The sequence below is a fragment of the Beta vulgaris genome, unplaced genomic scaffold (genome assembly GCF_026745355.1).
Source record: "Beta vulgaris subsp. vulgaris cultivar EL10 unplaced genomic scaffold, EL10.2 EL10_2_Chr_UnSca4, whole genome shotgun sequence".
Lineage (NCBI taxonomy): Eukaryota > Viridiplantae > Streptophyta > Magnoliopsida > Caryophyllales > Amaranthaceae > Beta > Beta vulgaris.
Genome location: NW_026611046.1, coordinates 182996 through 255084, shown reverse-complemented (window position 1 = coordinate 255084; position 72089 = coordinate 182996). Strand labels below are relative to the sequence as shown.

At 37.8% G+C, this 72089-nt stretch overlaps 2 protein-coding genes across 2 annotated transcripts; both read left to right on the top strand.

Moving 5' to 3' along the window:
- Positions 1-16777: 16777 nt before the first annotated feature.
- On the top strand, positions 16778-17841 carry LOC104884340 (uncharacterized). Its single transcript, XM_010668976.1, has 2 exons — positions 16778-17005; positions 17257-17841. The coding sequence occupies exons 1-2, from the start codon at positions 16778-16780 to the stop codon at positions 17839-17841; spliced, it is 813 nt and encodes a 270-aa protein (XP_010667278.1).
- A 4713-nt stretch (positions 17842-22554) lies between these two features.
- Positions 22555-57785, top strand: LOC104884333 (probable sodium/metabolite cotransporter BASS4, chloroplastic). The gene is made up of 14 exons (XM_010668969.4): positions 22555-22912; positions 23035-23125; positions 25609-25716; positions 25796-25863; positions 26439-26517; positions 36198-36256; positions 36349-36417; positions 40470-40583; positions 50844-50865; positions 51108-51175; positions 55388-55473; positions 56911-57040; positions 57221-57322; positions 57405-57785. The coding sequence occupies exons 1-14, from the start codon at positions 22700-22702 to the stop codon at positions 57477-57479; spliced, it is 1284 nt and encodes a 427-aa protein (XP_010667271.1). The 5' UTR covers positions 22555-22699; the 3' UTR covers positions 57480-57785.
- Positions 57786-72089: the final 14304 nt, after the last annotated feature.

The following is a 72089-nucleotide window of genomic DNA, read 5'->3' as shown; positions in this document are numbered from 1 at the left end:
TTGACGAATTACTTTTATACTTGGACATTAATGAAGGTCTTAATGCAATCGGCCAAAAGAGCTGATTGGATCGTCAGAAGGATATTACGACGAGTTGCTTTTGTACTTGGTACAAATATGGGATTATAATGTAAAACGTCTTAAACAGTAAAGCATAGCACAATAGAGATTGAAAAAGATAGCTTTTCATATATGAAAGAGATGATTACAATCTAATCTAAAAACAAAGTACAACAAAAAGAAAAGGTACAAGTGGCTCACGACCAAGATACGACAAAAAATTAAGCGGCAGGAGGATCATTGTCATCTTCGTCCTGAGCCTCCATATCTTCTTCTCCTTCTTCATCCTTAGAGGATTCTTCGAAGACGGGAAGTTCTGCCCCTGATATGGTGGCTTTGTGCAAGCTTTCTTGGAACTCCAGCCGACGAGCATATCTTGGAATTTCCTCTTCTTCAGCCATCATGCCAAAGGCCTGCACAGCCCATTCTTTTGAGGTATCTATGACGTTGTTCATAGCCTCCTTGGCCGCTTCAACCGTGGCCGCGACCTCAGCTCGGAGAGTTTGATTTTTAACCTTCAGGACGAGGTTTTCTTTGTAAAACTCGGCAGCCATGGTCATGACTGAGTTTCTCTCGTCCAGAAGGTAGCGTTCCAGAGACGCTCTCTCGTCCAACATTTCAGTCAGCCGAAGTAGATAACTCTTGTTTTGGGACTCAATATCGGCTCACCGCATCTCCCAGGCCAGCTTAGACTGCTGATGCAACACTTCCTGCTCGGCCATTTTAAACTGAGCTAGGTCCGCAGCCGCGGTCACATCTTGGACGAGCCTTTTATTTTCTTTTCTGAGCTCCTTCGCCCAATCTTCAGTTATTATGCTGCGAGCAAAGAGCTGAAAATAGGAGGACAAAAGAGTCAGGACGAATGCAACTTGGAGAAAATATATATCTAAGTAAAGAAAATAAACGTCTAAAGAAATAAAGGTGTACCTCGACAGCAAGTTGAGACATGTATCCTACATGCTCAGATGATGCTCCCCTCAACCCCTTAATGTAGGGTTCAGGAAAGCACTTGAAAAGCTCCAGCTTCAGCTTCTCGCGGTCGAACGATGACATCTTTCCAAAAGCCGGAGAAGATTCATCGTCAGAAAGAATAAGAGAGCCGTCAACAGCTGGACCCTTCCCTTTATCTGAAAGATTAGACTCGTCAGTACACCATGGGAATAACCACGGCCGTTTGTTGGACGGACTCATCGGACGCCCGCCAACCCGTAGTGTTTTAACTACGTTTGAATAATAAGACTCACCAGAAGAACGGGACGCCGTCCTATAAGCAGTAGGCATCTGGCCTACCAGCTTGGCCACTGGTCCAGAAAAGAGACCCGTCTGCAGCCGCGTCCGGCTGAGAAGATTGTCCTGCATCGTCCAGAACAACAACCTCGTCAGGTTGTGAAGTGGCAGGCTGCTCGGCAGGGCCGGCATAGGTCACCAGGGCCAGAGAGCCAATCTCGGCCGGTTCTCCTTGGCCTCTTCTTTGGCCGGTAATATCACGACCTTAGGAACCGGCCGTGTCGTTTCTTCTTCTTGGCAGTGAACCCTTTGCCTTCTTAGAAGGAGGAGCTTCACTGGTTCCAGCCGGCCGCTTTTTCGTTGCCGCCTTCTCAGCCAAGGCTTTGGAGATTGGGGCATTTTTCTGAAAGATTGAATATATGTAATAAATTAGAGGCCCTTCAAAGAAAGAAATCGTCTGATGCATCCGGACGTCCTGCTCATCATGGAGGCAGCCGTCCAGCCATCATCTGGACGAGTGGCCTTTAAGAGGCAGCCCTCCAGCCATCATCTGGACGAGTTGCTCTTCAAAGAGGCAGCTCGTCCAGCCATTGTCTGGACGTGTTGCTCCTCGAAGAGGCAGCCCGTCAAGAAATCAACCTGGACGAGTTGCTCCTCGAATAGGCAGCTCGTCCAGCCTTCATCTGGACGTAATGCTCCTCGAAGAGGCTGCCCGTCAGGCAATCAAACTGGACGAGTTGCTCCTCAGAGAGACAGCTCGTCCAGTCTTCATCTGGACGGACTGCCCTTCAAAAGAAGCAGCTCGTCCAGCTATTGCTTAGACGCTTTGCTAAAAAAAAAAAAAAGAAGTAATCTTACCAGGGTGTCGGCCCTCTTTTCGGCACCAGATTTTTACTGTATTCCTTCCAGAGAGTATCTGCAAATCTGGACGAGCTCATGTCTCCTATCCAAGATTTTCTCAGTTTACTTCTAGCTGAATCTACAAAAAGAAAATAAAAAAGCAGATGTTAGACGAATGATAAGCAGGCCGGGAATTTTAGTTAGAGAATTTTTAGTAGTTATACCTCTGTCCTCGTCCTGCCGCAAACCGGCAGCGACTAAGAAGTTATCATGATAGAATATCTCTTTAAAGGGGATCCAATTGGACGGACCCTTGAAGGAGACGTCTTCCATGGAATACTCCGAAATCCGGAAGTACTCCACCATATCCTCGGCAGAGTTACTCTCTAGCTCCAGATACGAAGCCATCCGTCCAGTGTTAGTGTTGGATCGGCTAAAATACCGAAGCCGATTAGCAACCGCTTTACTGGGCGCTTGGACGAAGAGGAACTCACCCTTCCAAGAGTGCATTTTGGATGTCTTATCCCAAGACGTCAAGAATCCTTGACGGTTGCATACACTCAGCCAGCTTCCTTCAACGGTTCTAGGAACCTTGGCAACGTAATGAATGTGGGTGAAGGTGGCCAGAGAAGGGTCCTTTCCTTTTAAATTACAAACGGCCAGAAAAGTAAGGATGTTTTGCCAGGAGTTTGGGGCAAGTTGATTATGTCCTATGCCATAGTAATGAAGAAGCTGGCTGATGAAAGGGTGAAGAGGAAAGCGCAGGCCGGCATCTAATGCCAGGCGATAAACGGCGAAATGGCCTGAGGGGGCACTAAATATGGTATCCTCTCGGCCAGGGAGAGCGAATTGGTAACCCGACATGGGCATAGCCATTGAAAAAGGTCTTAGGTCCGAGCCTAATCATCCCAGCCAAGTGTTATCGGCCAGGATAAATCTAGGGTCAGAAAGAGGACTTAGTCGCCGTCTTATTTCAGACGAAGTTGTCGACGACTCCTCTGAATCGCTAGCAGGGTTGGAAGAGCTGGCCGTCTTTGGCTCATCCGAGACCGTCCTACGTAGGGACGGGCTGGGATCTGGGGAGCCTCTGATTTCTTGTTCCTCCTGGACGTATTCAGGGGAAGGACTTGGAGTTGCTGGACGAGCACTTTGGACTTCGCGCTCTCCGTCAGCGGGAATCCGTCCAGTAGATGCCTCCATTTCCGAGCTGGAGGCCGGCAGGTTAACTCCTCGTCTGATACGAGCTGTTTGCTTGACGCGCGCCAGATTACCCTGCACAGGTAAGACTGGGTCGTCTGACTTTGCCGGCCATGAGAAAGAAAAGAATGCATGTCCGGCCAAGATGGGTCAACTCTAGAAGATGCCGAAGATGATAGGCCTCTGTTCTAGGGCTAGTACCAACCCTTGAGCGGCCGGGTTTGTTCGATGAAGAAGACGAGCTCATTTTCTTAAAATATGTGTGAAAGCAAGAAAGAGAGTTGAGAATATACCTGTAGAGGAAAGCTCGGACGAATGTCAAAGACGACTTGAGGCCTCGGACGAGCAAAGTGGCAATTGCAAGAGCTTGGACGGGAGTAGTTTCTCTCTCTAAAAGCTCAGTAAAAATTGCAGAGTCTCTCTCTGTAGAAAATTTCTCAGCAATGTTAAAATGATTCCAGGAGCGACTAAGTCACATATTTATAAAGGGGTGAAAATGACCCTCCTATCCGGTAAAAAGTAACCGTTGTTCATAGGGGTTGACCTGTGGAGACCGGCAAAGTGGCGCCTCTTTTTTGAAAAAGAGAAGGGCAGTTCCAGGTCGGTTAAAAGAGGAAGATTAACCGTCTTGGCACCTAGAAGATAATAACTCCCTCTTTTAAGGGGTAAATGTTGTAGCCTAAAAATCAACGGCTATCAAGCTGACACGTGGCCTCATCAGAGCCCTACATGTGGCATGCGCTCATGAAGGCAAAGTACAAAGGACCAACAGTTTGCAGGGCTAAAAGTAGGTTTCCCTGAAGGAAGAGTACTAAAAGTCCCTCTAATGGCCCAAAAGTTGTACTTAGGCCCAGCAAAAGTAGTCTGCACCTTTGTATGAAAGTGAGGTGTACTGACCAATCAATTACTGCCACGTGTCACCATTTTATTGATTAGCCAATCAGATGCTCTCAAATTAGGGTGACATCAAGGTACAGCAGTCATTTCAAACAGTATAAATAGTCCTTGATTTCAGGGAGAAAGGTACGTTTTTCAGAGCATAGTACTGTTATTCTGCCATAAATTCTTCTCTCTCTCTCTACTTTCTCTCTCTAAATGTTCCTTCACATCCCTGATATCTGACTTAAGCATCGGAGGGGGAAATACCACCCAAACCTCCAGGGTGGGTCCCTTTTTTGCAGGTTGCTGGTCAGGAGTTAGCATTGGGATTCGAGCCAATCATTGTTGCACAAGTCTCCAGTTTTAGAACCTATCTTTGGGAGTTGTGATATTTAATTACTAGTTTTACACTACGTAACAGGTGATACTTTCAAGAATACTTTATCACCTACAGCAAACTCATCTTCGCGACGTTTTAAATCTGCATAACTCTTCTACCTATCTTGCGCAGCTTGAATTCGAGCCTGAATTAGTCGGACATTCTTAACGGTCTTCTCAATAAATTCAGTCCCCAAAACTATATTTTCGCTAAAGTCATTCCAGCAAATGGGACTTCTACACTTCCACCCATATAATGCCTCAAAAGGTGCCATCTTTATACTCGCATGGTAATTATTGTTGTAAGAAAAGTCAATCAAATCTAATTGGTCTTCCCAACTTCCTTGAAAATCAATTGCACAAGCTCTCAACATATCGTCCATAGTCTGATTAGTTCTCTCAGTCTGACCATCGGTCGCAGGGTGAAAGGTGGTACTCATTTTCAATGTTGTCCCAAGGTTTAATTGGACCTTTTTCCAGAACTTAGATAGAAATCTAGAGTCACGATCCGAGATAATGTCCTTTGGAACTCCATGCAATCTCACTACATGTTTGATGTAGGTCTTAGCGAGTTGCTTCTTTTTCCATGTCTCCTTAATAGGTATGAACACGGCGGACTTGGTCAGTCTATCCACAATAACCCAAATGGTATGATTTCCACTCTTCGTCTTGAGTAAGGCAGTCACAAAGTCCATAGAAATAGAATCCCACTTCCATCCAGGAACCTCTAACGATTGAACTTTCCCCATGGGTCTCTTATGGTCTATCTTCACTTTCTGACAGGTTAGACACTTAGACACATATTCAGCTACTTCTCGCTTCATGTTTGGCCACCAATAGATCATCTTAAGGTCCTTGTACAACTTGTCACCCCCAGGGTGCACAGAATATGGAGTATTGTGCCCCTCGTCCATAAGACGTCTCTTAAGGTCATTGCACTTCTGTGGTACACACCACCTCCCTTTAAACCTTAGACTCCCATCATCATGAATCTTGAAGTCTACTTCCTTACCTTGCTTCATTTTCTCCTTAATCTTGTCTAGATGCTCATCCCCGACTTGACCCTCAATAATCTCGTCGAAAACTGACACTCCAAAGAAAGATTACTAATCTAGCCTCACTTTCCCCAGGATTTAAATTTCTAGGCTCAACCTTTGCATATCTCTACACAACTCCTCAGGGACTATCAAAGCACTCAAGCTATGACTCGATTTTCGACTCAAGGCGTCAGCAACCACATTTGCTTTCCCCTCATGATATTGGATGTCTAAATCGTAGTCTTTAATCAACTCCAACCATCTTCTCTGCCTCATATTCAAGTCTTTTTGAGTAAATATGTACTTCAAACTCTTATGGTCTGTAAATATCTTACAAGTTGCTCCATAAAGATAATGTCTTCAAATCTTCAATGCAAACACTATGGCAGCTAACTCTAGATCACGGGTAGGGTAATTAGCCTCATAAGGTTTCAATTGACGCGAATCATAAGCTATTACCTTACCATTCTGTTGCAACACACAACCTAAACCATTTTTCGAAGCATCACTATAGACCTCAAATCCTTCATTCCCATCAGGTAGGGTTAAAACAGGTGCAGTGGTTAAACGATCCTTAAAATCTGAAAAGCTTCCTCACACTTCTCATTCCACTCAAACTTGGACTCCTTTTTCATCAAATTAGTCATAGGTCTTGCTATCTTCGAGAAATCTCTCACAAATCTCCTATAATAGCCAGCTAAACCCAAGAAACTCCTAATGTCTGACACACTCTTTGGAGTTGGCCACTACTCACAGCTTGAATCTTAGCAGGATCTAACTGAGACTCCTTCCTTAGACACAAAATGACCCAAAAATGCTACTTTCTCCAAACGAAACTCACACTTAGAGAACTTGGCATATAGTTGGTTCTTTCTCAAGTCTCCAAAATAATCCTAAATGTTCATCATGCTCGGTTTCATTCCTCGAATATATCAAAATGTCATCAATGAAAACCACTACGAACTTATCCAAAAACTCATGAAAGTTCTATTCATCAAGTCCATAAATATAGCAGGAGCATTGGTTAACCCAAATGGCATTACAGTGAACTCGTAGTGACCATAACGCGTTCTAAAGGCAGTCTTAGGTACATCCTTATCTGCTACCCTCAATTGATGATATCCTGAACGTAAGTCAATCTTCGAGAACACACTCGCTCCATTCAGTTGATCGAATAGGTCATCTATTCTAGGCAAAGGGTACTTGTTCTTATGGTGACTTGTTCAACTCCCTATAGTCGATACATAACCTATACTCCCATCCTTTTTCTTCACGAACAAACAGGAGCTCCCCAAGGGATGCACTAGGCTGATATAACCTTATCAAAAGTTCTTGCAATTGCGTCTTTAACTCACTCATCTCAGGAGGTGCCATTCTATAAGGTGCCTTAGATATAGGTGCAGTTCCAGGAACTAAGTCTATGGTAAACTCAACGCTCTTGCAGGGGCATACCTGAAATTTCACTCGGAAATACGTCCATAAACTCATTACTATGGAACATCCTCAAGTTTTAACTCAGCTTCCTTACTCACATCTTGCACGCTACAGAAAAATAGCTCACACCCCTTTCTCATCAACTTCTGCACTTGCATAGCAGAGATCACTCCAAATTCTTGGTTTCCCAAATCGTCTATATGAGGTCAATTTTCCCGAAGGGTTTCTCAACACTACTTTTGAACTTCACAATCAATCCTGGCCTTGAATGACTCAACCAGTTCATCCCAAGAATCACATCTAAGTCTCCTAAGTTAAACTCGATTAAATGGGATGGAAAGAACTCCCTCCTACTTCAAAGGCAGCTTCTTGAACAACTTAGTACACTTTACGACTTCCCCAGTAGGAATACTGATAGGCAAATAAAACACTTCGAAATCTACTAAACCCAATTGAATTTCCTCAATCAAAGCTTGCTCAAATCATTGAGCCTTTAACTCCTCAGTGGCTATTACCTCAATGCAAACCTAGCTATGAACTTTTTATAATACTCAGAGATGGTCATGCTCTCATCCTAAGATTGATAAACTCTTAGGCTTTAGTTTCCTCATAAAGCAGGGTAAAATTTTCTCTTAAAGCACAATAAAGGATTTCCAAATAAACTCTTTCATAATACTGAGTCTAGTCTCATTCTCTTTCTACTATAAGTCAGTCTCATCTTTCAGATTCAGTATAACTTGACCTACTTTCACACTCTCAGGACAGTTCACAGCCCCAAAAATCTTTTAAAACGCCCTAATCTGACTCTCTAAGTGGATAGGGTCAGCTTACCCCTTAAGGTACGGTGGTTTAATCTTTGCTAGTCTCTCAAACATGTCCTCATTAAAAACAAGACTCTCAGGTCTTTCTTGAGTCAAATTCTCTGCCTATAGGCGAATAGCATAAGCTAGGGCATCATTGTTGTTTGACACTCTACTTCGCGACTGAAACTTAACGTAACTCTACTTAAGGTTCCAGCACAACTTACATGTCCATCTAATAAGGCCACATTTGATTTGATCATTAAAGATTGCATCAACAAACAACTTCACTAAGTTCCAACATGAAATGTTCTTTAATAATCACATAATCGTTCATGTAAATATATTCACATCAACGTGCAAGTAGAAAGAAGCAAGCAAGAATATAATCACATGATGAAAAGAATAATTAAAAAAATATTCCCATCACGTGCCTAGATTAAATTCTTACTTACTCACATAAATAAATAATAGATTTTATTCCTCAATCGATAATAAGAATATTTTCCCAATCCAAAATAACCAACTTATTCCTCAATAATATAAAGATGCTAGAGGAGGAAATTGAAACCATTGTAGCTCAGCTACTTAATCAACTACTAATCTTAAAGCATAAATAAATACTCTATGGAATTACACCATCATTCTCATCCTTATTTCCTTTATATGGAGTAAACATTTCATCTCCAAAGTCTCCAAAGTCTTCACAATAATAATAGTAGTAACATAATAACTTGAGTTCCTAGATCTAGTAGATCTTCAAATACTTTTGGATTGATGTCCATTTCATCCATCTCTAAAACACTCACATCGCTCAGATAAAGTCTCCAAATAACATTGTAGATGTCCTTTCAGGTTTGCACTCTAGTACAATCAAATTCTTAAATTACTTCATATATCGCTAACAGGAATACCTACTTTTAACCCATAATGCATAATGATCTCCAGGCTAATGGAACCATAACTTCCAGGCTCACAACATCGAACATTATCATCATCACTCAATATAATTGGGTTGTAGTAACTTCCTACTCTAGTATCTTCTCTACCTGACGTGGCTTTGTAACACCCCCGATAATTCTCTCTTTCTAGAAAATACTTTTACAATAACCTTAGAGAATTACCCAGGCATTATCACCCGTGTGATAACGTTTCGGCTTACTCAGAATTTTGCAGCGGAAAACAACTTATTAAAAACAACTTTATTAAAACTTATGAAACCAATAACAATGTCAGAACTAAACACACCAACTTAAAACTATTGTCTGAAAACATAAACTCCTAGGAAAACAACTTAAATAAAACTAATAATACAAGAGTCTCTCCATTCCAGATTCCCCAATGATATGCATCTTCGAACCTGTAATGTCAATGCCGTCTCAACTCTGCTCCCCCGAAGGATCACCACAGGATCAACAGGCAAAACCATGATCACAAACACAGACAAGCACGTAATCAGCAAAGCTGAGTACTACATATCAGACATACATAACCCTAAACATAAAACTACAAAAATATAACTTGCAGGAATAAATAATAATAAAACATATAATAATCTGCAGACAACTCTTACTGAACTAGACTCTAAACTTTATTTCTTTCTTTACATGGAATAGTTATTGGACGAGTTGTCTATACTAAAAATAGGAAATACAGTCATGACTCGTAATCCAAATGACCTGCGATATCGAGGAACCTTTAACTAATGAGGAAAGGTGATCAATCCAATCCTAGGAAAGCCATGGGCTACCACCATGTACTCCAACCCTTAGTGTCCAACTCTAGACGTACACCAGTCTAAAGTCTATAACCTATTCTCGTTTCACTTTACGTTGCATACATTTTTATACTTGTGTTGACACCAACCAAGCAAATAACACATAACTAATAATCACATCATCACAGAAATCCTTTTTATCTTAGAATTAACAAGTGTTCACAACTTATCAATCAAGACTCCTTTAACTTCTTTTTATACTTTACTAACTTGCTTGTTGAACCTAGCCAACAGTAAACTTTACCTTTATATAGGTATAACTTGTACTTACCAAATAAGATCCACGGTTCTTATAAGATAAATAAATAATACTCAAGAATCCATGTAACATGATTCAATCTTACTTACATTAATTCACTCACGAATTAATACATAAACTGGACTTATCTGCTTGCATCAAACTTCCATACAAACATTAATACTCATAAATACTTCTAGTTTACATGTAGCACACAGGCAAATAACATGTAAAACAATTCCAGTAAATCATATATATGAACAAACGAGTCCTATACATGATACTAATAATAAAACATCCTTAAAGCATGTTTCTAAATCATATAGCACGTAGACAATGTACGTACCTTGTTATAAACGAATTGTAGGCCACTTTTACGCTCTAAAAGTCTCCTACTACGAAATCTCGGCCTAGAAAATAAAATAATGAAATAAATACCTTGAACTAAAAATTTACAGCAATTTTAAAAACGACCCAAACCCCTTAAACGTGTTTTAAAATTTTTTTTACGTATCAAACTTTCGTTATTTTTAATCCCTAGTATAGTACAACTATTCTAGTGATTAAAAATCACTTAAAACCCTTAAAATACATATTTTCTGAAATTACAGCACTTATAAAATTTAATAAATCTTCTGAAAATATATTTAATACATATAAAATTATATGCTAACGAAATCTCATGATTTATATTTTATAAATATAGTTTCTAGTGATTAAAAACCCTAAAAACTATAACTTTCATAATAAAAAACTGAAAATAATTAAATATAATAAATCTGAAATTTATTATATTTATATATATGATAGCCGAAATATTATAGCATATAAAACAATAATTTAAATCATAAACATGCTAATTAATAATAAAATAATATAAAAACTAATACTTTAATGGAATCTTAGAGAAGAAGAAAAGAAAAACAACCACAACAAGGAGGAAGAGGAAGCCGGCGGCAATAGCAGCAGCATAGGACCGGTCGGCGGAGGTTTCTTGGCTCAATCAAAGTTTTGTGACGTTTCTTGTTCAACAAGAAACGTTACTTGAAGAAGAAGAAACAATTTTTTTGAGAGAAAATCAAAGATGGCGCACAAAGGAGAAGAGAGAGGAAGAAGGCCCCGGATGAGAGGGAGAAAAAAGAAAAGTCACGTGGAAAGAGGAGAGAGAAATAAAGTGTGTAGGGTAAAATTTGGGTTTTTAGGATATTTAAATAGAGGCTTTTCCTTTTGGGCTTAGGAAAAGAGATTTCAATAAATAAAACTTTGATGACTAATAAGATGGGATCATTAGGACTTTAGTCATCAAATAATCCTTTCCCTTTTTATCACTTTTGGGCTTTCGATTCCATTAAGCTTTCTTTTCAAATATGCTTTTAATACTTAAAACTCGTATTAAAACATGCTTAATTAAAACATTACAAATTTTATTAAGCTATGAAAAATATTTTTAGTTGACTTTTAAATATTAGTCAACCCTTTTTAAAGTCAAATCATTTTCCAAACTCATTTGGATTTCAATATAACTACATAAATACTTTAATATATTTATGAAAATCCTTTAAAATTGTGGGGGATTACAATGCCTCTTCAGCTCTACAGAGGAAAAGGAACTAAGCTCTTATGACAGTCTCTATGGTAGCCATATTTCCACCTTATTTTGTTATTAAATAATGTCAATTCATGTTGGAACATTCGAGGTTGCGCTAGAAAGAATGCTTTGGTAGACACTAGGGACTTTTGTTTGCATAACAATGTTAAAATCCTTATGCTTTGTGAAGTTAAATCACAACCCTCCCCCCCCCTCCCAAGCAATGATCACCCAATGTGGGTTTCAGAACTTCGATGTTATACCAATTGTAGGGTATTCTGGTGGTTTATGGATAATGTGGAAGAAGTGTTTTGTTAATCCCTTTGATCTTTCGATTCTCTTTAAAGCTGAAAGATTTATTTCCTATCTTATCTGTCTCACTGCACTACAAATAGAATATGTGATTATCTTTGTCTATGCTCCGGCCACACAGGAATTTAAACAAGAGTTTTGGTTTGATCTTATCCAATATACACTTTCATTATCTCTCCCCTTTGTAATTATGGGAGATTTTAATGAGATTGCATGTCTAGAAGATAAATTTGGGGGCGCTCCCACCTCTTCCACTAGATTTAATATTATGAACCAAATCTTTACTCAGCTTCCATGTACTGAAATCCCCTTCTCAAGGCAAAGATTTACTTAGCGTAAAAAAAGAGCAGGTGATAACAATATCTATGAAAGGCTAGATAGAGGGCTAGCTTCTCCTTTGTGGCTCTCTTCATTTCCTTCTGCTAATATTTATCATGTCATTTTTACATCTTCGGATCATTGTCAGATTGTTCTTAATTATCTTCCCCCTTCAAATGTTAAAGCCCCTCCCTTTCGTTTTGAAAAAATGTGGTGTGCAAGAAAAGACTACGATACACTTGTTAAGAAAACTTGGTGTGTTCAATTTGATGGTTCCCATATGTTTAGATTAGTCAAAACATGTAAACTCTTAAAAGAAAAATCTAAAGTGTGGAACAAGTTTCAATTTGGAAATGTTTTCCGTCAATTAAGAAAAGTGGATGCTATGTTGAAATCTCTCCAAGTTGATATCCTTGCTAATCCCCTAAATGTTGATTTGCTCAAAAAATAAGACTTATTTCTCAATAAACGTACTTCTCTATTATCATTTAGTAGTGATTATTGGAAGCAAAAAAGCAAAACTATGTATTTAACTTTAGGTGATTCCAACTCATCGTATTACCACACTCATGCCTCAATTCGAAAAAATAGGAATCAAATTCGTAATTTCGTGCTGCCAAATGGTGACCAAATCACTAATCCAAATACAATTACCCAGACGCTAACTAATGCTTTTGTTAATCGTTTTTCGTCATATCATAGAGTGACTTTCGACATTGATCACGATTTTGCTCTTCTGGACCCGATAATTTCTGATGCAGATAACAATTTTTTAACATCAACAGTCTTGGGGGATGAAATTAAAAATGTTGTTTTTGATTTAGCCCCGGATAAGTCCCCTGGTCCAGATGGCTTCCCTCCTTTTTTCTTCCAAAAATACTGGACTCTGGTAGGTAATAGTGTTATCAGAGCGGTTCAAGCTTTCTTTTATTCTGGAAATCTTCTAAAAGAAATAAATCATACTTTTTTGGCTTTAATTCCAAAAATCGATAATCCTTCTACTGCAAATCACTTCCGCCCTATTAGTCTATGTTCGACTATCTATAAAATTATTTCCAAAGTTATTACCTCTCGTTTAAAAACAGTTTTGGGACAAATCATTCATCCTCTCCAGGGAGCTTTTGTGTCGGACCGTCTTATTCAAGACAATATCTTGATTGCGCATGAAGTATTTCAGGCTTTTCGGTCAAAGTCTGGTCCTAATGGGTGGATAACTATTAAGTTGGAAATGGAGAAAGCGTATGATAGATTAGAGTGGAGTTATATTTTTACGACCCTAGATAAGCTAGGCTTTTCGCCTATTTGGATAGGATGGATTAAGGAATGTATTTCTTCTTCTTCCTTTTCAGTGTTAGTCAATGGGGTGCCTGGTGAAAAATTCTCACCATCCCGTGGTCTCCGTCGAGGGGACCCTATCTCCCCTTACCTATTTATTTTATGTGCGGAGCTTCTCGCAAGATTGCTCTCTTCTGCGGCCAATAGCCCAACGAAACCGGTAGGAGTGCCAGTTGGTAAAACTGGTATTCGTGTCCCATTTCTGACATTTGCGGATGATAGAATGATTTTTGCCAAAGCTAATAACTATAGCTGTTTAGTCATTCGACAGATTTTAGATAAATATTGTTCAATGTCAGGACAAATGGTAAACTACCATAAATCAGCCTTTCAATGTACGGGAAATGTCCCTGCTAATGAAAAAAGAGACTTTGCGAACATTTTGGGAATGACTGAATCTAACTCTTTGGGAGATTATCTGGGTTGCCCCATAATTACCTCTAAGGTGACGAAAGAAACTTTTACTCCAATTCTTAATAAAACTATAAACCAACTTCCCAAATGGAAAGCTAATACTCTCTCCCAAGCAGGTCGCGCAGTCCTTCTCCAGTCTAATCTTGCTTCTAAGTCCAATTATCCGATGCAAAGTTTCCTCCTTCCTAAGCATATCTTGGAGAATCTTGATAAAACGTATAGGAATTTTTTCTGGAATAAGGACCATTTAAATAAATCTCCTAATCTGATAGGTTGGGAAAGAATTTGTAAACCAAAGGCTGCAGGAGGTTTAAGTTTTCGTACAGCGGAAGTTTCTAATCATGCTCTCCAGATGAAGCTTCTTTGGATAATTATAAAAGATGATAATAATCTTTGGGTTCGGCTTGTTAGAAAGCGTTATATTAAGAATTCTAATCTCTTTACTATTAAAGTTTCAAAGTCTGCCTCTTGGCAATGGCGGAATCTTTTAAGATTAAGAGACACGTTCAAAAAAGGCCTAAGATGGCATCTTGGAGATGGTAAAAGTATTAGATTTTGGTCGGATAATGGGTTTTCCAACACCCTCTCAACTCTATCATTGTTCCTACCCCGGGGACTGAGACCTACTTTGTTGACCATTGTATCTTAGATTCCGGCCGGTGGAACACCCATGTTTTTCTTTCTTTGGTCCCTCCTCACATTGTTGCACAGATTGTTTCTATTTATATCCCTTCTGAACCTTAACCTGACTCCCTTATTTGGGGTCTTACGGCTGATGGTGAGTACTCAGTTAAGACTGGGGCTCTGCTTGCCCAAAGTATTCTCCCTGCATCTGCAGAAAAGGTTGAGTATGGGTGGATTTGGGATCTCCCTATTCCTCCTAAAGTTAAAAATAACGTGTGGAAGGCTTGTAATGATGGTCTTCCGACGAAAACTCGTTTAGAAAGAAGTCATATCTTCCTCCCCCAACAGTGTGTGTTTTGTAATAATGCAGGTGAGTCTATTGGTCACCTTTGTTTTGAGTTCCCTTTCACTAGTGATGTTTTTTTATCATCTTAATGCCAGTTTTCATTGGCCGATTCCTCCTGCGTGCCTCCAAACTTTGAATCTTTCCTGTTTTCGGTCAGCGTTGGAAGCCTGCCATAGTGTTTCCTCGAAGGTGGATATAGTAAAATTCTCCTTTGTCTGGTGGTTTGTCTGGTATTTTAGGAACAAGCTTATTTTTAATAATGAAGTGGTCTCTTCTAGGAGGGATAGTTTCATTATTAGCTCTTATGTTTTGTCCTGAGATAAGGCTCTCTCTGGAGATCTAGTTGGGCGCTCTATTTCTGAGGGGCATAGAAAGATTGGCGCTCCTCAGAGGTCTAGGTCTGCTCTTATTTAGTCCCCGCCTGATTCAGGTCTCTTCAAGCTAAATTTTGATGGCTCGAAACTATCCAATGGTAATGCTGCCTTAGGGTTTGTTATTCGAAATTCGGATGGAGAAGTCTTGCTTGCTGGTGGTAGGTCGTTAGGCTGCCACTCCTCTATTCTCCAGGCGGAGGCCTTGGGGATGAAAGAAGGTCTTGTGGCGGCTCTTTCACTTAATATTTCTAACCTTACCATTGAGGGTGACAATTTGGCGGTGATTAACGATGTTAGGAAATTTCGGAAAGTTCCTTGGGAGATTCGTAACTTTATTACTGACATTCATGCTAATATTGTTCGTTTTGATACTTTTCAGGTCCAGCACTGTTTTCGTGAAGCTAACAAGTTAGCCGACTTCATGGCACATCGTGGCCATACCTTCCAGGATCTTCATTATTGTACTCCACCCTTTGATTTTGATTTGTCTCTTTGCATCCGTAAGGATGTTTTAGGTTGGCCTCCTCATTGAGAGGCTCTCCTAAGCTTTGTTTCCTTATCAAAAAAAAAAAAAAAAAAAATTCTAGAAAAGGAAACTATTGTTATGTAATAATTATGTATGGAATAATTATAGGTGGATGTCCAACCTTTTGCATTACCTAACTTTTGACATCCCCTCGTGACTTTTCGCATTACGTAACTTCTCCCATTATTGTGTATATATATATGTACCCCATGAGGTGAATAAGATAACTCTCTCCATCATCTTTCTTCTCAATACTCTATAATCCTCTCAATTTTATAACACGTTATCAGCACCATTCTCTAACTATATCTATTAGTTTCATTCGATCGAGATCTACCGAGGTACGCAACGATACATACTATTCCACTAAAGTTTTGTTCATTTTCTGTGTTGTATGCGACCAATTTTATTCCACTACTTACTTTAAAATACATGGAGTTATCAAAATTATGAAAATTATGGATCTGCTATATGCCCATTCATGATATGACTAGTGTTTGAGTATTCTCTTGTTAGTGTTTGATGATATGGATATATTTCTTCGGAAGTTACAAAATTATCTTTAATTTTAGAATCCTAGACTTTTAAAACGGTAGTTTCATTTCATGTCATAAAGTGAAAGTCTATAATTTCTCCCTTTTGGTTTTGCATGAAATGACTACAGATTGCTTTAGACATATTGTCATATAAAGTTAGGCCAAAATTTGCTTACTGATTTTCGTAAACTAATACAGTAGTTTGTTTACATTTCTTTTATACATTTTTTTTACACAAGAATTCACCCTTGCATTCTTATTGTACCAACACTGTTTTTCGTGTCTGACTATCATATCATGTGATTATCCTTTGACTCTAATTAGGATTATATCTTTATTTGTTGTCGAATTGTTAATCTGTCCGAACATCAAAATACTATATAGCTTATTGGGATACCTTAATCTGCTTATGTCCATGTGTTATTTAGTTTTATACTTTTATATGTATTGTCACAGCCTCGTACATGATTAAAAAAAAAATTATTAGTTTATTGGATACACTTTAATCTTGTCTTGCAATGTTTTTTTTAGTGAAAAATGTCTAATCTTACAAAACTTGAGTTTGTGGCCCTTGATATTACCGGGAAGAATTATTTATCTTGGATACTTGATGCTGAAATTCATCTGGCTGCAAAGGGTCTTGGTAATACTATCAAGCCTGGAAATAATGAATCGGATCAAGTTAAGGCCAAAGCTATGATATTCCTTCGCCATCACCTTCATGAGGCTCTAAAGAATGAATATTTAACTGTTAAAGACCCAGAGGTGCTTTAGAGTAATTTAAAGGAAAGATATGACCACCAGAAAACTGTGATACTTCCCTCAGCTCGTTATGAATGGCTAAATTTAAGACTGCAAGATTATAAATCTATTAGTGACTACAACTCAGCCATGTTCAGAATAACCTCTAAACTGAAATATGTGGGGAAAAAATAACTGATGATGAGATGTTGGAAAAGACTTACACCACCTTTCACAAAGATAATCTCTTTCTAAGCAAACAATATTGTGAAAAGGGTTTCACGAAATACTCTGAACTCATATCTTGTCTACTTGTGGCTGAACAAAATGACGAGCTATTATTAAAAAACCACGAGTTACGACCTACTGGTTCTGCACCATTCCCTGAAGCGAATGCTGCATCCCATGATGGAAAGACAATAAATAATAAAGACCATGCCAGTAGCAGGGGTCGAGGCCGTGGTAGAGGTCGTGGCCGTGGAAGAGGATATAAACCTACTAGAGGTCGAGGTGGTTATGGACCTAGTGGAGGTCGAGGTGGTTATGGACCTAGTAGGGGTCGAGGTGGTTACTCCAAGAACTCCTATTCTCACCAGAAGTGGGACAATAACAATGCTACCAAACACGAGAAGGATAATGCGACTAGTGTGTGCTACCGTTGTGGAGGAAATGGTCACTGGTCTCGTGTATGTCGTACCCCAAAGCATCTTATTGATCTCTACCAGCAATCATTGAAGCAAAAAGGAAAGAAGGTAGAGACAAATCTTGTGTTCGAGGACGGTGAAGGTGATTTTGCTCATGACAATGCGACACACTTGGAAGTTGCTGATTTCTTCACCACCCCCGAAGGGAATAATTGAGATTTGAGAGACATGAACTTTACGTTTATTAATCTATTTGCATTATGGACTTTACTATCATCTTTTGACATCAATTTATGACTTTATGGACTTTGTTTAGTTTAAACTTCTCAATAAGTTTTTTTTTATTATTATTAGTTTGTGATTTTATCTTATTTTAATTTCTTTGAAGATCATGAGTACTCAAGCTCAATTAGCATTAAGAGGTGAAGATGTGTGCTTAGCAAACAGTGCCACTACTCATACTATACTTAAAAGCCAGAGATATTTTTCTCAATTGATAATGAAAAGCATAAGTGTGAGTACTATATCTGGTAGTACAAAAATTATTGAAGGCTCCGGAAGAGCAAATATATTAATGCCTATGGGAACAAAATTTGAAATTGTTGATGCGTTATACTCCCCTAAGTCTCAAAGGAATTTATTGAGCTTTAAAGACATCCGTCATAACGGATATCATATTGAGACAATAAATGAAGGGAATGATGAATATCTTCAAATCACAAGCATATCCCAAGGCACCAAAAATGTTTTAGAGAAATTGCCTGCATTCTCTACTGGTTTGTACTACACAAAGATAAGTGTAATTGAAGCACATTCTACACTAAACCAGAAGTTTACTGATGACTTTACAATTTGGCATGACCGGTTAGGCCATCTCGGTTCTGTGATGATGCGAAAATCATTGAAAATTCATGTGGACATTCTTTGAAGACCCAACAGATTCTTCAAAGTCATTCTTGTGTTGCTTGCTCACAAGGCAAGTTAATTATTCGGCCATCACCAGCCAAGATAAATTATGAATCTATTAATTTCTTAGAGCGTATACAAGGAGATATTTGTGGGCCAATACACCCACCATGTGGACCATTTAGATATTTTATGGTTTTAATTGGTGCATCCACTAGATGGTCACATGTATCATTGTTATCAACTCTTCATTTGCTTTGGTCTAATCAGAAATGATTCTATCATTTCTGTAGCTCCAATTCAATATAGATGGATATATACCATATATATCCTCCTCCCCATTTTTTTCCCATGCAATTTTGAATACTCAAAGGATCGATTCTTTGTTTTTCATCATAGTCTATGAATGAAAGCCCAAGAATATCTTATTATGTTATTATGATCCGGAGTTCATCGATTCTAAATTTTTTCTTTAATTTTACTTTTATTTTCGGTTTTCTTAAAGCAGATCCTTATAACTATTAACTCTAAAAAATATCTTTAAAAAAATTGTCATAATGAAATTTGTTTTGAATTTCGATTGGATATAGAAATAGTTGGTACATGAAGACACACTCTATTGAAATATTATTCGATAGATAAGATCCAAATTCATTTCGTTTTCGTTTTGGAATCAAAGAAAAGAAAGATATGTAAAATGGATTTTTTATATTGTGATTTGAAATAAAGGTTTTCTCCTCTCTAGGAGAAAGAGACTCGCCAACCTATTCCTATGGAATAGCTAGGAACACAAAGATTTAATCGGAAATATCGACAAATTCATACAGAGTTTAAAGAAATTAAAAATAAAAGGTCAACTGTTCCAATTTAATCTCTATCAAATTTGAATATCAGAATAGCGGGTATAGTCACGATTCAATAGGTCAGGTCCACTTACTTTTTCATTTGTTGATTTCGAATCTTTCCATTACTAGGATATAGTTATAGTTGCTGATTCGATGTAACCTGGCGTTTGCGAGACTACTTGCCCAATTGATCAGATTACGGGCACATTTTCCAGATTATCCCATCAAGACTATTCGTCTTGACAATGATGGTGAATTTACTTTTGAGGCCTTTTATAATTATTGCATGTTAATTGGAATAAGTGTTGAACATCCTGTAGCGCATGTTCACACACAAAATGGTCTTGCAGAGTCATTTATTAAGCGACTTCAGTTCATTGCTAGACCATTGCTCATGAAATCTAAACTTCCCATTTCTGCTTGGGGACATGCCATATTACATGCAGCAGCACTCATTCGTACGAGGCCAACAAGTCATCATAAGTTCTCCCTCAGGAACCAAATATCTCCCATCTGAGAATTTTTGGATGTGTTGTATATGTTCCAATTGCTCCATCACAGCGTACTAAGATGGGTCCTCAAAGGAGGTTAGGAATATATGTTGGGTATGAATCCCCATCAATAATCAAATATTTTGAGTCGACAACAAGGGATATGTTCACGGCTCGTTTTGCAGATTGTCACTTTAACGAGTCGGTTTTCCCAATATTAGGGGGAGAAAACAAACAGATGGTAAAGGAAATCAGTTGGAATGAATTATCATTATCTCATCTTGATCCTCGTACTAGACAATGTGAAATAGAAGTTCAAAAGATAATTCATTTACAGAACTTAGCAAATCAACTGCCAGATGCATTTTCTGACCCAAATAGAGTGACTAAGTCACATATACCAGCTGTGAATGCTCCTATAAAAATTGATGTCCCAGAAGGACAACATCAAGTTGCTAACGATTCAAAACCACGCTTAAAACGTGGTAGACCAGTTGGTTCCAAAGATAAGAATCCTCGAAAAAGAAAAGGAGCAATAATTGACAATGGCCAATTTGAGGATCTGACACATTCTGGTGGATCTCCAGAAGAGATCGTGGACATGACAAAGAATATTATTCCAGAAGAAATTCAGGTACCTGAAAATGAAGAGATCTCAACAAATTATGTCATGTCTGGAAGAACATGGAACCGAAATAAAGTCGACGTCGATAATGTTTTTGCATATAATATAACACTTGATGTCATGAATAATGAAGAGGATCAAGAACCAAGATCCATGGATCAGTGTAGACAAAGAGATGATTGGCCAAAATGGAAAGAAGCAATTGATGCAGAATTAAAATCTCTGGCAAAGAGAGAAGTATTTGGACCAGTAGTCCGCACACCTGCAGGTGTTAAACCAGTGGGATATAAATGGGTCTTTGTGCGCAAGAGAAATGAAAAGGGCGAAATTGTAAGATATAAAGCACGTTTAGTTGCACAAGGATTTTCACAAAGACCTGGGATTGATTATGAGGAGACCTACTCCCCTGTGGTGGATGCGACTACTTTTAGATTCTTGATCAGTCTGGCAGTAAGAGAAGGACTTGATTTACGCTTATTAGATGTAGTCACAGCTTATTTGTATGGCCCACTGGATAATGAGATATATATGAGACTTCCGGAAGGATTTAGGCTGCCAGAAGCAGCAAGTTCAGGATCTCGAGGACAATATTCTATTAAATTGAATAGATCCCTGTATGGATTGAAACAATCTGGGCGCATGTGGTACAATCGCCTTAGTAAATATTTGTTGAAAGAAAATTATAAGAATGATCCTATTAGCCCATGCATTTTTATAAAGAGATTTGGGTCAGGTTTTGTCATTGTTGCTGTATATGTTGACGATCTAAATATCATCGGAACTCCTGAAGAGATTTTGGTGACAATAGAATACTTGAAGAGGGAATTTGAGATGAAAGACCTTGGAAAACAAAATTTTGTCTAGGACTGCAAATTGAGCACCTGAAAGATGGAATCCTTGTGCATCAAACATCATACACAAACAAGGTGCTTGAGAGATTTCATATGGAAAAAGCACATCCGTTGACCAGTCCGATGGTAGTTAGATCACTTGATGTAAATAATGATCCATTTCGTCCTCGGGAAAGTAATGAGGACATCCTTGGTCCTGAAATACCATATCTAAGTGCAATAGGAGCATTGATGTACCTTGCTAGTCATACACGGCCTGACATATCATTTTCTGTTAATTTATTAGCAAGGTTTAGCTCATGCCCTACCCGAAGGCATTGGAATGGAATTAAGCACATATTTCGTTACCTCCAAGGTACAAAAGATAAGGGCTTATTCTTTTCTAACCTATCGAAAGAAGCAATGATTGGTTTTGCAGATGCAGGGTATTTATCTGATCCTCACAATGCTCGATCACAAACTGGATATGTGTTTACACATGGTGGTACTGCCATCTCCTGGCGCTCAATGAAGCAAACCATTGTAGCTGCTTCTTCCAACCATGCAGAAATTCTAGCAATTCATGAGGCTAGTCGTGAATGTGTGTGGTTAAGATCTCTAATCTTGCATATACAAGAAGATTGTGGTCTATCATCTGAGAGGTTGACTCCAACAGTTTTGTATGAGGACAATGCAGCATGTATTGCACAGCTCTCGAAAGGATACATCAAGGGCGATAGGACAAAACATATCTCACCAAAATTCTTCTTCACTCATAAACTACAGAAAAGTGGTGATATTGATGTTCAACAAGCTCGTTCAAGTGAAAATTTGGCAGATCTATTTACTAAGACACTTCCAACCGCTACTTTTAAGAGGCTGGTTCGACAAATTAGAATGCGTTCTCTCAAAGAACTTCACTGATATTTTTATGAGGGGGAGTTAATGCGCGCTGTACTCTTTTTTCCTTAACCATGGTTTTTTTCCCACTGGGTTTTTCCTGGTAAGGTTTTTAATGAGGCAGCATCATCTTATGCGCATTGTAAGACATATTTTATATGTTGGACATCCAAGGGGGAGTGTTATGTAATAATTATGTATGGAATAATTATAGGTGGATGTCCAACCTTTTGCATTACCTAACCTTTGACATCCCCTCGTGACTTTTCGCATTACGTAACTTCTCCCATTATTGTGTATATATATATATATGTACCCCATGAGTGAATAACATAATTCTCTCCATCTATAATCCTCTCAATTTTATAACTATTGATAGGAGAGAGTTCGTTTTCTAATCCATTCTTCCCAACACCAAAATCCGAAGCCCAAACCAGCTGACTCTCCACACTCCAGTTATCCAACCTTAGTTTGGAAATGGCGGGAACAATCACACCTCTAAATTTCAGAATCTCACTCTTGCACTCCTCATTTCCTCCCTCAACTCTACGCTTCAATTGCCAATTCCCCAATAATAATCATCGATTATTAAGTACTAAATCATTTAACTCAACTCACAATCCATTTATTCTTCAATGCCGACCTCGATTTCGCTTATTGCCAATCACCGCTGCTTCATCATCTGACGCTGTATGTGTCCTGAATTATCTTCAACGATTGCTTTTTTTCTTCCCTGAATCTATTGGTCATAATTTCGTGTGCGTTTTCTAGTTTTTATTGTTATTTACTTATTTGTTTCTTTTCTAATCAAGGTAAATAATGGGGAACATAAGAAATCTGGAGTTCTGTTGAAATGGGCGCGGCCGTTGCTTAAATTTGCTACCGCCCATTTCCTGCCATTAGGTAATGTCTAATTTTCTTTTTTATTGGAATGTCTAGTTTTTATTGGAATAATATGTAATGTATGCTTTTGATTGAGGTTCCAATTTAGATTTCTCATTCTAGGTGATAAAATTATAAATTTTTATATTCTTTGATGAATCAAGATATGTGGTTACTTTCATTTTTGTTTATGACTCCTATTAACCTATCAAGCCTACAAAAAAAGGTAATTGAATATTCATATCCATCATTGAAAATGTTGGGAGGAATAAAACATTTGAATTGTATTTGAACTAGGTTGGAACCCTATCCGATGCATGGTTATGGTAATATAGAGAGATCAAAAATTTAATCAAATAATTTTGTAACTTTTACTACGTAATCAATAGGATTTTTAGACACTAAGGTTATTTGCTTCTATATGGTCCCAAACATTGATACCGAGAACGTTCCACGTTCCACGTTCCACGTTCCACGTTCCAGGGGACGCGTCCCGAAACATGGTACGTGGTCTAGGAGTCCATGTGGTTTACTCTAGAGGTTGCGTTCCGCGTTCCCGTTTCGGTACCACGTTTCGGAATGTTCTTCGTTCCATGTAACAATGGTCCCAAAAGGAGGTAAACAAAAATGTTGCATTAATGGCTGACTATATCCTAAAGTAAACTCTTAAAACCTTAGAAGATAAAATTAGATCTTTGATAAAACCACCTGTAAGATATTAATGAAGGGCTAGTTTACTTTTTAAAATTGTTCATGCATATGAGTTTGGTGATTCACGGCTACATAATTACTTGTATCGTTTGTTGTCCCTTATCTAGAGATGTCAAAAGATCGAGTTTACTTCCATCCGCTTCACCCAATTCATCGGTCACCCACATAATCTATCACTGGTATCCATCTATCCGTCATCCATTCTTGACATTCCACAAGTGTTTAGCCTATTCAAAGCATTCCATACTTTATCTTAATCTTTAAAGCTTAATTTTGCATCTCATGTGCAAGTGCTTATCACCAAATAATTATGTGCATAACCGATTACTATAACATAAGTCGGTGTCACACATGCGTAGTTTATTTCTACCAGATGTAACCTAATTTTGAATAATTGCCTTTAAGCTTAACATGCTAGATATCTTTTATCGGAGACCAAAATTATTCTAACACCACCATAAGGAATGCCAAATATTCAATGAGCAACACTAAGAAAATTTTTCTATAGGAAAAAATAAAATTAATTTTATTTATCTGAAAATCAATCAATGTCATCCTGGACTAACTATGTGAGTTAAGCATCAAAGATGACATCCAAACATCCATACCTTGACTTAGGCATGTTTGTTGCCGCACCCATGTCTACAGTGCATCGCAAGGATATGGATGTAAAATTCATGCCGGATTCTTGAACTTGTAATTGGACACTTCATGCCATTTTGAACAAGGGTGGAAGGATAAGAGGGTAGAGAAGATAATTTGCTAAGATTGCCATCTACATGGAGCTAGTATGCAATTATTTATATAAGGATGGAGAGGCAATATATCTTTCCTTCACTCTGAGAGCAGGTTGGTACTTGGGTTGGAGGGTTATTTCTTTGTGTGGACCTAAAGGCCTTTGATGAAATGGGCTTAGTGTTGGAACATGGAGAAATTTCATGATTTGGCAAGTCTCCAAGTACGTTGAGGAGTATTAGTTTATAATACAAAGTAGGTTTGTATATATGAACCATATATATTTTGACGTATTATATTTGATCAAGGATTTTTTTTTTTGTTTAGGGAACAAGTTGTATGTTCCTAGTAGGTTATGGTTACTCCTAAGCTGTAGTTGACTATTGAAATAGGTCTTTGGAAAGAACCTCTGTGTCTGGTGACAGAATTCAAAGGATGAGTATTTAGGTCAAACACAAGTCAGGGTTCTGGACAAGGGGATTCTGTGTGATCAAAAGGGATCCAAGTTCTAGGGTGATTAGGTCAAATTGAGAGATCTTGGGAGCCTTGAATGACAGAAGTTGTTGAAAGTCCTAGTGCATTGTTTGGTTGACTTTTCCCGAATTTTCGGATTTACATGTCCAATCTTCTTGTGAGTTCTTTATTGCTGCAACACACAATCAAATAGGCCACAAATATTAAAATGGAATTATGTTGTCCGTCATATTTGTGACTCTCATGGTAACAACTAGCTAGTTGCATTCACCCACTTCCTTGGGCGGATTTTATGTAGTGTAGTAGCTGGCTACCTTAGATTAAGAGAGAGATTAAGGGATTGAAACAAATGTAAGTTAGTTGTGCTGTAACTGTTGAAACCATGTAACAACGATAGTAGACGGCTTTCAATTTTGTTTTATTTTATTGTTAATTTAATTCCTGCTTTCTAGTGCATACTTCTTTGGTTCAGTTTCTTTTAATTATATTCAAGTCAAAATGGCTAGTTATGTGAGTGCGTACTTTCAAACTAAATGTGTTTGAAGCTGCCTGATAGTTGATCATTTTCTTCACTTGTGCTGCAGCTCTTATTGGTGGGGTTGTACTTGGACTTGCAAATCCCAGCCTTGGTTGTACTGCAGATAGGTACTACTTGTCGAAAGTGAGCACATTTTGTATATTTATAATATCAGGTGAGCAAGAATTTATACTTTTGAAACTGGAGCTTCATGTTGGTTTGTTGATAAGATTCATGTTTTTTAATTTTTGTAGGTTTGACATTACGCAGTCAAGAAATTGGAGCAGCTTTTGAAGCATGGCCTGTTGGACTATTTGGACTGGTATTTCTCTTGAATAACTCAGATATTGTGCAAGTGACTGTTCTGTTGGGCTGGATTAGGAAGTTACATTTTCAGGAAGTCTCCAAATTGAATTGGTTGGTTATAGGAAAAACGTCCTACAAGGATTATTGCTTATTTTGAAGGGGTTAGGTAACCAGTTTTGCTGTGAGGGAAGTAGCAGCTCATGGGAAGAGCAGATTTTTGCATTTTCAGCAACTGAATGTTTCAGGGCTTTGGCATTCTTCAGGCAGTATAGATAAATAAAGAGTTGGTGTATACTTTCTCTGCAACTTGGAGCATACTTTGAGTTGGTTGTGGAAACACTTCCTTTTGAGTCGCCTTTATCACCTTCCTCTTGTTTGTTGTGTCTGTTTTCAGTTGTAGTTCATTATAATATGATTAAAATGTTTGTTGGGATAATTGTTACCCTTCTGGATTAAGTTGATTTACTCCATGGCAATTTGCTGAGCTGTATTGAAGTTTCGTAGTTTTGAACTTCTGGTAATTGATACCCTGTTAACATACAGAATTCTGAGCAGTGTATTGCTTATCTTCAATTTTTTTGGCAATTGCAGGCTTCTATTTTGCTGTTGACCCCAACATTTTCAACGCTTATATTGCAACTTAATCTTCAGCCTCCAGAATTTGTTACAGGTACTTCAGTTTATTTTGAGTTAATCTTTGATGTATTAGATTCAACATAGGAGAATTGACAACGATAAATCTACCTCCCATACTGTAAATAGTCCCACTATTTGACTAACTGGGAATGATCCCCATTTCACCGGTGCCTTCCATGTTGGCCACTTGGTCCATAGTAACCTTTGACAAATGGTGAACTTATAGTCTTTCTCTTGGATAATTTTGCTTTCTTCGGCACTCTCTCTCACCTTTTGTCCTCTCCCCTTCCCCTCTATGGCTTGCTAATGCCATCCTCCGCTTCTTCATCATCTTTGTAATTTGCGTCCTCAAAGTTAGGCTAATTGCCTAGAACGAATTCAAAGATCTAAATAACAAACAATTTAAGCTCAAAAGTTGAAGATTGAGGCCTCAGAGTAGTAAAGTCGATAAGGTTCCCTCTTCGCTTTTTTAGGAGGAGATGAAAGAGAGGGTATTGTAGTACCAAGTTGAAAAATATTATGGAGATATCAAATGAGCTACTGTTAAAAAGGATTTCGAAAAATATTTTTTTTGAATTAAGGTATGTGCCCTAGAAATAAAGGTAGGGTCGACTTTCTAATGTGTATATTGGGTGTTGTTTTGTTGTGTAGTATGAAAATCGAAAAGAGGGGTTGGGTTTTACTGGCGTTGGTAGGATGTTGGTAACTTTGCTTGGTATTTAAATAGGAAACAGAGGAAGGTGAAAATGATGATTGTAACACCCTGATAATTCTCTCTTTTCAGAAATAACTTTATAATATAAAACTTAGAAAATTACCCAGGCATTATCGCCCGTGTGATAACGTATCGGCTTATTCAGAATTTTGCAGCGGAAAACAATTTACTAAAAACCAACTTTATTAAAACTTACTAAATAAATGACAAGTGTTTGAAACTTAAACACACCAACTCAAATAAACCACAATCTGAAATAAATATGTTCCTACGAAAACAAAACTTAAACTACGCTAGACATATATAGTCTCTCCACTCCAGATTCCCAATGTGATGCATATCTGCGAACCTGTAATGTCAATGCAATATCGACTCTGCTCACCAGAAGGATCATCACAGGATCAATAGGCAAAGCCATGATCACACACACAAGTAAAACACGTAATCAGCAAAGCTGAGTACTACATATCAAGTATAAATATTCCTAAACATGATACTAAACAATAACGTATATGAATAAATAATAAATAATCATATAATAAACTGCAGACAACTTTTACTGAACTAACTCAAACATCACTTTAATGGAATAGTTATTGGACGAGTTGACTTAATTACTAATGTGAAATGCGGGCGCGACTCCGCATTTCAGAGTGACTTACGATATTGAGGAACCTTTGAAATAAAAGAGGGATGGTGATCAACCCATTCCTAGAAAAGCCATGGGCTACCACCATGTACTCCAACCCTTAGTGTCCAACTCTAGACGTGCACCAGTTTAAAGTCTATAACTTATTCTCGTTACACTTTACGTTATTTACATATTATTACCTATGTTGACACGCACATATAAGTGACACATACATAAATAAGCAGACATTCACAACTGAACTTATTTTATCTTTGGATTTAATACGTGATCACAACTCACACTCTAAGACTACTTTAATTCCTTTTTACTCTTAACTTTCTATACTTGTTCAACCTAGCCAACAACAATCTTACCTTTATATAGGTATAACTTGTAACTTACCAAATAAGGTCCACGGCCCTCATAAGATAATAAAATGATACTTCTCAAAGAATACATGTATTACATGATTCACCTTAACATATACTAATTCTTATATGAATTAATAAATAAACTAACTTAACATGCTTGCATCAATTATTCCATACAAACATTATAATTCAATATTCATAAACAATTCTAAGTCACATGTTGCACACATGCATAAAACATGTAGAATAATTCCAGAAATCACATGTACGAACAAATCAGGTTCCTATACATGATACTAAAAATTTAAACCTTCCTTAAACATGTTACTAAGCCACATAGCACGTAAATAATGTACGTACCTCGTATATACTAGCCTGTAGGCCACTTTTAAATCGTTAAAAGTCTCCGACAACGTATTCTCCGCCTATAAAATAAAGTAACTAAAATTAACAACTTGAACCAAAAATTACAGCAGCTTTAAATAATTTAAAACCCCTTAAAAACACGTTTTAAAATCGTTTTTAAGTGTCAAACTTAAGTTATTTTTAATTCCTAGTATAGTACTACTATTCTAGCAATTAAAAATCCTTAAAAACTCCATAAATAACTCTTTTCTGAAATTACAGCACTTTTAAAATCTAATAACCCTTCTTAAAATATGTACAACGTATTTAAAATTACGTACTAAACAAATCTCATAGTTCATAATATATTTCTTTAGTTTCCAGCAAATAAAAACCCTAAAAACTCTTATTTATATAATTAAAACTAAAAATAAACTTAATAAAACAAATCTGAAATTTCTTATATTATAAACTATGATGACCGAAATTATATATATAAAAAGAACAGTAATTTAATTAGTAAGCATGATAAATAATTATAAAATAACATAATAACCTAGTCTTTTAATGGAATCTTAGGAAGGAAGAAAGAAAACAACCGACAAACGAAGGAGGAAGGAAAGGCGCCGGCACAGCAACAACAACAGCAACACGGCAGCTGCAACTTTTCGGATTTGAGAAGGTTTGTGACGTTTCTTGTTGAACAAGAAACATTACTTGAAGAAGAAGAAACGAGATTTGAGAGAGAAGGCCGAAAGAAACGACGCACGAAGAGGAGAAAGAAAAGTCGAAGGAATGAGGGGAAGTGAATGACGTGATTTTTGTGGAGAAAATAAAATTGTGGGATAGAATAATTGGGTTTTAGGATATTTATATAAAGGCTTCCCTTTTTGGGCTTAGGAAAAGAGATAAGGTTTAATGAGATTTGATGACTAATAAGATGAACAACTTAGGACTTTAATCATCAACATGACTCTTTTCCTTTTTATCCTTTTAGGATTTTCGATTCCATTAAACTTCTTTTTCAATATACTTTAATATTTAAAACTTTTATTAAAACTTGCTTAATTAAAATATTTTCAATTTTATTAAGCCATGAAAAATAATTTCATTTCACTTTTAAAATAGTCAACCCTTTTTAAATAGTCAAATCGTTTTCCAAACTCATTTCAGTCTAAATATAAATATATAAATACTTAAATATATTTATAAAATCCTTTAAAATTGTGGGGGATTACAATGATGATGGTATTGATGATAGTCCTTCATTTGGTTGTGCACTAAGCCTTAAGGGTTGTCATTATTTGATGTGAGGTTAGCAGTGTACAGGTTTGTCCCGCTCCAGGGCCGATGGTGGCTTAAGACTGACACTGGATTTTGACGTTGTTGTTTCCATTAGCAATATGGACTACATTAACGCTAGACTTTACGGTGTCGCTGTTTTTGAAATGTCGATGGATTTACCGTCACCAATATCTTCGTACGTGTAGAATGCAAAGAATACAAACATATGACCAAAGAACAAGTAACTTATGAAAAGTTCGTTCTCCTTGAAGTGAAAAAAGAAATAACTCATGGGAAGTTCATTTGCTCGGAAGCTAGAAAGAGATAACTTGCTGAAAGTTCTTTCGTTTAGAAGCGAGAGAGGAGTAACTCGAGGAAAGTTGTTTCACTCGGAACGAGAGAGGAATAACTCATGAAATGTTCTTTCACTCGGAACGAGAGAAGAATAACTCGCGAAAAGTTCTTTCGTTCATAAGCAGAGAGAGGATTAACTCGTGGAAAGATCTTTCACTCAGAAGTAAGAAAAGAGTAACTCCCAGAAAGTTCTTTCGCTCGGAACAAGAGAGGAATATCTTGCTGAAATTTCTTTCGCTCGGAACGAGAGAAGAATAACTCGCTGAAAGTTCATTCACTTGGGAGTTGGGACAAGAAAGGAACAACTCACCGAAAGTTCTTTCACTTGAAACGAGAGAGGAAAAGGACATGCCGATGACCTAAAACTACAAGGATATAGCGTACTTGCGCAACTGCGCAACTGTGTGACCCTAGACTGCATAATGTGTATTTGCAAGATGTCTGTGTATGTGTATATGAGATTTGACTCGATGACTTATGAGATGATATGCAAGCTGAAGGTAATGTTAGTGGGATGCTACCTATAATGCATGTAATGCAACAAATGATGTATGTATGTATATCCGGACTTAGACCTATAAGTATGCATGTGATGCGATGAAAGAGTTAGAGATAGTTTTGATTTTTGAATATTGTTTTTTGAAATGATTGGGAAGTAGAGTCCGTAAATCACAACTCTTTGGGGGTTTAATATAAATATAAAAGAAATGGATGCTCGAAGCCCTTACTTTAGGTAAAATTGACTCGAATTGAGCATTTTTGTGTTGGAATACATCAAATTTCACTAAGAATCTTGGATGAGTCATAGAGACCTTGAAGCGAAAAGAGAGCTTGGATTAAAAAACAAAAATGTCTGAATTTGTGACTGAAATTGGATGTAGGTAGGGAAGCATGATGTAGCTAGGTTAGAACTCGAGTCTATGTGGGAGTCTAGAGAGAGCATGCTTAGAAATTCTAGAAAGTCAAACCATTGAAAATTGATTTAGATTTGTTTATTGAAGCGGTCGGACCTTGAGATGAGGATTCCTACGTATCCTTGACGGAATCAGACCAGTCGTAATTCTTGACTAGCGGAACTGGCACTGACTACTCCTATCGGCACTATACTAAAAGAGAAAGATATTGAATCATTTTTTTGTGCCCTAACTTTTGCCTAGGCCACCCTTTTGGATTTTCGATCTAGCGGGCTTGGATATACCTTGGAGAAGGATTTTGGCTAAAAATAGGTTATGGAATGTATGGTGTATGATTTGATGTTGTAATGGAAGTATGAATGCTCATTGATTGATTTAAAATGTAGGGAAGGGATTTGGGATAGTAGTGAATGTTGAATGGTGATTTATAAGTATATGGTAAAGGTCTAGGCAAGTGTTTTGGCCTTATATTTTGTAATGGAGGTAATGATGCTAAAGATAATGGTTTCTTATTATTTTGTGACCGAGGTAATGATGCTAAAGATAATGACTCTTTCTTCTTTTTTGTTTTTTTTTCATCACCGAATTGGTTTCTTATTATTTTTTCTTTGATGTATCTGAAACTTTGATTTTTTTATTTTCCCATGAATTTTGACTGGCTTTTTCTTTGCCTAGCATTAATTTTTTTAAAGACTGACACATGATTTCAGGTTTGTATTTGAGGGAAAGTGATGTATATGGATCTAAGAGCTAAGATAAACAAGAACAAAAGTAAAAGAAAGCAAACTAAACCAGTTCGACTAAACTCGAATGACCACCCCTTTCCCTTTCCAATTAACCTCCAAATAACAAGTTGTTTATGCACACCACACTCAACAACACTCTACTCACAAGCCTAGCTTTCAATTCAATGATTGACAATCCAAAAGAAAGGAGATTTTATATAGAAATGAACACACGGTTCAAACAAACCGCAACAAAGGAACATTCTCCTTTGTTTTAGAGTTTATAACTCTCAACTTACACCGATCAGATCTATGTTACAAATGAGGACCCTAAGGGGTATTTATAATACATGGCTAAACTAAACATCCTCAAGTAATAACATAAGCCATAAGTCAGAAATACAAAGAAACTTCATAACTAAGCTCAGGTGTCCAACCACAATTTCAGTCGGTGTAGTTGCACAAAAACGGTTTGAAAGATGACATGCATTCATAGGCAATGCATTACGTAGAACTTCATCATTATATGCATCACCAAAAGAAAAGCTAATTAGAGCTTGTTTTGTTACCTACACTATTTCCATCATTGAGCCAATGCAACTTGTAGGACCTGGGATGCTTGAGCTTCTCAATCATAGTTGAAGATGCCATGTTGCTGCAGCTCCCTCCATCGATGATCATGGTACATACTTTTCCTCCTATTGCGTCTGGTTTGAAAATTTTGATCCCTTTGAGAAGGGATTTCTTCAGCTTCCCTAGTGTGTAAAGCCCTTCTTAGGACAAGAGACATATGTTCTCCTTTGAGTGGTTCAACCATCTCTTCTTGAGGCTCATAATTTATCGCCTCCTTTTCTTGAACAGACTCTTGTTGTCCCCGAATTAAAACTCTCTCGCTCCGTTATAGAACGGCCGTTCTGTAACGGATTTTGGATTTGCCGTTTTGCGAAATCACGTCACAGAACGCCATAATAAAATTCACATACTTCTCTGCGTTGTCCGTTCCGTAACGTGAACTCGTCGCATTAGAACGCTTTTATCCCTGTTACATCCATTCTTTTCAAGCATTGGCTAATTCTTTTTATGATTTAATTATATAGTTGATGAAATATCATATTCTATTAGATTTGATTATATTATGTTGTAATAATGCTTCATAAACTAAAATAATGCAAATAAGGTTGAAACATATTTATGTGAATTTTTTAAAAAAATTCACGCCGCGTCAACCGCGAAACGTTCTATTTCCCCGTTATAAGCCGTTCCCGCGACAACGTGACTGTTCCCGCGAACGCGACGACAACCGCGTTTTTTCCCTTGCTTGTTGTTGAGCTCTAATAGTTTCTTCTATGGCATCAATCTCTTATTAGGGGATTGATCTTGAATATGACCATGGCCATGACATTTAAACATTTAACATCCATCTTTCTTTGGAGATTCTTCTACTTTCTTGGCTTTGTCTCCAGATTCGGAAGTGTCTCCTTTAGGAGTATAAGGCGATGAATATGTGGGCTTGGAAGTATTTGAAGTTCCCTTAGCATAGGATGTAGGCTTGGGTGCACTTCAAATTCCCTTGGCATAGGATGTACTCTTGGAAAACACCTTCTTTTTCTTCTTCTTTGGGTGTTTTTCTACCGTAATTGCAACCTTGAACTACTCATCTATGGTTGAGTAAGGTTGGAGCTCTCATTTTCTTGCAATTTCTTTATTTAAGCCACCCATGAAACGAGCCATGGTTTGCTTATTCAACTTCATCATAAGTTTCTTAAACTCATGAATATAATCCTCCACATCTTCAAAGCCTTGCTTTAATTTTGTCATTTGACTGTATAGATCTATAGTATATATATTGATGGAAGAAGCCTCTACTTCATTTTTGTCTTAAGCTTATTTCAACTCTTGATTTTAGCTTTTCCTTTCCTTTTCGTTTTAAGCTTATTCCAACCCTTGATTTTAGCTTTTCCTTTCCTCTTCGTTTTAAGCTTATTCCAACTCTTGATCTTAGCTTTTCCTTTCCTTGCTCTAGATAGGACTATATTTTCCCACCAAAGAGATGCATATCCCTTTAGCTTCACCACTGCTACCTTAAAAGCTTTTGAATCATCATTTAAGTTCAAAGATCCTGTCACACGTTAGCTGAAGGAAAATATCAGGGTTTCAGTCACCATTATATTCAGGGACATCTAACTTTAGATCCTTGAATTCATCCTTGTGAGTTTGTGGACCTTTCCTTCTTACTCCTTCAAAATTTCCGACCACATAATCTTTTGTGTCATAACCTCTTCCTCCTCCTTTTTATGAACCCTAAGATTTCTCCTTCCTGGTTGGGTAAGAGCTCTTAGTTGTTCCATGATATTATCATTTTGCTCATTCATGGTTTCTATCTTGTTTTCTAACCCTGCAATTCGAGCTTCTTGCATGGACATCCCCATTCTAAATTGGTTTTCCCTACCTTCTTCCATGAGAAAAGGGGAATTTAGAAGTTAGTTTCAAGTTTAGCAAGGTTTCAAATGGTTTTAAGGAAGTTCAAAGACTCGGTTTTGAGTGTTTGTTTTTAAGCCTGTGTTTAGGGTTTATGGAGGTGTTTATAATAAACAAAGAAGCTGTAAAAAGCTCAAATAACGCCACCAAAGCTACGACACCGAGTGATGTACATGGATTTAAGCTTTAAGAGCAAAGATAAAAAAAAAATAAAAACAAAAGCAAAAGAAAGCAAACTAAAACCGGTTCGAGTAACTCGAACAACCACCCTTTTCCTTTCCCAATTAACCACCAAATAAGAGGTTGTTTATGCAGACAAGACTCAATAACACTCTACTCATAAGTCTAGATTTCAATTTCTTAACTACAACAAAGGAACACTCGCCTTGTTTTAGAGTTTATAACTCTTAAATTACACCGACCAGATCTATGTTACAAATGAGGACCCTAACGGGTATCTATAGTACCTGGCTAAACCTCCTCAAGTAATAAAATAAGCAAGAAATACAAAGAAACTTCATAACTAAGCTAAGCTGTCCAGTCGCAATTTCAGTCGGTATAGTTGCACAGAAACGGCTCAAACTTGGTTGTTTTTGGCTGCCCAGTTGTGTCTAAAATTAGCACCACAAAATCGCCAGTCCAGCCAATCTTGTGTTGTTTATCAGCTCCAACTTGCTACTTTTCAACGGCCTCTTGGCCAACGACCAATAAGAACCTAACCTACACTTGAAGGGTGATCCAACAAAGCAAAAATCTCGTGAAATGGACCAAGGAAAGTGGCTGCCCAGAAGCTGCAAAAACCACCACCATAACTGCGCTCATTTGCCGGTTTTCGCCTCTTTCCCTCTTAGGTGGGTTTTCTTGCTATCGGACCACTTTGCTGGCTTTCTCAACCTCCTCACTCAGCCATGACATCAACAAGGATAAGGTAAAAACCAAAAAATAATAAAATACTCTTTTTAAGTATAGTTAATAGAAACTTATGGAACATCAAAACCGATTAAGCTAAGTGATGTATAAGATTAAACAATGAATTGCGGAAAACGTGTGTATTAGTTTGAATTAATGGAAGTAATAAGTAACCAAGATAAACTTAGATCAATTTATTTAAAGCACCACAAATCAATAGTAAGGTTTGAATAAGCATAAAGTCTAAGCCGCCAGCAAATTCTAGGGTTTGTGTTTTCGCACTCAAGTGATTAACTCTCTATAGTATTGATCAACAAGAACAAAGTACATAAGCTTAAATATGCACAATTCACAGGCAGCACCGCAGCAGTGGAAACTCTATTATTTTGTTTTATCTTATTGTAAAATATGTTACGCAATCACAACCAAATTACGTCTTTTAATGGTTCAGGTCAACTGCCTAGTCTAGAGGCTGTATTAATTCAGACTAGTTTTTGGAGCGATGATGGAAATTTCCCTAGTGTGGAAGTGGTTGAGGTGATTATATGGGAAAGCTTATGGTTGTATTCCTTTGTCTAGTCAATTATCTCCTGATTGCTAGCATGTCCGTCATGCTTAGATTCAATTGCTGTTCAATATAAAACCACCAAAAATATTGTTCTGTGACAACATCAGATCAAAGAGTGCCTTCTTCCTACTGTTGGAACATATGGTTACTGCATTTTTATGCTGCAAGACAATTGATCTCGGGTTTTCCTTTTTCTCTAGTGTTTCCTTTCTCTTTTTTGGGTAATGGCCTTGGTTTTGGTTTGAATTGAGCAGATTGGCCTCCAAATTCCTGACATCTCATTATTTAAAATTTTCGAAAGTTTCAGAGCATGTAAGCTGTATGACAGGAATTTAATATTTAAGTACATCTAAACATGACAGTAAAATAGATGATGATTTATAGATTGGCCTCCAAATTCCTAACTTATACTTTTTACAGGATTAGCTTTATTTGCTTGCATGCCAACTACATTGTCTAGTGGGGTGTCACTTACTCAGGTATGGTAAATGTTAGATGTTCTTATCATCATTTATTTCTTTTCCTTATTTTTACATTTCAATTTGATGGCATTTGTTTGGGCTGAATGCAGCTAGCTGGGGGAAATTTTGCATTGGCTTTGGCCATGACCACGATATCAAATTTACTAGGAATTCTAGTTGTAAGTTTGAAAACCTACTTCACCATCATGAAATTCTCTTTGGTTGGTTCGTATATATGTTTACAAATTGTTTATTATTTATGACTATAAGTAACTATCTATATGTCCTAACTTCCACTGCCTTTTGGATTCTTAAGTCGTGAGAGGCGTGCTTGACTGGGAAAAAGTGTTGTTTCATTAAGAGTCGAAGTATTAATTTTTCTTGTGATTTTCAATGGGTTTGACTCAAACATGAGCACAAATCATATCTAATAGTTAAAACCGAGTTGCTGATTTTCGAACAATTTGAGAAAAAAAAATTATGAACTCTAATGGTTCACACAAACATGACTACATGGGCCCTTACCATATCTAAAATCCAATTGCAGATATGTACATTTTGATCAATTTGGGAAAACCATGGAGTGATGACTGCAGTTACTTGTAAGGTAGTAGTAACTTTACCAGAGAAAATATTGCCATATTGAGCTAGAGGAAAGTATAGCTGACACAAAAATCAGTAGATTTAATTTTAGCTTTCTCATGAACTTTTTTATTATGGACCGTCACAGTCGTTTGTACCTGGTTAGTTAGGCTTGCTCCGTGGAGCTTATACAAAGAGCACGACAGTGCAGAGTTGGCTATATACTTCATGCTTAAAGTAAGGAGCTTGGATGTTCTGTACATGAGTTTTATTAACTCTCATCGACAAGGCTGGTCAGCTTTACACAGTTCTCTTTCAAGGGAATTTTCTATTGTTAGCTGTTTGATATAATATTTCATCTTACAGAGAGTCTAAGAAGGATTTGGTTACTTATGAAATAGGAAAGCTTTTACACAAAGTGAAGAGTCGTGTTGATAGGGGAACATAACTAGTATAAAGCATGTGGCTGTATGATAACTTAAGTTGAACAAAGAGATATTATAGTAGGTAGTTGAATTCAACAATCTCATGGGATTTTCTACTAAAAATGAATGACAAAAACCATTCGTCAAAGGGATTCCACAATCTTCGACCTAAAATTTCATAATTTTGGTAGGAAAGCAATTGTATCTTGGTGCAAAAAATTAATTATTTCCCCCAATGAGTGGTGAAGAATCAAACGTTTGAGAAGTGTTGAAAAATTGGAAGAATTTTGGTTAGAAGGGAAGAAGAGAGGACAATATCTGCTAATGAGCTCAACATCTAGGGGTGTTATAGGTGTTATAGATGGTATCAGAGTCACTTTAAAGGAGGGAAAAAGGTGCTTAAGATCTTGACTAGTGTATATTGAAAGTTAAGAATAACAAAACTTTCTTTACATAGGGGTGGACACCTCAACGTCGTAGATGTCTTTTGGATAAAACTACGTAGAACAAGACCTTTCACGCTAGGGGGGCCCATAGAGGACAATATCTAGTAATGGGATCTTTAGTACCTAAGGGCTAAGGATGTTACAATCCGATATAAAGAGTTCTGGATTTTGGTGGGAAACATAACCCTAAGTCCATGATTGCACGAAACGTGAATCACAAATGACAGAATAACAATAGGATCTTCTGTGTTAAATTCTGTTAGTTCAGGGGTATAGTATGGAAAGTTTCAAAGGTTGGTTCAATGTAGAAAATAAACACAAGGGTATCATATAGATAAACCTTCTTTTTTTAGATGTTTAATGTGTCTAGTGTACTTTATGTGTATGTATTTAGTTTTAAGAAAATTTGATTCTCCCTCTTTGTAAGTTATCCTTCTTTTCATGAATGAAATATTTATTTATCCCCAGAAAAAGAAGAAAAAGTCCCTTTGATAGCTTTAAAAAACTGAAGGTGAATCTAGATTTGCGTGTTAATTACTCCACGCACTAGGACATGTATTGGAGGATTCTCGAAGGGCATTTGTTCTCAATCTCATGCACCAAGGAGTACATGCAGATCCATTACATGCTGCCTAAGATTTGTGGTACATCTCATGCTTTTGTAACATATGTGGTAATAAACTAATAGATCCTGTTGCAATCTCAGAAAATCGTTGTAGTTTCTAATAGTGACTGGTCATTTTTCTTACTTTGGTGACACTTCATTGTCACATCCGTGTTCGACAATAGCTGACTCACACCTTTGAATATTCAGTTGGTGCCATTCTCTAATAGTGTGGATTAAGGGGGAGTTTAGCTCACTAGTAACGAAAGGAATCAACACAGAGAAAAGGAAAGTAAAACTAAACCACACAATTTTCTGTAGTGTTGAGTAGAGAAAGGAATGGCATACAATCACCCCCATCCTCCCTCCTCTCTCAATTGTAGTGTGGATTAAGGGAGAGTTCAGTTCACTAGTAACGAAATGAATCATTAAAGAGAAAGGAAAGTAAAATTAAACCACCTACTTTTCTGTAGTGTTTGGTTAAAGTAGAGACAAGAATGGCATACAAACACCCAATCCTCCCTCCTCTCGCAATTGTATATCTTTCTCACCACTACCACCATACGCCATCGGCAGAAGAGCACCATTACCACCATACTCCTCCCACTAGTGAACCGCCTTAATCCTACTGAAATTAAAAAAAGCTGACCTTTACCACCACCAACACCTCAAAAATTGTTGGCCTTCACCACCACCATCACCTTGATAATTGTTGGCCTTCACCACCATAAATTCTTAAGTGGTTAAATTTAACCATAAAAATTCTTGGAGCTTTTATGGATGAACTCCATACGCTCTCTCTCTCTCTCTCCCTCTCTCGGGTCAGAATTTGGGTGACGATGGTCAGTGGTGGGGTCGGGAATCAAAGCAACAGTGGTTGTTGGTGGTTCCTTTGTGGTTAGGTCAGGTTGGGTTGTTGGTGGCCTCATTTTCATGGGGTTATGGATGTTGGTCCAAGGTGATTAGTATCTAGTTGGTGGTTAATGGTAGAGTGGGACTAGTTGTGCGATTTTGGAGCGGTGGAAGATTGGTAATTTTGTGATCTTCTGGCAGTTATAATGGAGGACAGGTGGGCGTCTTGTAGTGGCAGTGGGGAGGGCTGGTTAAGTCTGATGGTTTACATTGCATGTCGTGAAAAGGGGGGGGGGTGTGTCTCCAAAAAGAGAAGTGGAAAAGGGATTGTTAGTAAAAACCCAACCAAACACTAATTACGGAGTTAGGCTATTAAGTTCCTTTTCCCTTTCATAATTGCCCTAAAGGACCCCTACCAAATACTCTCTACGACCTGGCTGGATGTTCTTGATTGCCTCTACAAGTGGTCGTCTCTTGCAACACCACTTTAAAGTCAGCCCATGTCTGTCTTTGTTGTCAGTAGATAATGTGGAAGTGGGTCCTCCCTGTAGACGAAACTCACACTCGATATACCCCTATGGCTATCCCTAACTTTATTTTATGATTCTGCCGTTTCTAGTAGGAATGTAGAGCAATAAATATTTGATGTATGACATGGTAACCAATATGTCCATTTGCTGATGGTTCTTGTGGTTCATTTTTGTAGATTGTGTCAAAACTGGCTCTTATTGGTTTTTCGAGAGATATGTGATATTGTAAAGAGAATGACACTCTTAACAAGTGAACAATCTAAATTGGAAAGAGTATGTGAGGGAGAATGAAAGCGGAGAGGGGGGGGGGGGTTGTGATTTGTAGAGTACATTGTGCACAATTTATCCCATTTATTTAGAGTAATAATGTGATGCTTATATTCATCTCCTTTTCTGTTTGTTCAAATTGTGCCCAATCCTTCAGCCTCTACTTTATTTTGAGAGGAAAAGAAATGAGGGGTTTGGTGGATTCTTATGTCATTTCTTTTAGGAAAAAAAAAATGAGGGGTTTGGTGGATTCTTCTGTCATTTTTTTTTTGTAATGCTTGTGATTTATGGTCCTTTCCGTAGATGTGAGACTTAAGTAAAGGCTCCCATAACAGTTTCTGTTTTTGTTTATTTTGTTATGGATTATCTGTATATTAGCAGTGACACTATTCAAAATCCATTCTCCTTGCATCTATGTGCACGTGTCACTCTGTATATGCATATAAACACATCTATGTATATTTGAAACATTTTTTGCCATCAAAGTCTGTCAGTTTGCTGACAGTTCCTGCTATCTTTCTATAGGTGCCATTTACAATCACAAAATTTGTGGCTGCTGGTGTTGGTATTTCAATACCAACTAAGCTACTATTTAGGAGCCTCATCATGACACTGTTAGTTCCGTTGGTCTTGGGAAAGGTACTTGTCATTTATTTTGATGGATATACGAAGTGGTTAGTTTTATACTTCATTATGTTTCTATTGCAACATATGATTTCGGCAAACATATTGAGGAAATATAAAGGTAGCTTGGTTTGGCAAAAATAACCCATGTGATTGGTTGGTGGGAAACAAAAATGATGGATTTAGGTAGACTTAATAAGGGAACTGAAGTCCAACTGGGTTCCTTTTGTTACCGAAAGAGACAATGTTGCAATAGATTTGAAACTACTAAAAGAGGTATATGTTGTAATACAAAAACAATGGAGGAAGTATGGTTTTAGGAATTAAGGATTATTTTTTGCGAGTTATCTAAATTCTTGATATGCATCATGTCAAATGAGAGTCAAATTCGGAATAAGACTGATACTTGTTATTACGTCAGATGTACTCTTTAACAATGCTATAGGAATCAGAGTTGGACTAATTGGTTGGAAGCCCTTCTTCCATCCCCATGAAAGGTGTTTGATTCTTGCCCCTTGCAAAGTGGGTCCCCAATGGCCTCCTTCCACTTGAAAAGGGACTTCATCTTACATTAGGACATTGAGAGTGTCGGACGCTAATAGTATGGAATTGGTCTTGCTATCTTACCATTTGCAAGTTTTTTTCCCCATATATCATTTAGTATCGATTGCTTCCTTGATTTTGATACAATTTGTTAAGATTACAAGAAACAAGGGCCGAAGTCAAAATCATTTGAAGGCGAGGGTCATGTGCTGATGTCCTATCCTGTAGAAACCAAGTCCTACACACACTTGACATGGATGTGTTATTTTGCTTAAGGCTCTTGTCGTTTTTAGAAAGTTGAAATTTTTTAGGACGATGATGGCGAACGTTTGGCCTGGAAGTTTGCTCCATGGGGCGAACGTCTGGCCAGACGTTTGAGTTGGAGGCGCTTGACGAAAAAAGACTCCAAGCACAACAAAAATCTGATTGCTACCAAGCTCGTCTGTCACGCGCTTTCAATAAGAAAGTTCGACCTCGCTCCTATGTTACCAGGATTCGGCTAGGATTGTCGAAAATGGGTACGGATCCGAGTGTCCGGTAGGGCACTTCCAGAAAATCAGGACACGGGGACTCTGTCCGGAATTTGGACACGGGTACGGGTATGCGAAAATTATTATTTTACAATATAAAATTTAATAATTAATATTAATTATAAAAATTAATATTACCGTATGGTAGTATAAAAATATAAACAACAAAGATAATTATTGAACAAATATAGAGAAAAAGATAAGGGAAGAGCAAAGGCTACTTTGGTCTTTAATAATTAGGTATGTGTAATATTTGAGAAAAAATAACTAATATTGCAAAAGAATCTTTAGATGATAACATATCAGTATATCACATGACATCTCATAAAAAGAGAAAGATGATAAAGCCCCTTGGCCCACCTATTTTTTTAATTAAAAAAGTAAAATATGTGAGTTGAAAGAAACCCACGTTTTCTCTCACCAAGTTGGCCCACCAATTATGTTCATCTTCTTCCTCTTCACTTCAACTATTCGACTAGTTTCGTCTTCCTCCTTCAACCTCTGTCCTTTGCAACTCCATTCCCTCCTACCATCCATCAAAAATGGCTGAAAACAACATCAATGGAGTCGCCTCACTAGAGACGCAAAAAGCACTAACATAATTCACCATTTTCTCATGAAGCAACATCAAAATTTCAGATCTAGCAACTAGGGTTAAGCGCCGTGTCCGACTGCAATTTGAAGGATCCGACACGTATTTCATACCCGAGTTAGTGTCGTGTCGTACCGACCCGAGTATTTGGCGAAAAATGCCGAGTCGAGGTAACAGAGCCTTGCTCCTTTGAAGTTGGAGACATGGTCGCAGTGCTAAAGACATATGAGTAACATCCCTCACAGGCTCACCGTGCTAGAGACATGTGGCCCGTCACGACGAATCCCCGTCTTCGTCTTCAAGTCTGGAGGTGTCATTGTCGCAGTGCTAAAGACATATGAGTAACACCCCTGACAGGTTCACAGTGGTAAAGACATGTGGCCCATCACGATGAAGTCCCCATCTTCATGTGAACCTGTCACACACAAAAAAAAATACACGGTACACATGCAAATAAAAAGAGCAAGTGATATACAGATAAAGATAAAATAGTTTAGACTGTCTGGAGGTGTCATTGTCGCAGTGCTAAAGACATATGAGTAACACCCCTGACAGGCTCACAGTGCTAAAGACATGAGGCCCATTGCGACAAAATCCCGTCTTCGTCTTCAAGGGACTGTGTGGAGGTGTCATTGTGCAGTGCTAAAGACATATGAGTAACACCCCTAACAGGCACACAATGCTAAAGACATGTGGCCCGTCACGACAAATCCTCGTCTTCGTTTTCAAGGGACTGTCTAGAGGTGTCATTGTCACAGTGCTAAAGGCATATGAGTAACACCCCTGAGAGGCATACAGTGCTAAAGACATGTGGCCCGTCGCGACGTTTCCCCGTCTTCGCCTTCAAGGGACTGTCTGGAGGTGTCATTGTCGCAGTGCTAAAGACATGAGTAACACCCCTGACAGGCTCACAGTGTTAAAGCCATGTGGCCCATCACGACGAAATCCCCGTCTTCGTCTTCAAGGGACTGTTTGGAGGTGTCATTGTCGCAGTGGTAAAGACATATGAGTAACACCCCTGAGAGGCTCACAGTGCTAAAGACATGTGGCCCATCATGACGAAATCCCCGTCTTCGTCTTCGTCTTCAAGGGGATGTCTGGAGGTGTCATTGTCGCAGTGCTAAAGACATATGAGTAACACCCCTCACAGGCTGCTAGAGACATGTGGCTCGTCGCACCGAATCCCCGTCTTCGTCTTCGTCTTCAAGGGACTGTCTGGAGGTGTCATTGTCGCAATGCTAAAGACATATGAGTAACACTCCTAACAGGTTCACAGTGCTAAAGACATGTGGCCCATCACGACGAAGTCCCTATCTTTATGTGAAACTGTCATACACAAAAAAAAAAAATACACGATACACATGCATAAAAAAGAACAAGTGATATACAGATAAAATATTTTAGACTAAAAGGTTTTAGAATAAAAATCATCACCTTACTAGTCTAGACCTTGTGATATTGCTCCAAAGACAAACACAAAAGTTCGATAATCTCGAAAAAATTGATGTACTGTAAATCAAACAAAGTATGTCAAAATTCGAGCAAAAAAAAAAATAGGGAAATTTCCTCAGGTACCCCTGAGGTTTGACGTAATTCCCAAATTACCCCCACATTTGGGAAATTCCTCAAATACCCCTGAGGTTTGAGTTTGTGTCTAAAATGCCCTTACTACTCACGGCAGATTAACAGACGTTATCTGAAGCGCGCCAATGGAGGTTAATGTTATTAAATGGGGCCTTAATATGTTTGTTATTCATCTTCACCACTTTAAACCTAATTTTCAGGGAATATCCCCAATTCTCTCTTCTTCTCTCTTCTTTGCTCTGTTCTTCGATAAATTTGCGAGCCCTAAAATGTCGTCCTCTTCAGAAATTGTTGGTGAAATTGTGGAAGCTCTTGTGTATGAGGCGAGAAGATGCAGCAAGTGTAGGAAGAAGATGGAACTTCGCGTTTCTGAATCCAGAGACAACCCTAACAAATTATACTACAAGTGTGTACCTTGTGACAACCACTATTTCTGGGCAACACCAAAAGTATCTCAAGTGGGATTATCAAAATTGCAGGGGAAATTGGGTGAATGTGGTGAAGACAAAGTCCTGAAGACCTTGTATGATTTAGTGAAGAAGATTGATGAGTTGACTTTTCTCATTAGGTTAATTGGATGGGGTTTATTTATTGTGATTATTATTGTGCTAATTAAGATGTAAGAGTGCTGTTTTTAGTTGGGTGGAGGTTGTTTTGTAGCCCCTAAGATGTAATGTTTGCTTGCTATGAACTGAAATGAATGAAACAACAATTTTTTTGTTGCAAATTTGTGCGAAATTTCCAATGTATATATCTCCAAAAAGTGCCAGCAATTGAGGTTAATGATATAACATTTCTTGCTTCCAAAAAACTGGCCTAAGTTGATGTTCACAAATTATGTTAAACAAACATCACAAGTAACCCAAAAAACTGGCCTAAGTTGTTAATTACATAAGCTTAAAACACTTTCAAATTGTCTAATGAAATAACCCAAAATAGAAGCTTATGTTGGTTGTGAAGAGCTTGCAGTTGTGTACTTTGGCTTCTTTGGTTTTCTTCCCTTTTTCTTGTCACCTCCTTCACTTTGAACAGTAGGCTGTGTTGAGACACCCTCCTCCACACCTGCACTCTTCCTCTTTCTTCCACGACCAGCTGCCTTCTCTTGTGGTGCTCTCAAACCTCCCATGCAACTCCTCTTGTTATGTCCAAGCTCATTGCACTTTGTACACCTGATAGTGACATACCTCTTCCCCTTCCTTTGCTCACCATGCTGCCTCTTTCTATTTCTAGGTGGTCTGCCAACAGTCCTTTTAACCCTAGGTGGTGCAATCATAGGGACTTCTGCAGGTGCCCATTGGGAGGGATCATGCATGGGTGCAATGTTGAGCTCATAAGTCAACTTGTATGTGGCAGATGTGTAGTAATGGGAGACAAATGGGGAAGGGTTGAGCCTGCTGTTGTTGATAACCCTACAAGCATGCTTGCAAGGTATCCCAATCATTTGCCACCTTCCACACATGCAAGACATGACATTCATATCCAAAGGGAATGATGTCTTGCCCTCAACACCCTCCCATTTTCCTTTGCCTCTCTTGACTCTCAGCCCACTTTCTTTGCCTCTCCAATTTTTCCTTTTCTTTCTGAGTTTGTTATGTATAAATTTATCTCCATTTTATTTTGAAACAAACTAAACATCATAATAAGATGCACATCACAAGTACCCTCAACTAACTGTTGAATCCCAGGTGGATAGCACTTAATAACAAGATTTTTGGCAGGTATGACATTTTGCTTATGAGCTTCCTGTTCTAAGTCTTGTAACAAACACATGAAGCTATACTGATCAGTTTCTTCTACTCTTATGTCATAACCATTGTGTTCATAGTGAATAGTTAACCAAATCGCAACCATTTTCAGAGATAATACCCCAAACCCTACAAAATCATTACACCAAAATAAACCCCACACCATATTGAAAACCTTAATATCATCTAGGAAATCATAAAAATTACGCATTTAACATGGAAGAAATTGTTCAGAAGAGAAATTACTGTTACATACCTTGCAATTCGAACTCGCCTTGCAGAAATTGATCTTCATTGTAAAAAAAAAATCTCCTTTGTTTGAAGCTTTGAAGAATTTGGTGCGTTTTTTTGGCAAAAAAAAACCCTAGATTTTGGGATTTCTTCAATCAACTGCCAATTCCTCTTCTTCCTTTACTTTCTTGCATTAAATGTTCTAACTACCAACTTTCAAACATAAAACAAACTTTCTCTCTCTCCATTGGCGCGCTTGAGATGCTTCAGATAACGTCTGTTAACCTGCCGTGAGTAGTAAGGGCATTTTAGACACAAACTCAAACCTCAGGGGTGTTTGAGGAATTCCCCAAATGTGGGGGGTAATTTGGGAATTACGTCTAATAGGCACCAAGTCATGCGAAAATACTATAAAAGGGGACGCAAAGTTCTGAAATTGCTTTGTTAGTCTGGTATGCAATATCAGCAGTAGTGCAAAAATAAATAGATAAAAGGCACTTCGCTGATCCTGCTTGCGGTGGTGATTAAACGAAAACTGGTATACGATTTAAATAAAAAAAAAAAAAAAGTCGGCTAATCTGTTATGGTCGTTGACAATCAAAAGAAAAAGGATGCCAGATCATGCAGATTATCTATCAAAGTGCTTGTTGAGGTTTAGCATCAGATCATGTGTGACATGTGTTTAAGAAATAATAGTAATAATTCAAAAGATAAAAAAAAAAAAAAAGAGAAAAACTCTCGTCTCTGAGACTCTGACCAATTAATACAACTCGGCTAATCACACACAACAAATCTCTAGCCAACTATAACAAAACCTTCCCAGTCATATCAATCATTATCATGCAAAACTCCTACAGCACCTTATTCACCGCTTAATTATCGAACCCATCATCACTACTTTTGTTTGATTCAATTCTACACCTGATTACTTTATCTCACCATATGAATCATCATTCAACACCCTACTGCCATCATAATTCCAAATCGCCGCCTAACACTAAACATCAATCATCAATCATCACCTTCCTACATCTACATTAATATACTCATCCTGCCATACTATTCTAATCTTTCATCATACAAAATCCACGCCACATCATCCGCATAATACAAACGCAAAACACATTACATTCAAGTACGATGATGACGAGGATGCTGATGACGACACTGGTGGTAATATAAGCCTCATTAATGCAGAAGAGACTGTGATAATGGGGAGAATAATGAGCAAGTTGCTGGGCTAAATATACGGCAACCTTGATCATGATGATCATGGCAATTAAGTACATCAAAATCACGCTAAAGATAATTATATAAAAACAAAGCAACTTTGATGATGTGTAGTATATCGCAAGACAAAAAAAGGAGATGCATGGTACTGATACGAGATACCAAGGAAACAAATACAAAACAAAAAAAAGAAAAGAAAAGAAAAGGAAGCATTATGTATATTGCGTGGCAGAAGATGAAAGCAAAACCTCAGAATCAAGGTCTTCATGTAGTCGTCATCAATTAGAAGACTAAAAATAAAATCATCAAAGGGCAAAGTGATTAGATGAACTTTATCTGATGATGATCACGACAAACAGACAAGTTAAAAAAAAAAAACTTATGAGCACTTGTGTGATGGAGGCCGAGCAGAAACACGCGTCAAATTTAATTGATAACCAATATTCATCGAGCATATTTATACAACATGAAATATCTTTGCCGGCTAAAAACCCTATACTAGTAGAATTAGGATTTTTTCCGAGTCCTAGGGTTGATGGAGTTATAGGTAGTTCATAACTCTAGGAAATAAATCTTAGCAGCTGATTATCACCTAATTGTTAAACCAAACTCGAAACTCTTCGAGACCTCGTCATGCGAAAGCACAACAAGTCGTGTCCATGACATTGTCTCGAGGGGGTAATTTGTAGACACTAAAAATTTATTAGTGTTTTACATTAAAATAAATTAATTATTATTGAGCTAAAATAAATATGATTAGCCCAATTTAATTAATTTAGTCCACTCAAATAACATATCCAAATTAAATTAAAAAAATATAATTTGGGTTCTGAAATATTTGAACTAGCCTATATTACTAGTCCGAATAAGTTGGTCAAATGGCATAGGTAAAAAAGACTTTCAAGTCCTAAACGGGCCCAAATCTATAAACTACCAAGTCCATGAAGGGATCTCCATTCCCTATAAATAGACCTCACATCTCTCTGTTGAGAGACCGAAAAATTATTATTCTCAAGAGCTCACATCAAATCCGTGCCGACTGTTCAGATACACTCAAACATATACGACTGAGATTCAAGCTTTTGTCAGCCCTCATTCGAATATACCCAAACAAAACTCAAACTCATGTTGACGTTGACAAAACGTCATCCCACCTTCAAACTCAGGTTGACGTCGACAAAACGTCATCCCACATTCAAACTCAGGTTGATATTGAAAAAATGTCATCCCACATTCAAACTCAGGTTGACGTTGACAAAATGTCAGTCCACATTCAAACTCTGGTTGACGTTGACAAAACGTCAGTCCACACTAAAACTCGGGTTGACATCGACAACACGTCAGTCTACACTCATCTCCACGTCGACACCAACACGTGTCACTCTCAAGGTACGAAACAGAATCAGATTACTTAGTTTATTTTAATTATAAAGTGTTTACAGGGATTGTAGTCAATATATTTATTGAAATATAATTTCTTTGTTTCTTTGTTTCCTGTCTAATATATTTTGACTCGAAATTTTGTGTAAACAGTCCCATGTGGGGATATTTTTTTTCCACTTATAGATATTTTGAATTAATTAAAGAACTACTAAAAAAAGTAAGTGTTGCAATTATTTTGGAGCAAAGGAAGTATCAATTAATGGAGTGACGAAATTGGGAAGTGTACTAATTGATATAAACAGTGGAAGTATTAAATTAAAATTTACTCTCTAGTCAAAAATCAAACAGGACTTGCTTTCCACTAACTCCCTTTTATTGTTTGTGCCTATATCTACAATCAGAATGTAGGTCTTCATGAAACATAAAGAGAGAGTGCAGGGCATCTCAAAAATCATGATTGTTTATATTGCTATAAACTTATTCGTATTGTAAATTGTATCTGTCTTATAACACTAGGGTTATGGTCTTACTGTGATTTTCTTATAGTTAGTCGGACTTAATAAACTTTATATTAAACAAACATAGATATAAGCATATAAACAATTGATCTTATTTTAAAGCATATTTTAATCTCGATGTAATAAATTGAAGTTATCGAATTATGTAGCAACAATTATACTTAACTTATATATAATAACTTTCTTCGATAGTTTATTGATAATCCCAAACACTATATCTATTTTATTTAGAGCTCTTACGGGACACTCTCAGTGGCTATCAAAAAGTTTCACTTCCGGACAGTTAGATTAGTCTGAGTAGATAATATTCACGTGCATGCACGTTTATGCTTGTGATTTTCAGATTTGATTAGTTTATGAAAAAGTATAGTTCAGCCATATTGCTATTACATTTTCTCGTATTTAAGTGGAAACACAACCGTCAATCTTTTCCTTTAAGGCTTCGTTTGGTAGGGCGTAAAACGTTTTCCCGAAAAACTGTTTTCCTCTATTTTCAGTTTTACATTGTTTGGTTGGCAAAAGAGTGTAAAACCATTTTCCCTTGGCGTAAAATTACTCTCCCAATAATGGAAAACCATTTTCCTTTCAAAATGAAGGGAAAATTGTTTTCCATATCTCTTGTACACTTTTCTCACTACTTTTGTCAAAGAAACAACTCAACCAAAAGCTTAAGTTGATGGTTGAGGTCCCACGAATAGTTTAATACTCTATCACGCCCCCTCACGCGAGAGCCCTTTGGGCTTGAAGTGTGGATGCTAAATATTCCACTGAGAAGGAGGGGTGGATGAGATTCGAACCCGTGATTTTTTTTGTCACGCTGGCTCCGATACCATGTCAAAGGACCAACTCAACCAAAAGCTTAAGATGATGGTTGGAGTCCCAGGAATAATTTAATACTCTATCACGCCTCCTGACGCAAGAGCCCATTGGGCTTGAAATGTGGATGTAGCACATGTTTCTCTCATACCTAGCGCTAAATATTGCACTGAGGAAGAAGGGGGTGGATGAGATTCGAACCCGTGACCTTTTTTTCACGCTGGCTCTTGATACCATGTCAAAAGACCAACTCAACGAAAAGCTTAAGCTGATGGTTGAGGCCCCACGAATAGTTTAATACTCTATCAACTTCCTTACTTTCCCTTTTATTTTCCTTTCATTTCATCATTTTCCTTACATGAAACCAAATAACAGAAAAATAATTTTGAAAATTGGGTTTTCAATTGTAAATTGTATTCCATGAAAATCATTTTACGCTGAAAATGTTTTACGCCGTACCAAACGGAGCATAAGTGAGTTTAGATTAGTGATCTTGATCTGATTGATGGTGAATCAAATCCAATTGGCATAATTCTTACACCCACCTTTTCCCCACCTTTTTCTCATTTATAAATAATTACATATAATGGGTTACTATATCAGCATTGATGACATTGTCCTAATACCTCTTTGTAAAAACTGGCTTCCATGGTAACATTAGGGTGGGCGCAGGGGTAGTATGTATGTGTTGTTACCTCTACATAATAAAAATGTTGCTTTCAATTTACCATTGACCTGAAATGCACTGAATATATGTTCATTAAGAAAATATAAAATGTTTGGAAAAATTAACGAGCCATTTGATCTAGTTCATTAGAGCTCAAACAATGGTGGTTCTTTTGGCTACACTTGAATAAAGTGCTGAAACGTATGGATATATGCTATAATAAACAGACCAAGGACTGTTATATGTAGATTGTGGATCTGTATCTCTTAATACATGTGTGTTGAAAGCTTTCTTTCTAGCTTAGGATCTGTTATATTCAATGTTTTACTATGGACTATGTAACTGGTTTTTCTTTTTTCTTGAAGTATTTGTGTTTAAAATTGCAGCCAAACTTCATGCATTTCTGAATCTAAAGCAGAATTGGTTTATTGTGCAGATTTTTCGAGAATTGTTCAAAGGTGAGTGCCATGATTACCATCTGGTTAAGATGTGAGATTTCTTTCCATCCGAGTTCATGTTTGGGTAAAGTGTGCGTGTGCGTGTGTGAGAGAGAGACGGGGAGATGTGAGCTAAATTGTTTAGATAATTTTCGTTTATGTTCCACAGGGGATACTTTTAATTCCCGTGTCCTGGATATTAAAATAGTTTAGTTGTGTGGATTAGCTATGGGTTGCTGATACAATCAGTGCGTGATGATCAGGTGTGGCAGATTTTACTGACAACCATCGCAAGCTTCTGTCAAACATGAATGCTCTTTTTCTTGCTTTGGTAAGTTTGGAACATGACTGTATCTCCTCATACACCCACAAAATTGATGCCCCCAGATTCTGGATGCTCTGTAAACACTTTGCATGAAAATAATCTCATTTTATGTTGAGACTGCTTTTGACCCCGTATATAATTAGTTCATGTTTTCCCCTGCTTAATATATAGTGTAAAGCATGGTAAACTCTCTATGTAGTATCCCTTAGTTAAAGGAACCTTAATTTCGCTGATTGACATCATGCATAGCTATATATTACTTGTGTAAAGCATGTGATACCATACTACTAAATACAATTATTCCTGAAGAAGGAAACCTTATGCCGTCCTACCCAAGAGCATGTACCCCCACGAATCTATGTCTATTATTCATATAGTCATACCAAAAGAAGGGTCAAGGTGTAATCTTTCTGTGTATTACTCCAAGAATGGGAAGGATTTACCGGCTAAGGTGAAAGAGTGAAGTCAATGATGTATGCCAATGATATGCTTGTAAGCTATAGGATTCTTCTTTGGCGCAGTTGTGAAATTCACTTCATCTAATCTGGTTAAGGATCTTTCTAATATTACCTTTCTTTTATCTCGGTCACTTGGTCATATTTGTCCAATACACCCACCCAAGTGAAGGTAGATAAAATTAGACCCAATGAAAATGGATCTCACTCTTTAGGCACCCAAATTCACAAGAAACATAAATTTAACCAGAACCCAAGACAAACTCAAGGTTATTAGGGATCTTTATGTTTGGTTTTTTACATCTGTATGTTTGGTTCTTCAAAAGAAAGAGAATTCTTAGAGAGTTTTCTTGCTCAAAATTATTTGTAGCTTCCTCTTCCCCAAAACCCACCAGAATTTGTTGCAACAAACTAGGGCATATTAATTGATGAAATGCTTCCGGGGTTGAAAATAAGCAGAGATCTGGAGATTCCCGAATAGATCAATCTTTCGACCTTCTGCTCATTCAGACTTCAGTAGTTAACAAAATGACAATTACCTGCTCCTTATGCTCTCTTTTTACCACCCACTTAAATCCAATGGGTTTTTGCCCTTTTGGAAGGTTTATTATCTCCCATGTATTATTTTTCTTCATGGCTGCAATCTTATCATCCATTGCTTTAGCGGTGACGCATTATGACTCTTTCAAATGAATTAGGATCAATCTGCAAATAAAGCACACTGAGAGATTCTGTAATGAATCAACCTAGGGAGAGGGGTAGTTTTGGTATTACAATAATTAGTTAGATTTTAGTAGTAGCTTGAAGAATAAGCTAGGGTATTAGGGAGTAAATATTTCTATAAATAGAATGGAATAGGGAGAGAGAAAGGATGTTGAATATTGAGTAGTATTTTGGGTGAACTTTTAAGAGTTCAATGGGAGAGAACAAGCCTCGCGAAAGCTTGTAATTGTCATCTTATTTTACTGTTTTTCGACAATTACAAGCTTTCGCGAGGCTTGTTCTCTCCCATTGAACTCTTAAAAGTTCACCCAAAATACTACTCAATATTCAACATCCTTTCTCTCTCCCTATTCCATTCTATTTATAGAAATATTTACTCCCTAATACCCTAGCTTATTCTTCAAGCTACTACTAAAATCTAACTAATTATTGTAATACCAAAACTACCCCTCTCCCTAGGTTGATTCATTACAGATTCCTCTGTTTGATCAATTCCTGTCACCTTATAATCTGTGATTCATGCTGGCCTTTTTAATAAAACAAGGACGTCTTTCACTTCTTCAGTGTTTTGTGAAGCTCCACAATATATTGTTGTTGAAGTTTCAATCATATTGGTTGGCTCTTAAGTGTATGGGTGAGTCGGTGAATGCTTTTACTTCGACTCGAACATGAAGATTTAATAGAACAGGCCTCTGACTCCAGTTTCATGTAATCTTCTCATCGTATGACATCACTACTAACTGTAATTTTATGTGTCACAGAAATGTATCCTTTGCTTTTATCGATTACTCCCTGTACAACGCATTTTTCAGCCTCGTCCTCGAGTTTGTTTGTTTGCATATCTGGAAACGGGGCATAGGTAATGCTCTCAAAGACACAAAAATGATCAATAGTGGATATCCTTTCTCTTCAGATCTCTTTTGGGGTCATATTTTGAACAGAAAAAACGGTGCTTCAGTTCACAAAGAACTCTTCAGATTACTTTTTCTTGCCAGAAATTTTTGGCGTCTATATTGTTTCCCACAAACTTCTCCATATATTGTTATAAGTTCTGTTATTCCATTCCTACATCACCTTTTTCTTGTGGTGTCTATGCTGCTATTTCTTTACAAAAATCTTCAAGTTTGTTTGAGCAACACTCATCTCCACGATTCATTTGATGGGTCTTTATAATCTTTCCACTTTCATTTTCAATAAGAGCCTGGATGCTTTTAACTATGGAGGAAACTTCTCATTTTCCAAATGTAGACCCAAATATTTTCCTGAAAAATTATCTGTGAAGGGAACCAAATGTCTTTGACCGTCATGTATAGATGGATTTATCAAAACATAATTATTTGAGAGTATTAACTCTAAAACATCTTTCTCTCTCCAAGACACCCCTTTTGAAAATTGAGGACAACGAATACATTCTTCACAAACTTGAGACGAAGCTATTATTTGGGGAAGTCCTATTACTATATCATTCTGTTGAAGGGTCTTTAATCCACAAAATCTGAATTGGCCAAAGCAAAAATGCCAAAGCCATGATGAATCTTTTAGTTTAGCTAATCGGTTAAGATGGTTTGGTCGTGTGAAAAGGAGATCAGGAGATGCACCGGTGAGAAGAATTGAAGAGTGGAGGAGTAATCAAATTGTAAAAGGTAGGGGAAGACCTAAGGTGACTTGGCTGAGGGTAATTGAAAGTGATATGAGGTTACTTGGGATTGAGGAGAGCATGACGTTGGATAGAAGTGGGTGGAGGGGCAGTATCTATGTGGAGGAAGGGGTCTGATTACTGCATTTATTTGTTTTTCTCAATTGTGTTGGTATTAAAACCTTTTGCTTGAAAACCTCTTCTAAACACTTTTTGGTGTAAACCTTGTTTTCAAAAAAAAAAAAAAACTTTTATCACTCTTGACGATGCCATCTCCTTTGGTCACGATTCCAGTTGACGATTCATGTTAGCCGACCCCAAATCACCGTGGGAATAATGCTTAGTTGTTGTTGTTGTTGTTGTTGTTGTTGTAACAAGGATGATTGAGTGTTTTTTCATCTTAGTGGAAATAATCTATTTAAACTCATAGAAATAACATCAATAGCTCCATAGTAGGCTCATCCACTCATAGATCTCACAGGGACCTGCTCTAGGCTCATCCACTCATAGATCTCGCAGGCACCTGCTCTAGGCTCATCCACTCATAGGCACCTGCTCTAGGCTCATCCACTCATAGATTCACAGGCACCTCTTCGTATGTTAAGTGTATAGTATCCTTGTGATTGTCCAACACTCGGTTATTTAACTTTAACTTTGGGAACATGGCATTTGAGATTGTTTCGTATTGTTTCTACGAAAGAATTCTAGGTTTTTATCTCAAAATTACCTTTATTACTATTAGTGTAGAACAATCGCCAAATGTCACTTTGGAACTAAAATCTCCATTTAAGTGAAAACAGAAGACATACTTTCACTAACGTGGTTGATACGTCTATCAACAAGCAAACATTGATATCAGATTTTGTGCCATCTTGAACAACAATCAATGCTGTTTCCCCATCCTTTTCCTCAACGAATCTTGAACTCTTTATCTGTTTTTTGTCATACGCAACTTAGTGTAACATTTAGAAGCCGAATGACCAAACTTAGATCTATAACATTCAAACCATTGACTTATTGTATCAATTTCTTAACATTGCTTATCAGGGTATTCTCCACCCATACTTAAATTTAAATGCGCTTGAAAAGATTATGCTGTATTATGTACCTGAGCATTCCATAAAATGACAAAAGCAAATGTACAAATACCTATCCAAGATGATTCCAGGTTCAAGGATAATCAAAATGTTCTAGTATTTGCCATAATAACTACCAGGTTTTGTTTCTGTCTCCATAATCATGTACTCTGCATTGCGGAAAAAAAATGCATTTGAAATGTACAATTTTGGATTATAGCTGCTATAGCAAATTCACACATTTTGCTACTGATTCAAATGAAATTTAGAGCAGAGTCCATGACAATATATTGAGTTTTTTCCTATGATGTTTTTCCTCAATGGTCAGGTTCCATGGATACAAATTAGCAAATCAAGCTCGCTGCTATTGATGGTTAATCCTACAAGCTTCCTTTTAGCTATAGGCCTTGGAGCGTAAGTGAAATGATCTGATTTTACATTCTAATGATATGTTCTTTCTTTGTTCAGTGACTTACTGCTGATCTTTGACGACTTTCAGTTAGATCTTATGACTGACTTAATGACAACCGAGAGAGAAGGGTGGGGAATGAGAGAGGAAATAAGAGAGAGAGCGAAACTACGGGCGAAAGAAAAAGAGGATTGGATGGAGAGGAAGAAGAAAGGAATGAGGCAGAGAGGAGGGATTTTGGGGGGGGGGGGGGGACTGTGGGAGAGAGATGAGTTTCGATGGAGTTGTATGTTTCTTATTTAACAACCGATGCTGGTTTTTTATAAGCACCTTTATTTTATTTTTTTGTTCTTTTTTTGTTTGAGGGGGAGCGCAACAGGGGCAGCCTTAGAAGCAACTTTCATCAACTTTGGCTGTATAATAAATTATATTGACTGAATGAAGATCAATAACATATATGTATTTGCTCTATACATTATTGTAAATATTTCAATGGTCATATATACCATATCTTGATGGAAATATGCGTTTAAAAGTATTTGAAAATACAATAAAGAAAGTGATTATGAACAAACAAGGTTCACACTGGTTATGGGCGAGGTGTTCCTCGTTATTTGCTAATTGTATTAGGAAACTAGAATAAGGGAACTTGATATAAGTACACTCTGTAAATATACAAGGATCCTAATAAACGGTTACCGCCTTGTAATATCTTTGGAAATGATAAACTTGATAGACAAGATACTTTAATATAGAGAAGCTCAGCATATGTCAACATAGGCGGTAGGCCAGTCACCACAATGTAATTATGACTTGAAAGCATTTCGATGATACAATATAGAGATAAAGATTTACTATGACCATGTGCTATTAGTTTTCGGTTGTGCTTCATATATCTCGTCACTCCAATAGATTTAGTTCATATGACTGGCTGAAATTCATAAGGCCATCGTCACTGGTTTCTGTCCAACCCTGCTGTTCTCTGCTCTATTCTTGCTAATATCAATAGTAGATAGATGTAACCACTTGGAAATGGATATATAGGCCAAAAATTATTACTCCTAACAACATATAAGCTCATAAGAAAATTCATAGATACCTTAATACTGTGCTTTAGTAGGATTTTATGATATCAAAATTCCCTTGTAATTATTACCATAAAAATGGTTAAAGATATAACATAGATGAAGGTCTTGTACGCTTGTTTGAAGAATTTTGTTTGTGTGTGAGACTATCATTTTCAGAAGAGTTGAGGGCTAACTCATGTACCAGGATAAAAAGGTGGTTGACTTGTGACTTGTGTTGCACCGAGAAAGAGCTTTTCTTGTGCCTTCCGCAATTTAAGAGAGTAAAAAATAAGTATTTAGTGGGTATAGCGAGCTTTTTCCAGACGCTTTGTCATGAAACAAGGACTCATAGTCTATTTTCTGCTTGTTTTGCAGTCTCCTGCATTTCCTGCTGTTAGCTTTTAATGCTCTTGCAATAAAGGTTATATCTTCTCTCTCTGGTGGTAGCATGTCCCTCTTCTCCCAAAGAAAAAATGCCATTGCTCTGCTTTTAGTTGCGAGTCAGGTGAGTTCTCTTCCAAGTGTAGCTTCATCTAAAATTGAGGATGTTATTAAAATAAATATTCTGTATTTTCTTATCAGAAGCTTGAGTATTTAATGATGGCAAAAGATTCAGCTTTCATGGATTTCTTTAGCGTGTTGTTTGTGATTGAAGTTTGATATTTTGCTTGTTTCCGGCTGGCAGAAAACCCTCCCTGTCATGGTAGCAGTTGTAGATCAGTTTGGTGGTGCAATGGGTGCTCCTGGTTTGCTGATTCTCCCTTGTGTTGCAGCACATCTAAATCAGGTTGCTTAATATTCTGTCTCACTTTGCACTTGTTTTCATCTCTATTAGTGCCTGGCTTATGGCGAAATTTTTCATCTTGCAGATTATTTTGGATTCTTTTCTTGTTAACTCTTTTCTTCAAAGAGATCATCCCGTTCATCATACAAAGGGAGCTTAGTATTCAGGAAACAAGCTCTTAAAAAATAACTCAAGTTGCAAGAAATTTGTGTCGTTTCTTGTTGTAATCTTGATCTTAGAGTAGTGTACAGATTGAGAAAATGAGAACACCATGCAGGCATGGACGAGTAGATTTAATGAAAACTCATGAATAGCGTGAACTAAGTCTGCTTATTATTATTTTTTACTAAAATTCGTAATGTCAGTACTCCCTCAGTCCCAGAATACTCTCTACATTTTTTTTTATCCGTTTCAGAATATTGTTTACACTTTTATTTTGGAATATGACCCACTATTATTTTAATCATTTTATCTTCTAACTGTTGGTCCACACTCTCTCCTCCAAATAAAATAATACCACTCTTATTATTTACCAACTCTAACCATGATCCATATTTTCTCTCCTTAAAATAAAATAATACTACTTTTACTAACTACTAACTCCTATTACATCTGTTTTTCAATAAAATAACAATTGATAACCACACAATAACTTATCAGCTAAAACTGCGTGCCTTGATAAGTGTCGAGAGTATTCTGGGACAAGGGAGTATATACTTTCAATACATTTGAGTGAGTTCACTCATGCATCTGGGTGTACCATGAACATGGTACATCCAGGGGTATTTTTGTAAGAAATTAGAACTTTAGGTGCTCATTTGACACCAAATTGCTCATATGGACATTTTGCTCATTTATTCATTTGCTCATTTTGCTCATTTTGTAATAAAAGTGTTTGCTCATTTTCTTAAATGAGTAGAAATGTTTGCTCATTTGCTCATTTATTCATTTTGCTCATTTGTTCATTTTGCTCATTTGGAGAAAATTGTCTTGGGTGTACCATGAGCATGGTACACCTAGGTGTACTATAAATATTCTCCATTTGAGTTTTGCTATTTGATGTCCAAAAATTTCCTTCTAACGTCCTAAATATATATTTCGTACAATAATATATAGTTTTTCTTTTCTTCTTCTAAACTCAAAATTAGGTTTTTAATTCTCTTAGATAACTCCTACACTAAACAAACAATCAAGCATTAATATTACTCTATTCATGAATTAATCTCAATGGTTTGTAATAAACACACAAGTAAATTCAATGAAGAATACATGTTTTTTGAATCAAGCAAATTTACAGCTTCATCAAATCTTGATAAAATTGAATGATGTTAAAAAAAAGCACAAATTGGAATCACTAGTGTCAGAAATAGATCTGACCGATGTGTCAACTTGATTATAACCTGACTTGAGCCTGATTTGACCTGTGAAGGTCAGTCTTCAGACCTGATTGAAACCTGACTTGAGATTACTCAGACCTGACGGGACCTGGCAAGATTATATACTGACCTGTACAGACAAACCTGCATTCAAACTCGAACTGATCGTACTCAACTAGATATTACTAAAATTTAATTAATTTTTATATCTATAAAATCATTTAAATATATAAATTTATAAATTTTCTTACATTTAATAATTATTTAAATAAAAAAATAAATAAATTTAATTTAATTTAAGAGTTAAACTTTAAATATCATGTACTTATTTATATTTTTTATAATTACGTAATGTTCCCATTTTCAAATAATATTAAAAAATATCTTATTAAACTCTATACTCCAAATTTATTATCCTATTTTAATATTCTTCTAAATTTTCCTCATTTTTTCCATCATTTTTTCTAGCAAATATTCTACCCAAATTATGTCATTTTAATATTCTACCAAATAATATCTCAAATCCTCATAACACTATACTAAACAACAACATATGAGCTCATAAAAAATCTGCAATTATAATAAATTATACAAAAAATCGCACAAAAAGAATAAATGTGAAATTACATAAAAATCACACAAAATTAATCAACACAAAAATTTAACAAATTAAACTAAAAAATGGAAAAAATATCTTGCACGAAAACTAGATCTGGCCAGAGGGACGACGTTTGAGAAGAGAAGCAAATTGATGTTGGCGGTGGTGAGGAGGTGACGAGCAAGGTGGTTGAGTCTTCGACGAGCGACGATTGACGACCAACGAGCGACGGCAACGAACGGCGAGCGACGATGACGAGCGACGACGATGAGCGAAGAGCAAAGATGACGAGCGAAGACGACGAGCGAAGAGCGAAGACGACAAAGACGACGAGCGAAGATCGACGAGGGATGGAGTGGGAGGGGCTAGTGCCGTGGGGTGGTTGAGAGTGTGGCGAGAGAGGAATGGGTGGTTGAGGGGGTGGTAGGCTGAGGAGAGAGAATGACAGAAGGAATAGGAGGTGGTTGGATGAGAGAGGGATGTGGATTAGGGTTTTAGAAAGGAGAGATGGAAGAGAGAAGGGAAATCAGAAATGGGAGATGGGTTTGAGTCTTTGAGAGATTGATCGTTAGATTTTGATCCTTTCAAATCAAGGGTTCTAATTCATGATCCATGATATTAATATTTGGCCAATAGGAAAAAAGAATGATCTAGCATATGGATTGATGACTTATCACATGATTGACAATCTTATGATCTTACTAATTCTTGTCTTAGTTTAGTAACTTCTAACTTAATAATTCATGTCTTGGTTTAGTAACTTCTAACTTTAATAATTAGTCAATTATTTTATTAATTTGAAATTTTGGTTATTTTATTGAAATTATTATGATTAGTGTTTACGTATTATTTAAATAGAGTTATGAATTGAGTTTCTAAATTTTAATTAGACTCTTTATTGCAATACTTATACAACTATCAGTCTATTACTCAATTAAGTAATAGTATAATTATATTTACTTAAGTAAACTTATATGTAGTGTTACATTGACATAGATTTTCGACTTACAATGATACATTTATTGATCTCGTCCAATAACAAATTGTTTCAATCCAATTACATTTTTTTAGTTTCGAAATGCATTTCACATGAAGATTATTAGATAAAATATTGTATTGTTCTTGAATTACTTTATAATCTATATTGATACATTCATTAATCTTATCTAGTAACAATTTCTTTCAATTATTGTGGAACAAGTTTAGTGAGTTACTGAGTTGGTATAATTCTAAGTGAGTAACTGACTAAATGCTAAGTAACATATGGTTGCTAACACGTTACTAACTAGTAAGTACTTGTTAACTTGTTGACATATAATATGGTTATTGTTGTAGCCTAAAACATCAACGACTATAAATGAGACACGTGGCTCTATCGCCCCCCTGCACGTGGCACTTTGCTGCTGCACTCAAGTACATGACTTAGAAAGGTGCATGGCCTAAAGTATACTTTTCTGGATAAAGAAGGTTGTTCCAGGCCCCTTCTGGCCCAACCTGTACGTAGGCCCAGTAAAACCAAAGAACATCTTTACAAAATGGATGATGTGTACTCTCCAACCAATGATCGCCACGTGTCATAATATTACTGCTTAGCCAATCAGATGCTCTCAAATTAGGGGACATCAAGGTACAACAGTCTTTTTAGACACTATAAATAGTCATTGAAATTAGGGGAAAGTTACGTTTTTCAGAGCAGTGTACTGTTATTCTGCCATAAAGTCTCTCTCGCTACTTTCTCTCTCTAAAAGTTTCCTTTGCACTCCTGATACATTACTTAAGCTGCGGAGGGGGAAATATCATCCCAAACCTCCAGGGTGGGTCCCTTTTTTCAGGTCTGAAGGCGGAGCTCAGGTTCAGGTTTTGAGTCCAGACATTGTTGCACAAGTCTCTTATTGTTGAACCTACTGTTGGGGATAGTAGTATTAATTTACGAGTTTAGCACTACATAACATTTGGCGCCGTTTGTGGGGAGACGCAATAATGACTAATTGTCACTCATCCAATATTGCTAGAAAACGGAGTTTTGAGATCCAAGTGGAGGACACGGTAGGTGATGAAAGACCCCTGACGGGAAGAGATAGGCCCCTTGTTGTTGTCAATCTCTTTGGACGAAGTAGGAAGCCTATCATTCAAGAAAACCCTGAGCGTCCAGTGACAGCTGCCCATCTGGAAACTATCCTAAATGACTTTCAGACTAGGATGCCTGCTGTCATAGAGGAGCAAATCAAGAACAACATGTTGTTCTTTCAAGTCAATCCGGATCCAGCTGTTGTAGCTTTGTCGAGGGGGCAGTCTCAGGAGGGTCGTCCAGGGTGAGCCGGCCTCCTCGGCAAGAAGTGTCCAAGCGAGTGTCAAAAGGAAAGCAGTTGGTGGTCAGTGAGCCACGGAGGAAGATGGATTGGAAGTTGGTGGTCCGACCTGGAGATAATATACCTCCCAACGGTCACAAAATGGAGACGGATGCTAGGCTGTACCTAGAGGCTAAGAAGGCAGTCGCTCTTCAGCGTTTTGCCTCACGGTCTACCCTTTATATGAAAGATCCTCTACTAAGGCTGCCATCCAGAACTGAAGAAAGAAGTCAAAGACCTTCGGCTGTCCAGTCAAGGCAAGAAAAAACAGTGTTGCAACCTATGATGTATAGGCATTAAGGCTTAGCTAACACCTCCTCTATTATTCCTGTGTTAAAGGAATATCGTTGGGAGCACATACCCATTGAGGGACATGCTAGGACGCTCAAGATTAACTGGCCGACGCCATTCTCGGTCAGAATCATAGAGTCTCCCCCATACCCAAAGGTTAAGCTACCTACGATAGAACCCTTTGATGGAACTACTGATCCAGACGATCATCTAATAGCATACAAGCATCAGATGTATGTCCAAGCAGTCGATGATGATACTTGGTGTAAGAATTTTCCAGCTACTTTGAAAGGAGTAGCGCAAAAATGGTTCAATAACCTTCCTCTTAATTCCGTGAACAACTTCACAGAGCTTAGTATTTTGTTCAATGGTCATTTCGTAGAAAATCGGCAGGAACAGAAAACCAACATGCATTTGGGGAAGGTCATCCAAGGACCAAAGGAAGCCTTAAGAAGTTTTGTGAAGAGGTTTAACCTAGAAGCATTGCAGATTTAAGATCTGAACGCAGGAGTGGTTTTTGATTACCTTCATTAGGGGTCTAAGGCCAGGAAGTTTCAAATTTGAGCTGGTGAAAAAGAATATTAACGCTCTGACCGAAGCCCTTCGAGAGGCAGAGATATTTATCCATGCTACGGAAGTATGCGCAAAACCAAAGCATCCTGAAACAAAAAAGACCGAAGAAGCAGTTCAACCAAAAAAGAGCAATCCCAAGAAAGCTGAAACTTGGGCATTAATTTCAATGACAACCTCGTCCAAGAGAAGCAAAGAAAAAATGAACCAGCAGCATCAGTGAAGCCTATAGAATTCAGCAAAGATCAATATTCCATTCTTATGGAGATAAAAGATCAGCATGCGCTAAAGCCGCTAGCTGAAGTGAAAACTCCCTACAAAAATAGGGATAAAAGCAAATATTGTCACTTTCATAAATATTGTGGTCATGAAACAAATGAATGCAAACATCTGAAGAGAGCTTTGGAGGATATAGCCCGTAAGGGGAAAATGAATTCATATCTACCTAAAGGAGGAAGAAAGTTTCAGAAGCGGGATGACCGTTAGAACCGAAGAAAATAAAGTGAAAGCACTAACGAGGATGTAGTGCTTGTCATATCTGGAGGTTTTGCAGCAGGAGGTCCAACCAACCGGGGACATAAGAATTACTTAAGGGAACTCGGCCAGATAATGCTCACCATTCAGGTAGGATCTAACCCCTTCCCTAAGGTAGTCGTTAGTGAGCTGGATCGCGGGAAAATAAGAACCCCCATGGACCCTTTGGTTGTGGAAATGAAGATTGAAAATCTCAGAGTGAGAAGGATCTTGATTGATACGGGGATTTCGACCGATATCATCAGTGCAGATTGTTTGTCAAGACTAAAGTTCAATGAGAGTGACTTGGTCCCAGTCCACCATCCCATCATAGGGTTTGGAGGAGTAATCCCCCCTATGGGAACTGTCACCTTGCCCGTTAGGGTGGGAGATAAAGAGGCCTCCATAATATTGTTTGTTAAGTTCTTGGTGGTACGAGATTTGACGGCTTATAACATTATTCTTGAACGACCCATCTTGAACCACATCAAAGCTGTTATTGTGACTCATTTTAGGTTAATGAAGATCAGCAAGCAGCAAGCTAAGAGAATGCTACCTCACCACACTAAAACCTTCATCATGGAAGGGAGAAAAAGCAGAACAGCCAAAGAAAATAGATGAAGGAGCGACCAAGATGGTGAACGGCCAGATAAGTCAGTTAAAGAATGAAGTAAAAAGAACTCAGGCGAAGGCCCCTCAAATGAGTAAGCCGTCCATCCTCTTACCGAGCAAGAAGAGGAAGTGCATGGCCATCAAACACTAGTAGAATAATTGCTTATTTTTGCGGTGATATTGCGGCGGTTTTACCCATACGCAGCAATATATCACGTAAAAAGAAAAAGAAAAATATAAAATAACCATATTGCTGCGGTTTCGGCCGAAAACCGCAGCAATATGGTATCAACAGAAATTTTTTAAATTTTTTTTACTATTTGACCAAACATATTGCTGCGGTTTCGAAAAAGAACAGCAGCAATATATTTAAATAATATTAAAATAATATTATTTGAACATATTGTTGCGGTTCCTACAAAAAACCGCAGCAATATAATTTTAAAATGAATATTAAAACTAGGGTTTGCACCTTGCACACGTCACATACTCAACCACTTTCACGCCTTCCTCTCGGCCTCTTCATTCAGTTTACTCTCTCTCCTCCTCTTCATTCAGTTTAACGCCTCTATTGACTATTCATCTCTATCTCTCCTCCTCTTTTCCTCTCCTCCCTCATCTCCTCTCTTCTTTTCATAAAAATTCTTCCCCTGATTCTTCGCCTCGAATTTCAGCCCATGTCTCCGTCGCAAGAAGCATCCCTCGCCTCGATCTGGTGGTTCGCATTCGCATATCTTCATCTTCAACCACCAGATCGTTCGTCGTTTTAAGTTTTTGAATGCTTCAACCAAGGTTTGCACGGCGGTTCGCATTCTCCATCAACAAATTGAGAGAAAAACAGAGCAAAAACTCAAAAAAAAAATAAAATGAAAAAGATACAATCACGGCTTTGGGATAAACGGCCAAAAAACCACAAATTTTTCGTGTTTCTGTTTTTGAGGGCTTCATCAACGTCGTTTGATGTTTTTGAGGGTTTAGGGTCGGTTCGCATTCTCCATCAATAATTCATTACAGATTTATTTTTATTTTTTTTGTTAATTCTCTACACTTCTGTTTTATTTAGATCTTTGTATATTTCTAATTTTTTATTTTTCGTTTTTTTTTAAATTTTTCCTTATTTTTTTTGTTTTCATTTTTTTATATATATTTTGTAATTAGGGTTTGTAAAATATTATTTTTATTGAATATGTGATAATTTGGGTTAATTACTTTTGTCTTGTTATTGTACTGCAATAGTCTCCTTGAATTTAAAAATGTTTATATTATAAGTGTATTATGACTACCAAAAATTTACGCTTGAGTAATGAAAAAAAAAAAAAATATTTACCTGCCATGCGTATATTGCTACGGTTTCGGGAAGAAACCGCAGCAATATACCTGTATTTTTAATATTAAAAATATATATATTGCTGCGATTTTGCTCAAAAACCGCAGCAATATAGTAATTACATATTGCTACCCCCTTAATTGCTGCGTGGCCAAAACCGCCATAATATGACACTTTTTGACTGCAGCAATAAGCATTTATTCTACTAGTGAAAGAAGAAAAGGCTTCGTTAGAAGAAGTAATGGCCATCATGGGAATCGGACTAGAGCGGTCGGAGCCAGTAGAAGTGTCGGTAGAAATTTGTTTGGATGAAAGACGTCCTGAGAGGACGCTGAAAATTGGGTATGTTCTAGATCCCAGGATCAAAGACGAACTGATCAAACTGTTGAAAGAATTTGAGGCTGTTTTTGCTTATGCGGTAGAAGAGATGTCGGGAATTGATCCCGAGGTTATCGTTCACAAACTAAACATAGATCCTAATCAAAAGCCAATCCGGTAGAAAAAGAGGCACCTGGGTCCGGCCAGAAATCAAGCTGTCGATCAAGAAGTCCAAAAGCTGTTAAAATCAAAATTCATCCGAGAGACTTATTATCCGAATTGGATAGCTAATGTAGTCATGGTCACTAAGCCGAATGGAACTTGGAGGATGTGTGTGGACTACACTGATCTAAATAAGGCTTGTCCAAAGGACAATTTTCTTCTACCAAAAATAGATCGATTAGTAGATTCCACGGCCGGACATGCGCTATTAAGCTTCATGGATGCTTATTCTTGTTTTCGTCAAATTCCAATGTGGCTAGAAGACCAGGACAAGACTTCATTCATTATTACTGAGAAAAGGCTCTATGGTTGGCTGAGGATTCCCTTCGGCCTTCGCATTGCACCAGCCACCTTCCAACGACTAATAAACATTATCTTCCAGCCACAGCTAGGACGAAACATGGAGGCTTACATTGATTATATGGTTGTCAAAAGCCGGAAGGAGCTGGATCATATTGAGAATCTTCGCGAAACCTTCCTGACGCTTAGAAAGTTCAAGCTGAAATTGAATCCGCAGAAATGTGTGTTTGGAGTAGTGGCTGGAAAGTTCTTGGGATTCTTGGTCGACCAACGAGGAATTGAAGCAAATCCTGATAAGATTCACACTAGTAGAATAAATGCTACTTGCTGCGGTTAAAAAGTGCCATATTGCTGCGGTTTTGGGCGCGCAACAATTAAGGGCGCAGCAATAGGTATTAATAATATTGCTGCGGTTTTAAACCGCAGCAATATATAACAATATTGATGCGGGTTTTTTGGCCAAACGGCAGCAATATTATTATGCGTTATCAATTTAAAAGAGAATATTGTTGCGGTTTTGGCTAGAAACCGCAGCAACATCTTGGCCTATTGCTGCGGTTGTTGCTCAAAACCGCAGCAATAGGTCCTGGTATGGGCAAAAAAAAAATTTTTTTTTTTTTTTTTTGCATTTCAAAATTAAATTTGAAAGATTAAAACCATGCAATTAATCCATTCACTATCCACCAAATTTAAGGACAAACTGAAGATAAAATGACATAGATATCATTAATATATAAAAAACAACATTATAACTTACTAATTACAAAAATTATAAAAAATAAAAAGATGTTTGCGAGAAACAGATAGTGCAGCAAATCTGCCTTTGCGAGAAACAGCGAAAATAAAAATCAGATACTAGATCTAAACAAACTAAAAAAAAAAGGAAAACAAGATCTGGAGATTCGCAACGAAAAACGAGATGTATTTCGACGATAAAGTTGATCGAAGATTTGACCGACGAACAGGTTGAACAACGACCGACGAAGATTTGATCTCGGATTGAATGAAACTTTCGACGAAGAACAAATCTCACCAATTTTGAGGAACGACGAAGAACAGATCTTACCAATTTTGAGGAACGACGAAGAACATATCTCGAATTGGATCTCGGATTAACATTAAAAAAATAATATGTTTGTGAAATAGGAGCCCCCTCCATCGTGTCATCCTCTTCATTCTCTCTTCATCGACCCCCTCCACCACCATATAAAACCCAAAAATTTGACCCCAAATTAGATTAACAAAAACCCCAGCCCACCTCCCGCCTCCCTCCCGTCTTTGGCCAGCGAGACAGTGGCTTAGCCATGCCCCTACCCACCTCCTAGCCATATGAACACCACCTCATTCGCACCGCCGTCCTAACCATCAATTAAACCCTTGAAGATAATGGCAGAGCAAAGAAGATCAAGACTACACGCTCACCGTTCTTGCTGCCAGAGCATGAATATTCATTCAATTACTTTTCGGGTTTAGATGTTTAATGGAGGAAATGCAAAATTACTCTTAAGTCGAATAGATCTCGTAGCACTTGAACTAAATGAAAGTTAGGGATTTTTTTTAGAGATAAAGGAAAAGGAAAGAAGGTCTTTATATGGAGCCAAAGGGAAGGAATATAGTATGGAATGCTGAAGAATTAGAGGGAGATAAAAGAAAGAGAAAAGGAAATGAGCGATGGAGAATGAGAGAGAATGAGGTATAAGGCCCGTGAGACAATGAGAAAAGGAAAAGAAACGACAGTGAGGGAAGGAAAACAATAACGCGGGCCTTAAAAGCCCTATTTCTTACAAAAAAAAACTAATGACAATATTGCTGCGGTTTTCATAAAGAACCGCAGCAATATATTAAAATAATAATTATTTTAATATATTGCTGCGGTCCTACGTGGAAACCGCAGCAATATTTACTGTTCAAGGCCCCACTTTATTTTAAAAAGTATTCGTTAGACAATATTGCTGCGGTTTTGGGGGAGAACCGCAACAATATTGTCAATTTCTATTTTTTTTTCTTTTTGCGTGTTATATTGCTGCGTATAGGTAAAACCGCAGCAATATTACCGCAGCAAATAGCATTTATTCTACTAGTGTCAGGCGATTCTAAGCATGACCTCCCTGTACAAAGTTAAGGAAGTTCAACGTCTGACAGAGTGCTTGGCAGTCCTAGGACGCTTTCTTTCTAAAATCTAGGGACAAGTGTCATCATTTCTTTTCAACAATCAAGAAGAAGGAAAATTTTGAATGGACGAAGTGGAGCAAGCTCTCCAGCAGGTTAAGGAGCACCTCCAGCAATTGCCTCGATTGATAAGCTCGGCCGAGGGGGAAAAACTGTTTGTATATTTGGTTGTTTCACCACATGCAGTGAGCGCCGTTCTCATGGCCGAAAGAGATTAAGTGCAAGTTCCCGTCTATTTTGTAAGTCATGTGCTAAAAGATGCCGAATGTAGATACTCGGTGGTGGAGAAGTTCGGCCTAGCACTGCTCATGGCCAGCCGAAAATTGATACCATACTGTCTGGCTCATAACATTCTCATCTACATTGATAGCCCCTAAAGCAAGTTTTGCATAAGATGGATGCTTCTGGGCAAATGCTGAAATGCGCTGTAGAGCTGAACATGATCGACCTAGCATTTAAGCCCAGAAAGGCAATCAAAGGTCAAGCCTTAGCTGAATTTATTGTAGAGCTTACCCGGCCTACGGTTGAACCCGTCTAGGATCCAACTAGGGAAAAACGGCATTGGACCCTTATGGTGGATGCGTCATCTACTATTAATGGCTGCGGGGTTGGAATAATCTTCCAATCACCGGAAGGGGACAAGTTTGAGTATGCGATCATATTTCAGTTTCAGGCATCAAACAATGAAGCAGAATATGAAGCGTTGTTAGCCGGCATTAAAATGTGCAAAGCGGCTGCAGCCTTAGAAATTGAGGCAAAAACAGATTCCCTGTTGGTTGTTAGTAAAGTAAATGGCGATTTCGAATTTAAGGAGGTGTCCATGAGTAAACACATGACGTTGATTCAAGAAGAAATCAAAACATTGAAGCGGTTTGTACTCGACCAGATTCTATGGTCTGAGAATCATCAAGCCGATGCTCTCTCAAAACTAGCCAGTTCGGCCGAAGGGGATGTGTCGCGAACTGTATTTTGGGAAGTAAAACTGGCAAAAAGTATTGATCAAGAGCAAGTTGTGTTCCTCAGCTGAGGAAATATTTGGATGGATCCCATCATTGAATTCAAGAAGACTGGACGCCTGCCCTCATATCCCTTGGAAGCCAAGTATTTGAAGGCAAGGGACAAGTGGTTCAAGCTTTGGGATGAAACATTGTACAAAAAAGCATTTAAGCGGCCACTCGTGAAGTGCATTACCAGGGAGGACGGGTTGGATGTCTTGAAAGAATTGCATGAAGAAGCTTGTGCCTCTCACATTGGTGGAAGGGTATTATTGGCCCATCTTAAAGGAAGACGCCCTGGTATATGCGAAGAAATGTGATAGCTGTTAGAGGCATGACAAGATGTATTAGAAGCCGTCCAATTATCAGACTCCAATTCTTTTTCCCCTTCCCTTCGCCAAATGGGGAATGGATATCTTGGGGTCGTTTCCTGCAGCGGCCGACCAGAAGAAATTCGTGATAGTAGCAGTAGACTACTTCACTAAATGGATCGAGGCTGATGCTATGAGAGGGATCACCACTAATGATGTAAAAGGGTTTATCTAGAAAAACATCATTACAAGATTTGGTATGCCTTAGTCTATTATTTTCGACAACGGACCGCAATTTAAGACGCCTAAGCTCAAGGAATGGTTGGCCGAACAAGACATTAAAGCTCACTTTGCTACCTAGAAGCTTTTAACAAGATCCTCTCAAACGACATAAAGAAAAAGTTGAACAATGCGAAAGGTTTATGCGTCGAGGAACTACAGTTAGTTCTTTGGTCAATCAGAACTACGGCCAAGAACTCGACTGGGGAAACTCCATTTATGCTTGTCTATGGTTCAGAAGCCATCCTTCCCATTGAAATAGAAGAACCCACTTTGCGAGTTATGCTATATTTAGAAGAAGCCAACTGGGCTGCCCTTCGCACGGCCTTGGACCAGGTTCCAGAAGTCCGGGGCAATGTTCTACTAAGAATGCAGCTGTATAGACTTCGAATGGCTCGTGAGTTTAACAAGAGGGTGACCAGACGGCCGTTGAAGGTGGAGCATCTTGTCTTAAGGAAAATGAAAGCAGTCGGCCACGCCAAACAAATGGGAAAGCTCACACCAAATCGGGAAGGGCCTTACAAGATCGTCCAGAAAGTCAAGGGTGACACCTTCCGTCTGGAGGCGATAGACGGTCGTCCCATTCCTCGGACGTGGAACTCGGACACTTTGAAAAAATACTAAATCTGATGTAATTTGAAAGTTTTATCTTCCTGATAACAAAGTGCCATAGCACATTAATGAAAAAGTAGAAATGTATACATATATCTTGGCTCTTAGCCAAACAAAATTCATATAATACAAATCTACTTCCGCTCTATGACTGTCTCTTTGCTTGTTATGCCTTACTATTGAATTTGGGGCACCCTATCACCGACCAAACCGATAGTCTAGAACAAAATCTTCAATAAAGAACAACAAAACAAAAACACCCTCTATTAGGAGATCCGACAACATGTTATAATCCATTAAGGTTTACACATGACGAAAGCAACCAATTGATAAAGTTATAAAGTTAACATCAATCTCCTACACGAAGGCGGCTGGAATTAAGAATCTTTAGTGAAGGGGTCTTACTTTTCGTCCAAAGGCCGCTCACCGTAATAACCACCTTAGTAAAGGAATAAGTTATTACAAACTTGAACAAGGACGGACGCGTTGCCAAAATCCTAGATTATTCTGCCTTGCAAAGTATATCACTATCAAGCATGGTCGTTCTCCTTCTGAGAATGAAGAACTTGCCAAAATCTCTTCGTCCAAGAAGGGGAGGAGGGAACCAACACATAGTAAATACACTAAAGCAAGTAGCAAATCGTCCTTGTATAGAGGAGCAAGCTCTTGAGCAATTTTGGGTGAGTTCTGACGAACAACTCTGGCACTTTAGGCTGAACAACTTTGGCACTTGATGTTATAATCCTTATACTTGGATTAGTTCGTCCATGATTGGACTGTCCGCATGTTAGGCCTAATAACTTCAGCACTTGTTCAAATAATGATTAGATTGAATTCATCCATAGTTGAACGCATTAAAGTTGTAATTCTAGTCAGCCAGAGCATGAATTAAATTTTTCAAGTTATGATTCTCTTCGGCCAAAAACAATTTGCTCATAATTGTTAGAGTTATTTATTGAAGTTTGAGCAAGTTGAAAGCAAGAGACAATAAGTGAAAAATAAAAGAAATTATATTATATTTGAAGAAGATTACAACACTAGGCTACAAAAAGAGGAAAAACTACGCTAAGTACAAAAGGCCTGCGACAAAGATTTAGCAGAAACAAAACTAAGCTTTCGGCTCGGGAGGATCGTTGGTGCCATCGGCTTGAGTCTTTGGATCGGCCTCCTCCTGCTCTTGTTCATCGTCCGAGGATTCTTGAAAGACTGGGAGCTCCCTTCCGACCATAGTGGCTTGGTGAAGGCTTTCCTGAAACTCTAGACGACGTTCGTATCTGGGAACGTCGTCAGCTTTGGCCAGCATTTCAAATGCCTTCACAACCCAAGTCTTAGAGGTTTCTATCACCTCACTCAGAGCCTCCTTGGCCGACTCAAAAGCCTCAGCGGCCTCCTTCTTCAGCTCGTGATTTTTCGCCCAGAGATAGCAATTCTCTCTTCGAAGCTCCACGGCCATCAGAAGGGTTGTGTTCCTTTCGTCCTTGAGAGTTCGCTCAAGGGCAACCTTTTTTTCGAGAAGCTCGGTAAGACGGAGGAGATATCTTTTATTGGCCGATTCCAGCTCGGTTGAACGCTTCTCCTAGGCTTCTCTCGACTGGCAATGTAGTACCTCCTGATTGTCCATGGCAAACTGAGCCTTGTTGGCAGCAGTGGTAGCATCCCTGACGAGCTGCTTGTTTTCTTTTCTGAGCAATCATTCTCAGTCCTCAGTTACTATGCTGCGAGCAAATAGCTGAAAAAGGGGAAGGTCAAAGCATGTCAGGACGATCATAAAAGAAAGCAATTTTGCAAAGTTTAAATAAAGTACGATGGCAGAGACATGAAGACTATACCACAGTAGCTAGTTGATACATACATGTAGCCTAAATGCCCAGATGAAGCCCCTCTTAAGCCTTTAATTAAGGCTCAGGGAAGCACTTGAAGAGCTCTTGT

Excerpts from the sequence above, each read along its gene's own strand:
- LOC104884340 (XM_010668976.1), top strand. The coding sequence starts at position 16,778 with ATGTCTAATCTTACAAAACTTGAGTTTGTGGCCCTTGATATTACCGGG. Across the intron at positions 17,006-17,256 it reads TAACTGTTAAAGACCCAGAG|GGTTTCACGAAATACTCTGA; the intron begins GTGCTTTAGAGT and ends TATTGTGAAAAG.
- LOC104884333 (XM_010668969.4), top strand. The coding sequence starts at position 22,700 with ATGGCGGGAACAATCACACCTCTAAATTTCAGAATCTCACTCTTGCAC. Across the intron at positions 50,866-51,107 it reads TTTTCGAGAATTGTTCAAAG|GTGTGGCAGATTTTACTGAC; the intron begins GTGAGTGCCATG and ends CGTGATGATCAG. Across the intron at positions 51,176-55,387 it reads ATGCTCTTTTTCTTGCTTTG|GTTCCATGGATACAAATTAG; the intron begins GTAAGTTTGGAA and ends CTCAATGGTCAG.